At 40.4% G+C, this 72,089-nt stretch overlaps 2 protein-coding genes across 4 annotated transcripts; one reads left to right on the top strand and one right to left on the bottom strand.

Annotated features, from left to right (window-relative positions):
- Positions 1–4,029: 4,029 nt before the first annotated feature.
- mrps16 (mitochondrial ribosomal protein S16) lies at positions 4,030–6,639 on the bottom strand. Its single transcript, XM_020629058.3, has 4 exons — positions 6,473–6,639; positions 6,228–6,258; positions 4,605–4,871; positions 4,030–4,434 (listed from the first exon to the last, which is right to left on the bottom strand). Exons 2-4 carry the CDS (start codon positions 6,238–6,240, stop codon positions 4,298–4,300), a joined length of 417 nt encoding a protein of 138 aa, XP_020484714.1. The 5' UTR covers positions 6,241–6,258; positions 6,473–6,639; the 3' UTR covers positions 4,030–4,297.
- Positions 6,640–22,487: 15,848 nt separating this feature from the next.
- pax7a (paired box 7a) lies at positions 22,488–68,619 on the top strand. Of its 3 annotated transcripts, none has more exons than XM_020629012.3 (9): positions 22,488–22,963; positions 24,302–24,537; positions 25,357–25,486; positions 25,859–25,987; positions 43,971–44,170; positions 51,554–51,719; positions 52,115–52,308; positions 64,014–64,263; positions 65,855–68,619. In XM_020629012.3, the coding sequence occupies exons 1-9, from the start codon at positions 22,876–22,878 to the stop codon at positions 65,968–65,970; spliced, it is 1,509 nt and encodes a 502-aa protein (XP_020484668.1). In that variant the 5' UTR covers positions 22,488–22,875; the 3' UTR covers positions 65,971–68,619. The 3 variants fall into 3 exon arrangements, with proteins under 3 accessions (XP_020484668.1, XP_020484667.1, XP_065810791.1); XM_020629011.3 differs by having other exon boundaries at positions 25,357–25,501; XM_065954719.1 differs by lacking the exon at positions 25,859–25,987 and having other exon boundaries at positions 25,357–25,501.
- Positions 68,620–72,089: the final 3,470 nt, after the last annotated feature.

Here is a 72,089-nt window from a genome sequence, read left to right as displayed (position 1 = left end):
GAATGGTGATGACAGCAGCTAATAACAGGCTGCACATTTTAAATGTATGTTTTGAGCAAGAAGATGAGTTAAGAAAGGTGTGTGGTTTGAGAATAGCGTCTGAATAAATACAAAGTTAAACTGCATTGCTAGGCGTTGTGCTCTAAGCTACAAGTCAGACGTATGACTTTTGCTTAAACTTTTGTTTCATTAGTTGTTTTTTTTAATCAGACATGCATGAAAAAAACACACAAGGGACGATTACAATTATTTGCAGACTTCAGTCTTGTAAATTGCTTCTCTTGCTGCTTCTGACCCATCCTCCCTTTCAAAACAATAATGACGTGGAGAACGTTTTGATTCCTCATCGGGATTGACAAGCTCAGTCTTATAAATGTGTTGCTGGATTTCGTCCCTTGTTCGGGTTCATTTCAGGCAGGAGTATGCGCGACCTGCTCATTAAACTTCATCGAGATATTCATATCTTTTGGTTCAGTTAATTAGATAAAAGTCCTTGGCTGGCACTGTCGATGGATTAACAAGTTGATCTAACTTATTTCAAAGATAAGAAGTAATTATGACCATCGTCTCATTAATTGCTGTACAACCTCTGTGGATCAGCCTCTGAAGTTATGTGAGTGGATTAAATGTCTGATGTCTGTTTCAGACACATCCAAAGTTCTGTATGAATCTACCTTGTACAAAGAGTTTGTTTCTGTGTTTCCAACATGTGATAAACAAACCCATTAAGCAAATACAATTTATAGATTTAAAGTTATTAAGAGAATAGAGGCAAGGTGAGTTTTGAACAATGCCATTTTACAGACAAAGCATATACGATAATGACACTCAAAGATCCTGGAATTTAATCATTTTTGAAGTAATATAAAGTAACATAGGACAACACCAACATACTTCTGAAGAATTCCTCTGCTCATAGGGTCAGACTTATCTATATTTAATTCTATGGTACTCTGCAACATATTCTGTTGGGTTTAAGGCAGCTGGCATGCCATTTCAAGATTCAGGATTCTGTTTATTTGTCATTTTCCTTTTGTATGTGCACATACAAAAGATGAAATGCTGTTATCCCAGCCAGCCCCAAGCAGTGTGAAGACAGAACATGTAACATATGGACATTTAAATATCGCAAAAAAATGACTGAGAAATAAAACAACAGTACACTAAACAATTACAATAAAATAGCTTAGATAAACAAACAGACATGCAGCATACAGTTTGTATTCTATTCTACACTGAGCTTTGTGGCACTTTGAAACACTCTTAGCATTCAAATCGTGTATATGTATAGAATGCTTGAAGGTATAAAGAAATGTAGGAAAACACATTTCAGTATTCAGTTTTTTTTTTTCATGTTTGCTGTGAGGGAATAAAAGAGCTGTCAATCTTTAACTTGGACAGAAGTGCTGCTGGTTAAACTTTAGTCAAGTTCTAGTAAAGAAAATATAGCACATCAAGTGCAGGTAAAGAAATTGGCCACACGTGTTTCTGCTGAGTCCGTCGCTGAAATGACTTTTATAGCCATAATTAGTTCAGATGTAAGGACATTGATGAAATGTGTATTGCTGTTGTGGGCCAGCAGCAAGGATATGCATGAGCAACGTGTCATTGTTTAAAGAAAGATCTCGCAACTATCACAAGTTTAAAAAAAAACGACATGGGTCAAATTCTACGAAAAACATAGATGATCCCTGCACAACTTGTTTAAACTATGAAGCTTTTTAAATCACCTCCATTTGTTTTAAAGGGGATTTGAAAATGTGTACTAAACTTCTCTACACCTTAACGTTCTGCAAAGCGCAACACACCACCCCCTAAATAAGCACATGTACGCCACCTAGTGGTTGTATATTTGTAGTGAAGCTAGAGGGACAGATACAAGAAACACGCAAGATCGTCAAACAGTAAGAACTATTTTATTTTATTTTACTTACTTGTACTTCTTCAGAAAATATGAAAATGATCAAGAAACTGCTGATGTTAGAGTCCTTGCTTGAGTAATTGTCAGTTTAATTTTCTAAAAAAGAAAAGTGTCCATTTCATAGAAGTCAAAGAAAGACAATGTTAAAGCAGTTGCTTCTTTTCTTAAACAAGAGGGGCAGTGTCATACTATTAATATAGCCATGTTTGTTGTTCTTTGATTAAAGCAAGAAACAAAATTCATGATTTGCATATCACTATGTCTACTATAAGAAGTTGTCAGGGACATTAGCGAAAATTACCACGCATATACTTTTGCTCTTGTGCTCTAATGTTTGAAAAACGCTGCAAAAGTGCCCTCTTATTCCCCTGTGGTATATAACACATGATGAAGTGTCCTCCAGGGGGCCCTCCTAGTGGACAAAACCTGATAAAGTGTCCTCTAAGGTGCCCTTCCAGTGGCCAAAACTGGTAACCTGCCCTCCAGGGTTCCCCTCCAGTAGACTAAACCTGATTTAGTGACCTATTGAGGGCATGTGTCCTATAGTGTGCCCATTTTATTATTTCGGACTCTCAAACACACTGAGTCGGCCAGGGCAGTATGGCGTACGAGATGGATTTAAGCTGAAAAGGAAAAAAAGTGGAAGGAAGAAAGATTGCATGAAGAAGAAGATGTCATGTCTGCCCAACAGATGGAGGAGCATCATGAATTAACAATATATTGTCCTCTGCTTAGATCATTAGAACCCTGTCAAATGTGGCAAAAATGGGGTAGCAACTGATTGTTGCAACTCCTAGTGAGGAAACGTTTTTGTTTTTTTTACCATGACCATGTTTATTGCTGAATGATGAAGTTAAAACACATAGTCGTCATGGTCATTTATTTACAGCTTTTTAATTTTGAGTTTGGTCTCATACTATGTGTATATGAGATCAAAAGTATTATTACTTAAAAGTAAAAGATTAAGTGTTATTCTAAATTATATATCACTGACTTTTTTGCATTTTGTTTGAGTACCAAAAACACAAATATATATCTTTTAAAACAAGTACAGAATGAGAAAACACTGATAGTGCAAAGCAGCAAAAAGTCAAGAACTTCAATGTCACCTCCCTTTAATCTCAGGTGCCTGGAAGGCGACTCAATTAACTGAACCGGTGTGTTATGAAATGCCTGAGAAATCTTATTGAGGTCACTTATGTAATCCAAGATATCATTCAACACCTCATCAACTTGTGTGCTGACAAACTGGATGTGACTGCTTTACTGTTTGTGTAAGTGTTCTCCGTCATGTTCTCTGCAACAACACTTCCTTGTCTGCAGAAGAACAAATACAAAGCTATTACCAGAAAAAAAAACAGACTGTACTTGATCAAATAGGAGGCATACAACAAAAGCATTACCTATTGCAATGTCCACAATTGGATTAAAAGTAAACAAAATAAAATAATTTCTTGAGTTTCTTAACATCTGTAAAAGCCAGAGTTGAACAGAGGACACAGAAAAAAGTAACAAAAACATTGATCAAAATGTTTTCAATGTTAATTTTCAATTTCACCCTTATGACACTGTAATGTGCAGCTCAGCGTCCACTCCAGACCCACTCATCAGTGTTTGTATTATACATGTGTTGGATGGTCGTCTTTTTCCAAACGCAGGCTTAAACACTGGCATATTTTTATCTACAGGTCTACTTTAGGTCTGTCTCCTTCAAACCTCCTGACATACAGTATATCAGTCAGAAAAGTACAGGGACTTGTAATCGTAAATTTAAAGCTTAGGACCTTTAAATTTAAATTTAACAAGCTGCTCTTATTTGATGCCTTTAGAAGGACGTTAAATGACTTGGAGGCAGACACATCTGGCTGTCAGTGTTCTACCTCATATAGTTCTGGTTGTAGGCCATCTTGACAAATCTTGCTGTTTAAATTTGTTATTTAGTGCTTTTTAATGTTTTATAATTATACATAATATATTGTGTTTGTATGGATGTCTGCTTAATATTTGTCTGAGACTCCTGTCTTGGCAAGGACACTCTCGAAAAAAACGTGAGTTCTTTCCTGGTTAAATTAAGGTTAACTAAAAAAAATTAATAAACGAGTGCAATATTAACATATAATACTTTATTCAACTCAAATGAACAGGGCACACAAACAGTTGGCTGTAATGACACATCACTCTCAGGAAAACTGCAGATACTGAATTTGAGCAACAATTTCTTTCATGAAGTGATCATAGCCGCTGCGACAGCAACCAAAAACTTCTGTTGGCATCTGATATAGGACGCCACTACAACCAGTCCACCCGACAGTTTCCTTTCCAAATAACTGACGTCGTCTTGCTGCTGGACAGTCACACAGTCCTGAAGATTCATTCTCACACATCAGCCTCCTTCTGTGACTGCTCGCGCATGTCCTCTTCTGCTGTTGATGTTTCTGCCTGTAATGTTTGTGCTCTCTGACGCTCCGCCACTGTTATCGTCATGGGGTGCAGGGGAAAGAATCCTGCCAACCCTGGGAAAGATAAGGAGTATGAAGAAGAAAACATTTTTTACAACACATTTTTCAACAAATTATGGATGAGGCATTGCTGACGGGGGGCTAGAATCTTTCAAAACTTAAGGAGATCATGTGTAATTACATATTTAAATGTTTTGTTTTTCATGTAGTGAATGAATACACACCTAGGAGTTTGGCCGCTGACTGTGTAGGGTGAGCACCACAGCCAATCCAGTACTTGATGCGGTCGAAGTTGAAGCTGACAAGTTTCTCGTTGTAGATGTTTGGGAGGGGGTCATAGGTACCCAGCTGCTCTATATATTTACTGTCTCTTGCTCTTTTGTTGTAAGCTGCCACAATACGATAAAATGGCCTGTTAGCTTGCTTGTGGCCAGCGAGAGCCAATCGGATGACGACGTAACCCCCATGGTAATTCTTTAGCAAAAAAGAGGCTGCAGAAAGAAAAAAAGCACAGAAACTTTCATTGGAGAGGAAATAAATATGTTTATTGTTACTGCTGAAATCCTAACTGCATCAGTGAGAGAGATGACCCCTAGGCTGCATCATTCAAGACCATAACCCTTAGCATATTTCATATCAAGGAAACTTGTGCACCTAGATATTGACATCAACCATAGAAACCTTGAGTTTTTCCACATATGATCCCACTCTACAATTAACACTACTTTTGTGATTAGGAATGATGGAAGAGCAGTGAGTTAAAGAGCAGTTTGCTTTGGTTTACTACATCCAATTTGTATTTTATGTATAAAGCTTTGTTGTTTCTGTTGACTTTTTCTCTTTCCAGTTGGAAACACTTGCTCTATAAAAGCTGCTACATACTAAGCAATATTTTAGCCAAGTACACGTTTGAGTCGTGCTGTGGAAAAACGTTTGATTGATTGACAAGACAAAAAATAACAAACAATAATTTTGTTGATCAATTAATAGTTACACTTTCTTAGAAGTAAAAATATCAAATATTCCCCAATTCCTTCTTCACGCCAGTCACATTTTTGTTTAGTTTTTTGTCAAAGGGCGGCTGTGCTCAGTTGGTAGAGTCGAGGGTTCAATCCCCAGCTGGGCAACACGTCCGATGTGTCCTTGGGCAAGACACTGATTGCTCCCACTGCTTCAGTGACGGTGTATGAATGGGATTAGTTACTTCTGATGGATGATACTACATAGCGATCACTACCATCAGTGTGTGAATGGGTGGGTGTGACATGCGGTGTAAAAGCACTTTGAGTAGTCGGAAGACTAGAAAAGCGCTTTATAAGCTCAAGTCCATTTACCATTTAAAGAAAAGGTCAACGCAATTATTTCGATCTTGACGAAGCTGTCCGTGTTGAAAATAATATTGATATCAAATACTGGCAAGAGTTGGTGATGTTGCAAATTACAAACAAATCTAAAAACCGACCCCCCTCTCAACAAACAAGCACTGAAACTCGCGGAAAGGAGGAAAGGCCTCTCTAGTCAGATTTGTTCGTTCTCGGCTCCTGTAGAAACATGGCGCCGCAACATGGCGACCTCCGGAGGGGGAGAGAAAGCACCAGGAGCAAGTGCTTACACAAAGGTAACAAAAACACACCTGGTGTCATTTCCAGACATGTACACACAACCGAAATCATACACTTGAACTCTTAATAAATTCATGACGTTATGGATAAATAGTCGGTAAAGGTTACTTGATAACCTAAATGATAAATGTTTGGCTTTCAGTTAAAACAGACAGAACCTGCTACAACAAAAATCACAAAGCACAACATCAACATGAAAGTGCAAAAAGGTTACTTTATACTCACATAAATGAACCATGGTGTTGGCTGGATTACCCTGCAAGACACACACAAAATAAAATAAACACGATACGCCTTTTCTTTTAACAACGCCACTTCTGATCCTCAGATTGTTATAATGTGAAGATAATCCTATAAATGTCATTAAATGTCAACATTAACATCGTTAGCTGATGCTATCGGCTAACAGCACACGGCACTTGTTTCACGACTACGTGTGATTTTAAATGTGAACAAAATGAGGGAAATACCTCCAAGAATATTGATTGAAGCGAAGCAAACTCTTCCCAAGTTTCGCTTCTTTTTTTTTTTAATTCCCTCTACGGAAGATGTGGAACAAGGATAAAAAGAAAAATCCTCCTTTTCAGCAACAGAAGTAATGTGACATTTGTCTGTGCGCTGCCATGTTTACACCGGATGTGACGTAGTTAACTGTGGCGTTGTCATTGTGTTACCTCGACTGGAGGTGGCGCTGTTGCATTACTCTCTAATGCAGCCGCTATAACAGAATGTCCTCACTGAATAATACTGCACACAAAAAGTTAGTTTAAAATGTAAAATTAGAGCCAAAGACATTTTCAACACAACTTTTTAAAAGTGTTAACTCTCCTCAGTTAAAAACAAAACAGAACTGTGATTACACACACACACACACACACACACACACACACACACACACACACACACACCACACATTGCAATCTGCACATTGCACTTTGACACACTGACACTTTACATGTTTACATTATTCTATATTTTATATTTTGTACATTCAAATATTTTTTTATTTTATTTTACATTATATTTCTATTTTACTGTATATATGTGGATTTAGAAAATTTCAAAAAAATCAGAGAATCGAAAAAGACCAAGTACTTTGAGTTTTCTGTTGTATCACTACACTGATTAACACAAGTCTTGAGTGTTTATTGCATGGCCTTGAGGAACAGTCTTTACATTTCACTGCACATCTGTATGAGCATGTGACAAATAAAAATCTTGAATCTTGAATCTTGAAAAGTGTGTATCAGCTTTGAAAACGTCACTCAAATCAAAACTCTAGTAAGACACTGCTGTGATGTTTTTATACATTTTCACTTTTGGTATTTAACTAAACAAATGGTAATGCTAACATGTCGGAAAATAAACACAGTGGTGTGAAAAGGTAATCATGTAAAATATATTGAAGAAATATCTAGGCTATAAAAAAATATTGAACCCCTAATTTGTTAGAATATAACAGTAGTGAATAGTTTAAAATTATTTGAGAACTTTTATGTAACCCCACAAAATAAAATGCACCAACATTAATTATTTAAAAAATCGGAACTGGTTTAAAAATAACTAATTGATTTCAGTGTTCAGCACCTAAATGTACTTTTCTTTGCTCCTACTGAAGGCATTGACAGTGGACGCAGCACAATGACTAAACAGTCTATGCACTAAAATGCATTGCATTTAAAAACGTCAAAGTTCTAGTTTGAGTATAAGCGTATTAATGTTGACAAAGTCTTTACAATTATGAATTTATAAATTACATGATCCTTCAAAAGAGGTTAAGCGCTTTCTGCTGATAACTTTACTGTCCATCATTTATTTCATAACATTCTTCTTTCAATAATTTATTTTCTATATGTGGTGCGGCTTCCATCAGCAATGCATTTGGTTTTTAAGCAGTTTCCACTGTTGATCCCAGCACAGATGAAACACTGATTTCCTGTGAACGCTCATGAATTCAGGGGTCAGTGCTGAGCCTGATGTCATCCGAGTGCACTAAGATTTCTGCCCACTGAGAGCCCAACCACTCCCTCAGTCTTGGAACATGGTGATTTCACACTCCTGTTGTGTAAAGCTTGTTTTTCTGTGTGTGTGTGCGTGAGTGTGTGTGTGTGTGTGTGCGTGTGCGTGAGTGTGTGTGTGTGTGCGTGTGTGTGTGTGTGTGACAAACACATGGTTTTCTGTGAGGAAAGTTCACTGAAGACTCACAAATGAGATGGGCCCTTGTTTGTCATTCTGAAAATATCCCTCTGTCCCTTCGTGACTCTTCATACATAAAGCCAGTTATGACTTCAAACAAAATAGAGACATAACCTCTAAATATTTATGATATGATATCTTTTATTAAATCCATTATATCAGTATTTGAGTAAAACGATTGATATGCTTCAGTAAGAGAGAGTATATATACTTATTGTGTACTTGATTAGTTATGATCTAATATGTTCTCATATGTTATCATTTTTGAAGAAAATCATGACAAATACCAAAAACAAAATGCTTAAATAACAAAGTGAAGGAAGAGGGAATATCATACTGATATAAAAACAAATGTAATTGACTTATTATCAGACATTATCTAAACACTTACACATTTAAATCTTGGAAAACAAGATAATGAGGCCATAAGTTTAAAGGATTTAAAAATTCTGTCAGGTTTGTCAAAGACTTGATTAAAGCCACCAGAAGAACAAACGTAACATTTGCCTCTCAACAACCAGGACTGACATTTCCAGCGTAAAGCATCATTACTGAGTTGACCACGTTTTTTTTTTTCTTTTTTTATGCAGAAGAATGTTAAAATGAATAGAGGCTTTACACAGTTAGGCAGCAAACAAAATGCATCTTACACGGTGAATCGGCAATGCGTGATTATCTGAACGGTGACATTGATTCAAGTTGTGGCCCGCTCTCTCGTGAGGACCCCATGCTCTTTGGGATACCAAGACGAGTTGTTCCTCTTCTAATCATCTGTGACAGTTCAGTTAGAGACGCTCAGATGACCAGATATTTTACTTGGAAAAATCAAGAGGAGTCTGCTTTAAACGAAGGAGGCTGCTCTGGACGTTGTAGTTAGACATGTCTTGATTTAATTTGATTATGCAGAAGATGGTACTAATATCTTTTTCACCTCACACCACCTCTGTAAGCTAAATGAAAGTAACATTCAGAAGTATTTGAAGTCATTGGTTTATTGAGTGTCACGAAAGAAATGTACTTTCATAGTTTAAAATGTTGATTTATAGGGTTAGGGTAAGGACTTCAGGGAGACAATCTTATTAAAACTACTCAAGTTTACATGGTATTGCTTTGTTTAAATCACTTATTTGCTTTTAGGGCTCTTTTGAGGACCGATATTTTCATTTAGAATTAGGTGGGAGTGGAGGTAGAAGTTGTAATGTAGTAAAAAAAAGTAACTCTAACTAACCTAATTTGACACTATGTCAGTCCTAATTTTTAAATCTAATTTTAAATCACAAGCTAACCAACAGTTTAGGGGCCTAACTTGGACAGTTTTACAACATAAACTACGTGTTTGTCTGTGTGGATGAATAAGAACATGTTGCCTGCCTAATTGGTAGAAGCAGGTGATTTAAGAAACGCTCCAGCTGGACCTAATACAGGATAGAAACATTTGATCTATATGGTTGTATGTGTATGAGGACATGTTAAGTTTTAACAGGTTGTTCAAAAATGTATAACAAAGAGGAAATGGATTGATTCAAAACTTCGATCACCTGTCACATAAGAGTGGGCAAGGAGTGGCCATGTTTTTACAGCCTTTTGACAAAGTGAGAAGTAGCTCATGTTAGCTATCAGCTAAACTCGGATTATTTGGTGGTGAAAAAAGAGGTTTGGATTCAAAGGGACACGTTTCTTACAACCCAGCTCGTGTGGGGAAAGGGAAGCAAAATAAAAAAAAAACAGATGGTGATAAATTAAAGTAATTTATTACAAAAGAAGCAAAGTTGCGATACATAACAAAAAGTGAGGCAAACTAAAGGTGCCAACAATTTGCTGCTCAAATTTCAATTCTGAACATTTTACAAACATACACGAAGACAATGAGAGGAACAATGCGTAACAGTAGGTTAGGACACGTGAAACACTGAATAAAAAATTCCAAGGAATTCCTCGCTATTTTATAAACATTGTATTCACTGTTGTTGAAGAATATATACTCGAACTATACGTCTACTGCAAGAAGCCTGTTAGCGTTGCTTAGCATGAGGATAGAGTACCTACAAGAAAGGAACATCTAGCTGTGGTTCCAACAGAATCTGACCCGATATCGATATAAGATTGGATCGGTCCCATCTCTACATAGGATTTAAATAGTTTTTTATGTAGAAAGTGTGTGCAAAGTAAGCAGAAGTATCCAGAAGTTTTGAAGCACTGCATGTTCAGATTTCTACATATTTAACAATTGCATCCCCTTTCTAGAGGTCACAGACAGTGTTTAGATAGGACAATCTACTTTTTGTATTATTTATAACTTTATAAAAAGTCATTATGTTTAATCTGTGTTCCATGTGTACATGTGTCTACAACATGTATTTATTGGGTTAGGGTTAGTTAGTTTATTTGTGTTTAACTCAGAATTCTTTTTAAATGTTCAAACAAATGAGAGGAAATTGAAAACTGCATTTTGTAAAAGCCTTCTCCTTCCCTCTTAATTATTCTTATGCTTGTTAGAGGTGTGGAGCCACTTAAAGCCACATGCACTTTTCTAAATGGTAAAGAAAAGTTTCCAGTGAAAGTGGAACATTGAAATACCACTTTGGAAAACAAACCCCTGGAGTCCTTGTGTTAACCTTCGAATCACCATGTCACTCCAACATTGAACCGCTTAAACCATTTTATGCCACTTGCTTCAGACCACCATTTATGAAGCAAATAATGTATTTTCCAAGGGAGATTAGGAGGGAAGCAGGCAGCGAAACACAGTGTTTAGTTAGACTGAATGATAATCAAAGTTCTACTTCTTTCAATAAGTAGATCATAATGTTACTCTTTCTTTACTAGGGCCTTAACATGTTGTTAAAGTAAACTGTCATTTACATTGTCTTCATTGTCCTGTAATCATGCATAACCTAAGCACCATGGATGATCAGACTTAAGCTTATAAACTTTACACAAATTGTTTAATACATTACACTGCATAGTGAATTTATAAGACAATATGGGTAAAGAACATGTCATGTGCACATTAATTCAATAAATAAAACTATTATATTCATACCAAGCGGCAACCTCCGGTCTTGAAAAATAAAGCCAATTCAGAAGTGCAGAAACTTGCAGTTCATCGAACGTCCACTTGAGGCCCCTTCTCCAGGAACCCCGGAAGTCACATACAGCCAAAAAAATCCAGTTTTTACAGCAGAAATAAACATGCTTACAGCCTGGTACAAAAAACAAAATAGGTGTGATTTTTTTCATCATAAACTGTACAGGGGGGGATTTTTTTATTATTTTTACAATGGCTTCGTTTTGATTTTACGTACATTACGTGTTATCCATAGTTAATCGCGTAGCTGACATGATTGAAAGGTTGGCAGTTCATCAAGAGGCTTAAAATCCGCCTCAGGTTCGGCTCTCAGCCTGTTGTTAGGTTGACTGAAAGTTAGACTAAGACAGGATTTCCAGCATGGCGGCTGCTGCCGATGAGCCTCCAGAACGCCCTGCAGTAACAGATGGATGACGTCACTCAGGCTTCGTTCATTCATATCTACGGTCCCTGATACACACATATAGTTATATGGATGCATAGATGTCACTATCCGTTTTTTAGTCCTTCCAATTGATGGTTTGGACGAGGGGTTGTTATGAAGCTCAACTAAGACCAATTGGAATTAAGCACTGTGGGTCAAAGTGTTCAAATGTGGGGAGAAGTTCAATCAGTTTCAAATATCTTTTTTTCCTGATACATTTTTGACAACCTTAGATTAGAGGACAGACATGATATTTATATTTTACTCTTTGATTTCAAACAGAGCAGGATTTTTGCCTTTCATTTCAAAATGTATTTAATCAAATACATTTGTCCTTTAGTTCTCTATTTCAGGTGTTTGTCTAAATTCAGGCAAACATCTTGCACTCTAAGGAGCTTTTTTTTTTTTTTTTTTTTACCAAATGGCAGTTTGATGTTGTTTTTCCAAGTGTATTTTTTAAGGGAGCAGCATATGCATCCGATTCTTCTGCATGATTAGCCTGAATAATGGTTCTTTTCAATCACAGGCACCGTGTGACTTGTGGTCTGTGAGCTCTTTGTGATGCCCCCTGGTTTTTTTTCTTTTTTCTTAAGCATCTGTGTCCGGCTGGAGCAGAGATAGACGTTATGGTTGCAGAGAGTACCTAATGGGAAGACAGGATTCAGTCACAGACTGGAGGTCAAGTGATCTCCCGTCACTGGAAGGACCTTTCAGATGGCTGTGGTGAGACTAATTGCAATAGCATGCAAAATGGAGGCATTACTTTAATCTTTATTAACAAAGACACTTTTTCTTTCTCTGATTTTTTATTCTTAAGATAAGTCTTCTCTTGCGACCTCTGATTTAAGCGAAGATGATCTGTGTTCTTTGGAATGGAGAGACATGTGGTTGTTTGCCTTATTCAACAAAGTAGTGAATGTTGTGGGTGATACTAAACCCGTTTAGTTCAACAAATACGTTCAAAGCTCTTATACTCTGATTTAATACGCTAATATCATTAATTGGAAAGCTTTTAGTCAATAATCATATACAAACTCTGTTAATTGACCATTTTCTTGGTACTCTGACTCTCTGTATTAACAGTAACAAAGTGTGTTCTGTTTCAACAAACGGTTTAATGACATGTTGTTTTCCATCGACATCTTACACAACGAAAGCTATTTCAACAGCTTTGTCTTTGAGCAACTTTTAGGGCTTAAATGAACAGGATATCCTATAAGTATTCAGATAAGGGGGTTTAGGTTTATTTTAAGAAACAGAACGGTCCCAGGATAGTCCTGATCAACTCATTCAATCTCTTTTAGTAAGCAAAACAAATCTGTCATAATAAAGAGAAAATGTTAGTAGAGCAAATCTGTCTGCAAAGCCAAGCGTTTGATACTTACATTTGTAGACCTATACAAGTATCCATTTTACAGTATTTGCCCCAGAGACAAGCTTGTAAATTCATTTACCCCATTGCATTCTAGGAATTAGGGTCTGCAGTCTTCTGATATGATAGGAAACAACATTGGATGTTGGTTGAATGTAAACAAATGCTGCTCAATTGAAGCAAGCGGCGAGGAAGAAGACGGTGAAGTTGTAACTTAACTAAGTGACATAGTTGATTTTTACACGTGCTCATGTTGAAATGTTCATGTGCTCTTGAGTAATCTCCTCTCCATTCTACTCCATCACATTTCAGAGGGAATCATTGTACCTTTTACAAATATGGATTTATTTCACAGCTTTAGTCTAAATGCAGGTTCACATTCATTTTATTCATCATTTAATAAGTATGTACAATATGAAGCTGTTTAACAGATTCAACTAACAGAACACAAACTAACACATTTTTATCATAAATAAATCAATATTAGATTTAACATAAGTCTGACAGGAACAATTTGACTTCAACATTTATAGCTTTAATAACTGTATTCTGCATTGACAATCCCCCCTGATTCTTTTTCCAAGTATTTCTACATTTCCAGTTTAGATAGGATAAACTGTTAGCCTCAAATGGAGGAAAATGTGTCTTGTATACATCTTCTATTACAGCCCCCAGATAAATGGGCCGAGAGTGAGAACATCACCCAATCAGGAGGGTAAGAGGGTGATGTTTCCTCAATGACAACTGTAATCTCTCTTTTTCTCATATGACTGAAAAGCAAAAAAAGTTAGCTTCAATTGAGTAAAAGCTCAAAAACAACTCTCTAAAGTGTCTTCAACATTATGTCCTAATATGAGTTCATCTTTAATACAAATAGTGGCTACACTCCACACAGCTACAGGCTTTCCTTTTTGTCGCACCAGGGGCTCCACTATACGCTCTATACACACACTATTGCTAAACTTAACTTTCACTCACTTAGAATTTTGATGTAACTTTCTCTTGACACATTTTTGAAACTCTTGACAAATCAGTATGTTTTTACAGCCATTAATGTCGAATTAATGACAAGGATGGACTGGATGATATTTCCTCACAGCAATGAATTCACTGCGCTATTAAACAGGTAACAGACTTTTAGTGTGTTATCTTTTAATTTGTCCCATGGTCAAAAATAAAAACAAAATGTCAACAGCATGAGTACTACATCATTAAGTACATAAATAAACCATTCTGTCTTCGAGCACACAGCATATAAACAGACACTAATATTATTATTTGTACAGTAAGAACTTCATTTAAAATACACCAAACGATCTGAATGATCTTTTAACACAATTTAATTACTCATTTATGTTCAGCACAGAGGACTAAACTGCCTTAACATTTTGGTTAAACCTTCATCAGTTTAAATAAGGTATTGAGTGATGCGTATGTAAAACAATCTGACCTTATGAAGAGAAACTGTAATAACCTCTGTGTAATAATGTGAATAATAAGTGCTATTAGACATTTACCAGTAAGCGCAGATGGAGTAACTGTAGCAAGTCAAAGGTAACACTTGGTCACCTTCAGTCAGCACATCACATTGTGATTTCTGCTGGACAGGGGTCGTGACCTTCTTCATGTGCTGCCGCTCTCACCAGACCTCTGCTGGCGGAGCTGAAGCTGCAGAGCCACACTGGTAGGTTGTGTGAGAGGACAAGTGGATTTGGCATGCACATCAGAGCGTGATACCCAAGCATTTCTCTCCTATCACATGCCACACACACACACACACACACACACACACACACACACACACACACACACACACACACACACACACACACACACACACACACACACACACACACACACTCGCACAAGTACGATGTGACACACACACACGAAGCATTCTTGGTTGTGGAAAATGGATTGCAACACTGGCCACTGTAATGAAATGATGCCAGCAACCCACAGTATTCCTTTACAGCAAAACTCTCTAAAGGTTTTCAGTGTAGCCTCAGTGTTCAGCTTTGTTACAGCAGAAAAAAAAACAAGCTTTTACAAATGTATTCTCTTATTACATGTTTCTACGTCTGACTGCACACAGAGGAATGGTAAGATTTTTCTTATGCTTGATTTATTGAAAACAGGTTGTAAATAAAGGAATTTAAGAAGAAGATTTCTTTGCCATTTCACCAATAATTAATAGAAAAACCCTTCTGGTAACCTAATGTTTAAGTGAAACCCTTTGAAGAGAATTACAAAGAGTGCAAAATGTCATCAGGACAAATTCTCCCAAAATGCTCCTTCCCTGATTTAGTCGTTCCCCGATTTAGTCTCATTTTTGTGTGTGCTTCAGGGAAATCTTCTCATCTGTGATCTTCTACATTTAGGTGTTCGTGCAACCTGTTTTGTCAAACATCCAGCAACAACTCAGACTTTCTCCTGCAATCCTGTCCCTCTCTAATGAACTGACACTAAACCAGACGCTGTCTTATCTTAGGGACATCGTAGGCGGCCATGACAAGTTACACACCATTTAAAATGTTGCATTATCTCAATGTGTTCGCGCCGGTCTGAGGCGAATCATCAAAGACACAATATCAGTGGTTGGCTATGACATGTCACCTTGTTTACGAGCAGCTCCGAGTAGCAGGCAGGGCTTTAAACTCTCATGACCAACGCCATCCTTACGTAAACAAACGTTAGACAAACTGCTCATCGAGTGAGAGTGTGAGTTGGTGTGACGGTTGAGATAGAGCGAGGTGCTTTGTTGGTTTGCTGTTGCGTTAAACGGAAGAGGACAGGTGAGCGCTGCTGTGAGGTGATAAGAGACTTGAGGAAAGAGACAACAGGTTTCTCGACGTATTGTGTTGAGGAGGAGGATAAAGGAGCGCACTGTTGCACCACCTGAGAGGCAGAGAAAGCATCACACTGTCTCTTGTCATGCGCTTTGTTTTTTTCTTCTTCCTTATTTGTTCCCTCTTACTTCCCATATTCAAAGTGCAAGATCAGTCTCATTTTAAGGATCCAGATTTTCTTCCTTTTGTCCAACATCATTATTGTCTTCCACCTGTTCAGAATACATGTGCAATTTCCTTTATTCCACCTCCACTGTCACATCCATCGCTAGTACTATTGGTGCCAAGTGAAGGTGTTAGTGAGGATGCACAGAATTCACACTATAACGAGCACTGACAGGATGTCACGATGTCACCCACTCTGCCACAGATCAACCCCACAATCCCGCTTCTACCCCCCCTTCCTGCACCCACCTGCACCCTGCCAGATGAGTCCGCCCTTGTTTGTGTGATGTCAACTGCACCATTCGCCTGTTTCCACAGAGCTGATAGCTCTGAAGGTGTTGCAACAAGGAGGCAACATTCACTCTTGTTCCTTGATCCCTGGTTGGACTGATATGTCTAACATGTCTTCTTCTTTTCTTTTTTTTTACCAAACTTGTACGATTGTTTGGGGCTTCCCCCCCCCCCCCCCCCCCCCCCCCCCCCGCTTCTTTTTCTGCTTGGAATTCAACAGAAAGCTGCCCTCTTTAAGTGGCCTTTGCCTGTGTTTGATCACCAGTTGAGTTATGGATGTCTCCATGACTCATAAGTCAAACGCCAGACTCAGCTGTCAACATAACACATGTTGTTTTCCCTCTCCCCTACCACACATTGCGAGTACCACCAACCTATATCACATCAATAATGGACTGGAAAACGGGAACAAATCAAACTAAACTCTCACTAGTCCTGCAGGTTTATTTGGAACTTGGAAAATCCAATCCGCCGTGAGTTTTTTGGGTGATTCAGATGCCATGTGGTCAGACAATACACAAACATAACGGATACATACACATATTAGAGAATACAACTGTTGTTTGGAGCAACCAACTTTGAACCCATCAGCTAATTCCTTATGACAATAAAGCCTCTGGGAGCGTTGGGATACTTTTTGGGGCTTCCGTCAGCCAGCAGTTAGCAATAAAGAACGAAACTTCTGAACGCGACTTTATTTTGTTAATAACCGTTTTTCACAGTCCAACCAGCAACATGACACACAATGGATGTAAATGTTGCTGAGAGACGACATCTAAAGGCGGATTGTTAACTGCATTGCATGAGCGTAACTTGCAGTTAAAGACAATAACTGAAGCTAAATGATGATGACACTGATGTGCTCAGGGATTGCATTAAAGCAGATTGTGTATTGTCCCATTTTACTCTCTGCATGGAATGTTTTCCTGTACACAGCCGATGCTTGCTGGAACATAATTGATATCAAAATCAAAAAAGCAGAACACATCCACTACCAATTCCTTTACAGTGAATTTGGAGCAGTATTCAGCGAACAGGAAGGTGAACATGCTGCAACAATGTCAACATATTGTAATCCAAACATGTATAAAGAACCCCCCCCCAAAAAAAAAAAAGAGAACAAACTAAGTACAATTACAGTCTCTAAATGAAATCAGCGGTTGAAAACAGTCTTTCTTTTAAACACATGTGGATTCAGTTCGATGAAAGCTATCAGTATACCTTTGTACACAAACAAACAAAGTGCAATACAGTAGAATCAAATAATGAAAATCTGACAATAGATCCATTGTATATTGCTCTTGGTTTTTGATCAGATATATATGGATATATGGTGGAATATATGTATAGCACAGCTCGCTGCACATCCAAGCAGTTTAAATACCTATAAAGGTAGACAAAAGTATATGCAGGATGTGTGGCAGTACTCATATTTCAGGAGAGATATAATTTAAAAAAGTGCTTTTTAGAATATTACACAGGTGACAGTTACAATCATAAATAATGTAAATTTCACCACCAAAATGAATTAAATGGAATTATTTACAACACATCCTCAAGAACTCAAACCACTTGAACTTGGTGTCCAACTCAGTGTCTTTAGATGAGTTAAACTGTGTGTGTTTCTCTGTAAGTGTTGAAAATGCAGGAAAAGTCAATGACTTTGGAAGTTTTGACAAGAGTTAACTGACTGAAAAGGAAACAGTTCGGCTGTGGGATGTCTTGTAAAACGTTTGTTTCAGGATTTCATTATCTGTCATTAAATACGGTGTAACATCTGTAAAACCCCCTAAACCCTAACCCTAACCCTTAAACACAAACAAACAACTGTGAAATACATTTGAATTATATATAATTGTCTGGACTATAATCCTCAGTATAATCTTTGTATAGTCCTGTATCCTTTAGTATACTTTTATTTAGAGACTTGAAACACTGGACGAGTAAATGATCAAAATCATGAGAATAACATATTGTTTGCAGAAGACTTATTTCATTGTATTTACATATAGGAGTTAGCATAACATCTTTACACTATGTTTCGTTGTGCCTGTTTTTAACTGAGATTAAAGTAGATCTATATTCTGTCTCTTATGTTATTTTTTGAAAGGATTGTTTTCCCACCTTTCTTCCTTTGACTGAAAAAAAGGTCTGCAGTTGTTCTACACGCTATAGAATCTTTACACACAACCAAGTCTTTCTATAAAGCAGGATTTCTGTTGTTCTTTTGAATTTATTACAAACTCCACTGAACTATCTGCCTCACCTTTGCTCACTTGGTTTTATTACACCTCTGTGTTTCCTATATATGTACTGTATGGAGCTGGCCAAGAGGAGACTGAACGGTGGGAGTTCAGGCAGGGTTCACACGTATGGCTAACTTGTTCCAAATGAGTGTGAGGAATGCCTCACTCTCCTTATTAACCAAACATCACCTTGTCAGACCTTACATGCCTGTTTGGAGCTCCTCCCCGTGCCACACATAATGAGATGAGTATCTCAAATCAGCTTTCTTTAATTAAACTTTCAACACAAAGTATAAGCTTTTCACCAGTCCCCTTCTAAGAGCGCATTTTATACGCTCTCTGTCTATCGTGATCAAATAATTCCCATGAGGAAGCGATTACACATTTGGATAATTCCGAGCAGATGTGAAAATGTCTCAACAAGTTAACAAGGCTGTGGTGGAAGTGCAGGCCTCTGCACTGCTGAGAGCATCTGTCTGCTGAGCTTTGAGCCTGGCACTGGAGGTAAACTGTGGAAGGACTGAATATGGTGGTAAACCATAACAGATTTTTAACTACTTTTTGGGCTTTCTGCACTGAAAAACTCTCTCCCTGACATTTTTATTGACAGTGTTTCTCCCACAAGCAGATTTTTGTTTTGTTTTAGCATGCAATACTTCCACATTTAACAAAGTGGAGGTCAGCCATCATGGGAGCAAATAATACGCAGTGTGTGATTCATATAATGAGCACTAGTGCTGATGTAAGATTACTTTTTGAAAAAAAAACATCTTCCATATTGTCAACAAAGAACAGACCTCGCCTTCAGCACTAATATGCCCACGAAATGGAAAAAAGCTTAAGGAGACTGTTGAATTTGATTAATTTTTTAATATACTTAAAGTTCAGACCAGCACTTATCACAAGACCAGAAGAGACGTAGGACTTTACGTGTTTACTGAGTTTTTGGGTTCCTTTAAAAATTGTTGTGTTTAATTTTTTTTGCTTGCTGTTTTTTGTATCTCACTGATTCCCCGTCTACACTTTCAATATGGCCCAAATGTCTTTCTTTTTATTTTGAGGCTAATGATATGATATGGTTTATATCTAGAAGCTTTGCAGACATCTTTTATAAACTGCTTTTACTGCAGAAATAAATGCAAAAACAATACACATTATCTAAATATAATCTATAAACCATTCACTAAGACCAATATGTGTTATTTGGTTGCATTAAAAAAAACACCATCGCATTTCAGAAGATAAAAGCTCTGTTAGAATTCAAATAAAGTAAAAACATGAATGTTTATGCACACTTAAACGCCTGTACTTTTCGCCTTTGTTCAGCTCAAGACAAAGATAAAGCCTAAATTGGAGATGCCTCTCATCAAAGGTGTTCTCTCTTTGTGCTCCTCACTGTGGATATAGCTGAACGTTGTGTAAAGAGAAAATACATGCAGATAGGAGAGAGAGAGGGAGTGTTCACCTACAAGCAAAAAAGAAACTTTGGTAATTACCATAACACAAATAATGAGAGGCGATGTAGGGAAGTGTTTGAAGAGCGCTCCTGATCAAGATAAGATTGCAGACAGTATCGTAAGGGAGAGGAAGTGTTTTTGTGTCTGCTGCAGCTGAGAGGAAACTTCAGTGACAGACTTACTTATAGGAGCCAGACGCTGAGCCGCAGCCTGCAGAAACGAGCAGGCTGAAGGGAGGTTAGGGTGTGACGAGGACGACGAGGACTCCGAGTCACTTGTGGTCAGAGAATACAGAAACATTATGCATTCATACATATGTAAGCAGTAAAAAAAGGGTTGTTTGGAAGAGCACACAGATTACATTAAGGTGGCCAATATAGCAGAATTCTACAAGTGAGACAGGAGTCGCCCACTAGTGGACAAGGTGCCACAACAATAGGAATATATTGTCATTTAAACATGAAAAAATGAAAAACCACAAAATAATGGTTGAAGTTATAGCATCCCTCTGGAGGCCTTTGTGAGATTTAACTGTTGTTTACTCTACTGTTCAGCACTTCTTCTTTAAGTTAAGAGATGAAAGTACCCTAATTTTAAGAGACCATAAAAAATTGCATTTAATCTATTCTTTAACCTTTTCCATTTTTATTAACTCTAGTTGTGGAACAGCAAAGCATATCAAATGTCTTTAACTACCTGTAAGAGATCTTTTTTTTTTAATCTAAAAGAAATAATGTGGCCATAGGAGGTAAAAAAAATATCTTAATATGATGCATGTGTTTTTAAATATGAAATGTTTTTTTACAAACACATTTAAATTCATAGTAGTGTAAATGCAAAATGCCTCTGCACACAGAGGGTTCCTTGTTCTCTCGGTTGTAATAATGAATAGCTCCATGACAAATGAAAAGCAGGCTAATAATGATGAGGATAACAGAGGCAAGACCTGCTGCTGCTCAACCAATGATGTTTGCAGGGAGATGAGATTATTAGCTTTATTTGCGTGTCTTTGTGATTTAAAAAAAACATACCTGTTGTCGCTTCAGATATGTGAAATAGGCCTATATATTTTTTTATTTCATTTTTGTTTATTTTTTTAAAGAACGTGCTTTCCGTAAGAGAAAAGAAAAGTGCTTTTGTGTGGATCTCACATGATTGATGCTTGACTTAATCCAGCACTCTTTGCGCCTTCCCAGGAGGTTGAGGCGCTCTCTTTGTGCTCCTGCGTCCCATGTGAAGCGAACCAAAGCGGGAGAGTGAGGGTCAGAGCTGTTCGGCAGGGTACCAGATCCTTCCCACCGGCACATCTGCATGTGAAATCGCCATTTCACCCCTCCACGCTCCCTAATTGTTGCTAAAATTATTTGTGAAATTGCCTTCCACCAGGAGTGTTTTCCACGGCAATTGTCACACGATTTTATATGCACGGTGGGCCCACAGAGTTGACACATGCACCTCTTCTTTTTCTGCCACATGTGCGCTTTTTATTCCACTTTAATAGCGAGGCATTATTTTTGAACAATTACCTTTTAGCAATTACTCGTGTGCGTACTCGAGGGCAAGGCAACCTGTTGTCACCAATAAGCGGGTCGATCCAAATGTTGTCATTACCACAAACAGCAAAAGGAGCGATTTAGACGTCCATGCTTACTTAATTGAAAGGTTAACAAGGTAAAGGCATCTTACGGTCTAACCTTAGACAGACAGGGCAACTTTTACACAGCATCTGTGCACTCAGAAAACACAGCATCAGCGTCTGACACAGTTATTCTGTGCCGAGAATTTTAACTCACGCGAAGCTTTGCGTGTGCACCGTGAAAAAATAACTTTGGATACAGAGGGTCACGCAGATTTTTAATCGACTGTATTTACTTTTGATACGGTCAATTAATTTGATTTTTTTTTTCTAATCACATTATATTTAATTAGAATTCGATTCTTTATCTGCACAAAAATAATAAACGTATTTAAACAAAAACTAACAAATAGGTTGTGTTTGAGTTGTTGCTATGGATGCAATTTAAGGGTTACATATTTATTTTGTATTTTTAGCTTATACCTATTATCTAAAAAAATATATAATAGAATAAAGTGTGATAGCGCGAAGAAAAAAAGGGAAATTAGAGCCTCAACCTGAGAGCATTAATATTCCTCAGGTTTAAGCAGCTGAATGTCATGAAAGCGGACACATTTTTAAAAGTCAGGATTTAGAATAACATTTAGATATAATACAATGTTGAACTGCAGGTTTTCGGTGTATGGAGTCTCATGAAGGGAGGCAGGAGTGAATTAAAAGTGGAATGTGTTGCTCTGATTGGTCGGCCGGCCTCTGGCTAAACCCACTCTCTTTCATGCATAAAAGAAAGGCCGGGGAGCCTATGGGAGCGCGCGCCTGTCTCCTCCTACGACATGCACGAAAGTTGGCCACTTAAACTACTTCTAACCAGGCAGCAGACATTATACTGAACCCAAACTACGCCAGGGGAAAAGAATAACAGTGCTTTTCTGCAACTCTGATATACAACTTCGTGTGCAACTGCGCTATTTTGCAGATTGCATTTTTATTTGGCTGCTGTTGTTCGCTTTTATTTTGGCGTCGCAGCAGAGGAGAGCATCACTTTTATTTTTCTCTGCTTGAAGAAGGGCTCGTCCGGTTTCTCCACCTGGGATTTGGATTTGACAGCAGACTCTTTTTGAGCACTGTTGAAGGCATTCCGTTTCTTTTACTTGGACTTTGTGACAGTAACGGGTTCGAGTACATTGTGTTGTTCGTGTCAGTAGCTACATGATGGCTACTTTACCCGGAACTATGCCTCGTATGATGCGCCCTGCGCCAGGCCAGAACTACCCCCGAACCGGCTTCCCCCTGGAAGGTAAGAGAAGTGACAACATGTGTGTGATGTGTGAGCTTGTTTGCTGTGACAAAACTCATCAGCTGTGCACTCTGTCAGCCTGTGTGAGAGTCACACACAGGCACACAGTTTGTTACTGGCGACATGCTGGGAAATAAAAAGGTGGGTGAACAAATACGACCTCCAGTCAGAGATAATTAAAGTTAACAGCCTCAGTCACAAGTGAATTAAATATGGAGTAAGGAAGCTGTTTGTGCTTTCTTATACATCTTCAAACTTTTTGAAATTGTCACGTATATTTCCAGCCTTATGACATCTGATTTTTGAAAGATTTTTTGTTGTAAAGCTTGTATTTATTTATTACTGATTCAATTTAATTCACTTTAGACCGATCTTATCCCAGAAATGTTTGCTTCTCATAGAGATGTAGGCTACTTAATTTATTTAGGCTATAATGTATGAAGGCTATAATAAGGCTAACTTAAATAAAATACAATTATATAAGTTTAGGTATTCAATACTTTGCTTTTCCAATTGCTGAGGACTTGTATTCAAAATATTATATGTAAAGATTTTTATTTTTATACAATTTAATACGACCTTAACCTACAGTAAGTTTTCTCCATATTTTCACAGATGAAAGATTAAGGCTATTATTTTGTTTCATTTTTAGGAAAACAAATCTCAGTAAAACTTTAATGATCACACACCAAACAAACACCCACACCAACAAACAAAAGCAATCTAATTGGTAATTTTTTTTCCCTCCAAACTTCAATGTCCACACTCGAGTCGTGTGAACATATGGGCGTAAAAAAGATCACTTTGTATTTGCATGCGTTTTTGGAAACAGTTTTCCCATTACGCCCAGATCGTGCTCAAGTGCTCTGGACTGAAATGTAGAAAAACCACGTAGCTCGCGAGTTCCTCGAGCTCCGGGATTATTTCAAGTGTCCTGCTGCTGGAAATGGCCACAATACACACAGCAAAGAGACGACTCAAAGGATCACATCAATATTTGTACAGCATGACTAGGAATAATCAAGGTGGGAAGTGTCAGCCTCTTTAGTGTCTCTTGAATGTGAAATTGAGCGCTGAAGTGGCCTCGGATACATCCTGTCAGACAGACAGACGCTGAGAGAATTTGGCACGAGTCTCTCTTGAAAATGTGTAATATGAGAATGTGAGTAAACTGCGTCCCATTAAAAGTCAGTAACATAGCAAACATACTGCTATTTGTATATAGAACTGGGTTGAATTAGCTCATTATTTCTCCAAGTAAACATTTCCCAAATCTCGTTGTTTTTTTTTTGTTGTTGTTTTTGAAACTTTTTTTTTTTATTATTTATTGTGGCGCAGTGTCCACCCCTCTGGGCCAAGGGAGGGTGAACCAGCTTGGCGGCGTGTTCATCAACGGGAGGCCCTTGCCAAATCACATCCGACACAAGATAGTGGAGATGGCCCACCACGGCATCCGACCCTGTGTAATCTCGCGACAACTGCGAGTTTCTCACGGTTGTGTCTCCAAGATCCTCTGCCGATACCAGGAGACCGGCTCGATCCGTCCAGGGGCCATCGGAGGCAGCAAGCCCAGGGTGAGTGGGGTCCATGAGGGTGGGTCTGTGTGGGTTACTGTCACTAAGGTGACCGGCATCACGAGGTACAGGACACCTGAGTGAGCTCAAAACTGAGGAAGTGTTATAATAAAGCAACGTCGACACAAAAACGTATGTCTTAAATGCTTTTTTATTATCATTATTGTCATTGTTTTTATTATTATCGTTTTTATTATTATTATTATTATTATTATTATTATTATTATTATTAGGGTATTATTAAATGTCATCCCACCTATAACATCCTGTTTTGTTTAATCAACACGTTGCTGTCAATATTTATTGGCTGTAATTGTTTTTGAAAGTTGATATCCAATATTTTAGATTTAATTTAAAATGATCTATCATGTAAAAATACATTTAAAAAAATATATATTTAAATACAAGATACTAAAAATATAATTTTATATAATAAAAGACATAATTAAATCCCTTTATTTATTTATTTTTACATTTTGTGGTCTCTTGTAATTACTTACATTTATACATTTACATTCTTAGATAATATTTGGTCCTTTATGAAAGGCAGCTGTTATGTTTTCAGTATTTTTGTCATATTACAGGCTATTTTATTCTGTACAAGGACACATTTTTTTTCACAGGTGTTGTTTTGTTTGCATCAACGTTAATTTTTAAATCACTTTTTTCGCTTTTATTCTCAATATTCGTTTTTACTTTTGAAAAGAAAACATTTACTTCTCGGTTTTAAAAATTCCTCTCAATTAAAACTGTCTTGTTTCCCCTCTTTTGTCATTTGCCCCCCCCTCTTGCGTTCATCGCACCACTTCAACCCTTCAGCAGGTGGCAACTCCTGACGTGGAGAAGCGGATCGAGGAGTACAAGAGAGAGAACCCGGGGATGTTCAGCTGGGAGATCCGGGATAAGCTGCTGAAGGACGGGGTGTGCGACAGAAGCACGGTTCCTTCAGGTGAGGCTTCATCTGGTAAGCTGCACTTCTTTTCTTTTTTTTTTCTTATTACTAGCCAACACTGCAGCATCAGTCCTATCAGAGCATCACTTTGAATCCAACATAATTTTAAGCACCCTCCCCCCTCAGTTACTGATTTTAAAATGTCTCAGTGTAGCAGAAAGCTCACCTGAGCCAGAAAAACTCACCTTGTATTATTGCATTTTTAGAATGTAGTTCCCTTTAATTTCCACTTCCTCGACGAAGCTGCTCATGTCAAACTTTTCCTGTGCCATTTGTTGTGTCCTTCTAAAACAAATGTATGATAGGATTATTCTGGTTCTTTTATGGGTTTTAGGGCTAATCACCCATTTACCTTTTTGTTGCCATTAGTGAGCTCCATCAGCCGCGTTTTGAGGGCCCGATTTGGCAAAAAAGATGACGAGGATGACTGTGATAAGAAGGATGAAGATGGAGAAAGGAAAACAAAGCATAGCATCGATGGCATCCTCGGTGATAAATGTAAGTTAACGGCAGAAAGTATCTGGCCATTTTTTGTACATATCTGTTTGAATTACAAATTATTATAATTATTATAATGCAGAGTAAATAACAGCCTTGTAAACAGGAAAGCGCTTGTTTTAAATAGACTTCCTACTTTACGTCCTCTTGGGAAATTGTCCCACATCCGAGCTTTCAGCTAAACGCAGAGAATGTATTCTTGCTTTTAACTCCGAGCCAGCACTTGTTCATTCACTCAATTATTTATGAGAGCCTTTGGCAGAAGGTATTTAAGTGCAGAAAATTAATTTGTGTAGCGAATTCCTCCTCATTCATTCACTCATTTAACGACCCTTAAACGACAGCTGACAGTTGACCCATTTCACAATCGATGTCAGTTCACTGACATTTCACCACTTGTCACTTAAAGTGAAATCAATGTTCATATTATTATTTGCTCTATTAGTAATGCTGCGAGGAGGGAGAAATAAGGCTTTGATGCACGTATTGGCTGTCACTGTTTGTCAATAGAATTTACAAGCTTGTAATAACCTTAAAATGCATTGAGATCCCCTGTTGTTTACGGTATTTTTTCTATAGCATATTTAACATATTTTAAAACACAACATAGAGAAACATAACAAATGAGGGAGCATTACATTTCATTACAAACAATTAGACTTTGAATTGAGATTTTCTTATTCTTTCATTTAAAAAAGAAATAAGGATGTAAACGTTTTTTTTTTTTTTTTCATTTTACACTTGAAAACTTCTCATTTTATTGTCTTATCTCTTCTTGTGTTATTTGCTTTGCTGTTTTTCTTACCCATGGAGGGCAAAAATGCTTGTTTCAAAGCGCTATAGAGGTTTCTCCTTTTTTGATGATCAAACGTAAGTGAATGGCGTTTTCGATAAGAGTTCACAAAAGCCTCTCCGCTCAAAAAGACTCTGCCAAAACATTTTCAAACTTGAAGATGAACTTCACGCGCAACAAACCTCCCCGCCCTCCATTGACGCTTTTCTAAAAGTGAAGAGTCCGAGGTACAAAAGTAAATCCTGGAAAGCAGGGCAGCGAAAAGGGAGAGTGTGGGCCCGTCCTTTCTCATTCAAACAGCGGCTAAAAAGAGAGAGAAAAGTTTGGACAAAGGGCACGGAGAGACATAAAAGGAGATGAATTATTCAGCACGCCCCGCTGCTAGATAGTTTTGTAATTTTCCATAATGGTCCGTTCGAGAAGAATCAGTTGATAGCGTGAAAACGGTCTCTTTTTTCTGTCACTCCACGCACTAATGTTAGGAAGAAAGAAAAAAAAATCACAGTTCTGTTTCAAATATCCCAGAGTCCGTAAAGATGATCTATAAACCCTGCTGGCTTTAAATGACGATTCTTTCCTGCTTTGAGTATGAACGTTACGTGCAAAAAACGCGGGGATGTTGATGCGTAATGCAACTTATTTGACTTGTAAAATATTAACTACAATATTATTGACTTTCTGCTGTTTGATCCACAGAATATCTCTGCGTTTACTCTTTAAATAGCGTTCTTGTGTTTTAAATCAGGACTTAATTACGTTGCTATAAAAAGATACGCACCCTCTGCGTAATGCAGTTTATACCGGCATCCGGATGGCATCTAATAATGTTAATACTTATTAGAGTAAGCGCTGGAAACGACGGTTGCTGAATAGGTGTCTGTGTTCGTGCCGGGTGTAATAGCTTGCAGGCAGGGTAAGAAATGTATTTATCCCCAATCAGCCCCTCACTCTCTGAGTTTGATGCGCAGCCCTTATGTGGAGAGGGGTTTTAAAGCAGATTAAATAGAGCCTTTTATTTCTTTTCACTTTCATCTCAGAGCGGGGCTCACAGTGGCTCGCCCAGGGCACAAAATTCATGAGATTTTTTTTTTTCGTTTACTTATCCAGATTTTAAGACTTTATTTATTTATCTATTTGTTTATTAGGCTTGTGTATTTGATTTTCTCAGAGGTTACATCACGGATTTATCCCAGCTATAATCTTGCTTTATTAAACGTGTAGACCTATATAAACCGCTAACCATATTAATATAATCTGAATTTATTTGAACGCATTTTTCTCTGAAGGATGGTGGGAGAAGCAACCAAAACTTAAAAATTGTTCCACTTTTTCACACTTCTGTCATGGTTGCCTTTTTTTAATGTGTTAATTTTTAATCGTCTGAGATTTCACAAATTAGTGCTCAATTCTGTACACACTTATTGAACGTCTGTTACATTAATGCCAAAATAAAATTACGCGCTAGAAATGGAGAAAGGTTTCGCAACATCTGTACAAATTTGGGCATCCTTTTGTTTTGCGCCACGCGGCTATAAGAAAAGGTGAATCAGGTGTCCTGCCTCCATCTGCCACACAAATGTAACTAACCTGACCATCAGCTGTGGTGCAGACAGGCGATGGACACTCCAGCAAATCGCAGGATTACCTGAGGTCCTCAATCTAATTTAACAGATGCCAGGTGGGATTATTTCCGCGCGTCAGGAAGGGAAAGTGACAGAGCCGTGGAGAGGTGTGAGAAAGTCAGACATACCAAATATCCAGGATGGACGTGGCTAAAGATGGCTACAAATTAAAACCATTATGTTTCAATAAAGGTAAAGCTTAAAATCCGACCTATTTGTTTCAAACATACTTAAAGAAAAAGGAGTCCTGATCACATTTTTTTCCCATTTCTGAAACAGTACGTGCTACCTGTAAAGGTTTGTAAATTCACGTCAAAGTTAACCAATTACCCAAAAATGAGTTTATTGAGGATTATCACCTACTCCCATGTCCAGCAGTGTTCAGTGTTATTTCTTTTGTTTTTAAAACTCGGGATATTGAGAGCAGAATGACGCTAAAGCTGTCCCCTCGATACTTTACCACGTAAACTCACATTCACGCACGCACTAACACACACACTTTTGCGCATGCACGCCCAGCTTCTCAGTGTATGGTAATATAATGTAGCTATATTTCGGGTCTAAAGCCGTGCTGAATGAGAAGGACAGGGGAATGAAGCGAGAGACCACTTCAAACAAATCCATCTGGAACAGTGTGTGAGAGAGATTCAGTGAAAGTATGGGGAAGTTATTTAGCTATTAATAACGTTTTTTCCTCAGGCATTGAGAGTGACTCCATCTGCACTTTCTCGCAGCTATTTGGCTGGGTGGAAATTGAGGGAGACCCAAATGTTGGGCAGAGATAACATACCCATCATAGCCCAGACCCTGCGCTGTGCTTCACTGCATTAAACTCGGATTAACCTCCCCTGTCCCCGCAGCCACTCAAGCCACATTTCACTGGAATTTACATCGGTAGGCCTACATTTCTTATAAAGAGGGCCAAGGCTGAAATAATGATTATTATATATTATTATTATTATTATTATTATTATTATTATTATTATTATTACTACTACTACTATTATTGTTATTATTATTATTATTGTTATTGTTATTATTATTATAGGGGTATATTTTTAATCCAAAGGCCTAAACCATACAAAATGACAATTCTTTTTTTTTCCAAATATCTTTAAGTTCTCTTCCCCTAAAGGCTTTATTTCAGACCCTTGGCGTCTCAGTCAGACGCACTAGGTAGGCTACTATCTGTTATTCAGACGCACAGAGAGCGTCCGCTTTCTTCATGTCTGTTATGGTTTTCAGTACTTCTGGCTGCTTCAATATCCAAATATCCCGCCCGATAAATATGTTTTGGTTGTTTGCTGGTTATTTAACCTGATAACCGATTAATAGCTGTAGCTACCTGGCATCCAATAGGCTACCCCTACTGGCCAAATGGCAAATTGCATGTGCTTTAAACAGCTGCTAGATAATAACAATAAAACATAATAGTAGGCTAATGGAAATAATAGTGGGCTGAGTCAAATGGACAAAAACTCAGCATGTTAGCTATCTTATAAAGCAGTTTGCTAAATTGCAGGATCAGACCGGTTAGGCTAGGCTAGCATTGAAAGATCTGCACACCTGCTCAATCACTTTACTTCAAACAGAAACGAGATTGAAGCTACATTTTGCTTATAAAGTTGACAAAATAGTAGAATTTTTGAAATAGATATTACATTTTAACCATAGTCTTTGTTTAAATGACACTAGCCTAAGCCTATGAAAGACTCGAAGTAGCCAAAGCCAATATGAGAATTTACACTAAATTCAGTGACACTTGTTAGCCTGTTCAGCTTCATATTTTTTTATTTAAAAAAATGGCGCTTTAATTGGTTGTTAATGACATATTGCTTTATATAAAATTATGGAGGGAAGCTACTTCTACCAGTGTAACAAATTAGCCTATTGGTTCCAGCAAGGTAACATGAGCAAACCGTGCAACATAATAACATGAAACACATTGCTTATGAGTAATGAGTAATGCATCAATTTTAAGGAGGGCAATTTAAGCTTGTAGGCCTACCATGCTGCAGAGACATTTCAGTGTCAGGAGCTTTAAGTGTCGGCAGTATTAGGCTAAATAAAAAAAAAATGAGTAGGCTTACATTCACTCTGTGCTGGCATTTGACTTTGATCACATCAGAAATATTCATGGAAGCACAAACACTGGCTCCTGCACCATTATCCAGGCTGACAGTGATACCTCTCAAGGCTGTCTATTAATTAAAGTGGCGCTTACCATGTGGGACGACTCCCTATCTGGGCACAAAAATGGTTTTTCCATCTCTTGTGGGGCTCTTGAAAAGGGGCAATCTTTCCTCTCCAGCTTCTTGTGGGAAATTTCAAAGTGTACAGAGGAAGACATGGGGATTTCTAGCTCATTTATAAAGACGAGTTTATAATCCTTTCCTGCTTAATAACTTAAAAGGATTCAATTTCTCCCCTCATTTATGGGGTTATGATCGCACATTGTTAGACACAGATAGTAGCATTTCAAGGTTAACATTTCCTACTCGAAAATATCAGAATATAAGCTGTAAGCCCATAGGTGCCCTTTGTTTAGCCTGCAATTTCCTCCGCAAATGCTGATAGGCCCATTTTAGATGTTGTTACTATTAATGTGATAACAACGAGGGAGACCACATTGATAAGATGTCTCTATGCCACCAAGCATTTTCAAATGATATGATATTTAATTATAGCATATAATTTCACCATCGAGAATTAAATTCAGTAGGCTTACGCACACTCTGAGGATTGAATGTCTGGTTGGGGGTCCCAAACCATACGAGACAAATTAAAGAGGAAGCGTTGCCCTCCAGGTATCCTGTCACACACAACAGTAGGGTGCTTCATTTCTGTCTGTGTTTTATTCCGCCAATTTTCACTCTGGGGCTCCGGGATCCTGCGCTGCTCTGCCTGCAGGCTGGAGGCCAAAATAAATACAGAATCTTACATTTTAAAACATTTTTTGCCTTTGCTTAAGCTTTTCTAGCCACCCCACCCTCTCCTTTTCTCCACTTATAAAGTGTCACATATTCAACAGGTGGGGTTGTATGTGTCTTTGCTCTGTTAGGTTTCTAAATGTTGAGTAACTTTAATTGTTTCAATAATTTCAGAGCTCTGCGGAAAATTAGAAACGAAATTAAATTAGTTTGTTTAATATGTGTGTTATCAAGTTGCCATAGTTCATATAGGCCAGTTTATTTTAATTTAGACTATTTCTATTTAGTACGATTCATTTGTTATTTGTTTGGGGAATGTAGTTGTTATTTTTTAATACATATATAGGTGTAGACTGTATGTGTGCGTCTTTGTAAACCTATTCTGTTGTTGGCCTCCTGACATCGCGTTAAGTATCTACATTTCCACTTGAGGCGTTTAATGCATCCCCTAAATTGGCACCGCTTTGTTAGCGTTGATGTTTAATTGGCTGGAAGAAGATGAATGAGGCTGACAGGAATCAGCTGTCCACAGATTCCCCTGTGAGTCTGACTCGGAAATCATAACCTGACCAGCTTTTCCTCCGCTGAAACCAGCTCGTTGAACTTGTCACATCTAATTAGGGTGTTAAAACCCACCGAGTGCATCATGGGAAACAGTAGGTGGTGGGTCCGGGGCAGCCAATAAGGCCTTTTTGGGTCAGATGGTGGAGGGGGGAGGGGTGGGGTTGAGCAGCGTGGTTGGATGCTCAAGTTGTTCAATTGGACCGCTGCGGGCTTTTATTTTCTAACGCAGGCCTTTTTTCCGCTCTTACTTCAATTATGGCCGTGCAGCGGGTTACACAGGCCGGCCTGCACGGGCCGTACAGCCTTGTTTTAATTAGGTATGAAATTAATTACAGCAGACATCTATTAAACACTTTTAAGTTGGGCTCATTTTTTCCACAGAGTTTAAAGGTGTAACAGTGGATTAATGGCTTACTGCCAAAATTACATTTTAATGCATCCCGTCATTCGTGCGCTGCTATCTAACAGGTGTCAGCATATACAGAATGTATACATGCAGACTTTGATATTTAAACTTTCTCACTTATTCTCAGTGTTTGGATCCATAGATTTTAAACATCCAAAAGATTTTATCCACAATATTTTTATTGCTGTAGACCCATTGTATTTCCTTTCCATTTAATTGTATATGCATATTTGTATCTTGTGCATTTCTGGTAACAACTTTTAAAAAACTTTTTTGTGCTGCCTGAGGTAGTCTACACATTCTGTGCAAATGTGAAAATACAATAGTTTTTGATTCCCACTTTAAGAAGTGTATTCCTTTTTTTAAAATGCTTTTTTTTCTGTTGTATTGGTACAAAAAAAGCCCTGTGATGTCTGACAGCCTCCTCTCGCCATTGTTAGCCGAACAGCCTCTAGAAAAGGACGAGAGAAAGGAGAGGGAGGAGAAAAGGCCCCTCTGTTATTTTCTGTCTTGAGACTTGCTACATAGGCTATTCAGGCGAGTTGATGAACTCCTCCAAAAAGTTTATTAAGGGGATGAAAACAATAAGAACTAAAGCCTTTGGGTGCCCAGGCAGACAGTTTATAAACTAGCTGCTATTGTGCCTCAAAGGCAGATGCATGAATACTTTTCAATGGGGGCCTTCAAACTGACACGATCAGGCTGGACAGCAGCAGTTTTAAAGAGAGAGAGGGTGCTTCTGCTGCAGCTCACATCTTGCCCTTTTTTTGCATTAATGTACATCTGCAGGGGGGGGGGGGGTGCTGGGACACGCTATTACTCTAAGCTTTGGATTTGCTTAAAAAGATATATATTTATCGTAGGATAGACATATTGTTTTGATATTTATTGATGCTAAAACAGAAGTCCTTTTGATGGTATTTGGTGAAAGTTTTTTTTAGATGAATCAAACAGCAACTGGTTTTGTAACTTGCATTGTATTTTCTCTTACCACTATTGCTTTATTTTTGTATGTGGACATTAAAATTAATTTGTAATAATAGCATAATATCACAATTCATCATCATTCTACACTTAAATGTAGACATTTAAACTAAAAACTTTTAAATTCTTGATGCAACCAAAAGCAGTCCAAAATTGTTGATATATGTATATATATATAAAAAAAAATTTTTTTTGAATGGGGCGCACTGATTACGCGCACTCAAGAAGATACATTATTCCACTCCTTTTGAGTCAACAATAGACTGTCACTCTTTATCCCTCTTCCCTCCTCTGTCCCTCCCTCTCCAGCTTCTCCCTTTCAGTCCTCTCAGTCTCTGGCTCTGTGCCTCCCAACATCAGAGGGAGTCCAGTGATTTGTGACCCCAGAAACCCCACACTTAATCTCGCTAAAGAGAGGGAGCATCCAGTTTTGCAGCTTGGCGGGCCCCAAATAGTCCAAGCCGGCTCTGGCAGGTGTCAACATTAGCAAACAATTGGTCCCCAGTCCCACACACCCCTTACCCGTACCCCAGCGCGACTCTGAACCTAAACTATGTGAGGCGCGCTGAAAGGAGCCACATAATGGGGGAATGAGAAGGGGGAGGAGAGGCGGGGGAGAGATTACACTCTGAGACAGCTATTAGCAAGGATGAGGCTTTTCTAAACAAACAAACACAAAAAAGAAGAAGAAGGCGATCAATAATGTGTTAGTTTACCAAGTGGAGTCATCATTGTGGCTTTGGAGTATTTATTTTCTGCTCCATTGTTTTTCTGCACTTCTCAAACGTCTGTGGGCCATATTGGCAATCCAATTTAGTTTAGAGGGGGGGTGTCCCTGGGAGGTCTATTTCTTCTCCCGGCCAGTTCATTCATAGATTTGGTGTTGTAATGGATCCTGATTGGTAAGTATTACCTCGAATAGTGGACACTGACCGGGCTGTCCGGTGGGAAAACGAACACTCAGGGATGACAGGCCTCTGTTAGCTCGGTGGGATTGCAGCCCCTCTCCCTCATTAGACAGGAGTGTCTTTGCGAGGAGCGCAGAGGAAATGGGAGTAGAACGAGTTGACATGTGGACTGTCGCTGCTCTCGAGTGGATATATGTCTTGACAAGAGGGCCAATGTTTTTTTTAAAGGCCATTTATTTACCTCTCACTGCCGATTCCTGGCCATGCCAACAGCAAAGACAAGAGTCCTCAGTGGGGGGAGGTTAGACTTCCAAAGGTTTTAATAGGAAGAAAAGCCACAGTTATCAGACAGAAATCTAACTAAATTGCTTTGAGAAGTCCACTTGGCCTCCAGACAAATAACAAATTAGACAGAATAAAAACAGTTCAGTTCTGGTAACAGCCGCTAAAACAAAATCACTGGTGCGTTTAGGGAAGCTACCATCAGTTGGCTGCAATAAACAAGTGTTTTTAAGTGACCTCTTAGCCTCTACACACAATGTGGCCTGTTGCCACAATACACCAACAACAATGCCAACAAGCAATAAAATGATTACAGGCTTTAAGGACATCTCATAACTTCCAAACAAAATGGTCAATCTCTGCCAAATTTGAAAAAGTCTCAAAAAACCTAAAAACATGAAATCTAGATTCAGTCTTTTTGGTTTTTGCCTTCACTAGGTGTATCGCTAACAGGGACGTTTGCAGAGTAATTTCAGCTTTAAACAGTCTCTAATTGACCATGAAATTCAACTTATTACAGTCATTTTGACTTTTTAAGTTCTCTACCAAACAAAATAAATGTTGTTGCATCTGAGAGATAATGTCCAAGAATGATCGAGGCCTTATGTCCAACAGTATTTATTCAGTATGTTTACGAAGGTGTCTAGAGCAAAGACTGAAATCTTGATACCTTCTCCTCTTTGCTTTCTAATCTTCCAACAGAGAAACCTGAAATATCTTGTAACTGTGGTGTTTGTTGTTATCTCTTATTTTTAGTGTTGGCTTTTAAAAACATGTAACACTTTGCTTTTACATTCTCCTTGTGTTGGTATTCTACAAGTTTTCTACAATATATTCGGTATATTCATTTTTAAAAAGTTTAACATTTGTTCCCCTTGGAGTATAAATAATGCCAACAGATTATACCTTGACTGTTACATTTGGTTGTGGCTAAATGTTGCCTTTTTATAACTTATCAGGTTGAGTTTGCCCATCTTAAGGTTGTAGTTTGAAGAATAATAAACGACTATAATTCAATTGAATTTCCTGCCTGTCTGCAGTAATCTTGGGAAGATTTCTCACTGGACACTATTATTATAGGCAGGACATTTGTCTGAGTGATTAAACCATTGTTATCCTGCTAAACAATAATGCTGATGGATCACTCAAAAGAGTATACAGTACATTATTAAGTGCATGTTAAATTGTGCATTGGATGAGCAGGTCAGAGCCACATCATTTATTGAAAGAAATGTAGTTTCCTCCGATTCGCCGTGCCACCTAAGGTTGTCAAACTCTGACAGCTGGCTCAGATGGAGACAGTATGCTGCATTATGACCGTCCTCTGGTTACCATGGCGCCGCATTAGAAAAGACAAAAAGCATTTCTGGCTAATTTTATTACAATGCAGGAATAGCCCACATAATGTGCGACAGTAATTACGTTTAGCACAGCTCCCCTCAGTGATGAATGAGGGACATTGAACATGGTCCGCTAGTTTAAAAATCGCCATTAGCCCATGCTACTTAGGGCCAGAACATTTCACATTATATGCTCTTGATCTGCTTCACCACCGAGTTTGTTTTAATTGTGCGTGTTTCTCTTTTTCACGAAACCACAAAGACAATAAACATGTTCCCCGAGTGTTGCAAATCAGAAATGTGTTTTTTTTTCTCCACCGAGTTAAAATGTGTAAGCGGTTGTCCAAACAGAGGGGTGGAGCTCCTGTCCTCGTCGACTAAATAACAACTTCAAAATGTTGTCCCCCATTTTCATCTAATGGGCTTATTTCTGCATCGTCAGTCACTCTCTCCTTGGGGAATATGTAGTCTCAGTGTAAAAAGCTTTGCCACTGTGCCACATCTCAATGTGGAGGGAACACAGGAAATAATGCCATGCAATGTAATGCTGCACTGTGCACAGAGAGAAGCTTTTAATCATGAGCATCACAGTATTGTAATGTAAAGGAACTCTTTGGAAACTGTTTATTGTAATCCACTAAACCTCATTGCACTGTAAGATCATGGAGTGCTGTGGAGTGATTTTTCTTTTTAGATTAGCTTTATGTTATCACCTCATGAATTAAGACTATTGTGATTTTTTTCTGAGGTAACAAACCAGCTGTACTGTTTTCATTCCTTCTGTTTAAAGCTGCAATTCAATATGAGTTATAAAATGACATGCAAACATAGGGTTAGGGTTTTTTTAAACTAAAGTTTCCATCTTTTTTCGTAACTCTTCTTTCCTTCCTCGTGTCCTCAAAATCACACAAACTTTTCCGCAATATTTGCTGCCCGGCCTTGTCCAGAAAATTAGGAAACTTCCCCCGGGCGCATCAAACTGTCCGCTGTGCATTCCTATACTGTGCCCAGTAATCTCTCTTTGGCTTTGTTGAGAAAATGATTTGTTCCTCCAGGAAACCTCGGCTCATAGCCCTGAGACGTTACTGTTTGATTTCCTGCGTAGGTTTTCAGAAGCTTTTTTGCTGGGGGACTGAGGCTCTGGCTCCAGTGCCATTTGGCAGAGCCCCCCAATGGGCTCCTTTTTTTTTTTCTTTTTTTTTACCTTCTTTTGCTCTCTGTTAATTTAATTTTTTTCCCCTGCTTTGACCTCAATTAGCAAAAACTGGAGCTCAGGCGGTGACATTCTGCCTGACAGAAGAGGAAACCTGGTGCAGAGTTCATTTAGTCTTTCCTAACAAAGTAAACTTGTTGTGTCTTATGGAGTCCTTTTGGGTCCATGCGACTCTGTTCTACTTTTTTTTCAAACACAGAAGAAATTGAGATGATAATTCAGCAGGTAAATCCAAAAAAATACCCATAAAATATAGGCTTTAGCTTTGTGGGAGTTAGAAAAACTATATATTGAGTAAACTATATGCAAAACTAGAAGTGCAATTTCCAAAATATTGGCACTAAAATATAGTCCCAAACAATAATTTGTGCTAAAAATCTTGACAGAAGAACAACATTTCCCTCATGTTGACACTAAACCAAGCTAATATTATTGTTTTGGTAAGTAGTATATTAAAGAAAAAGAGTCCCACCCTTCCAGCCCTTCACGCTTTCAAACTGAGGCAGCACAGAGGCCTGGGGAGTCAATATGTCAGCGTTTATGGATGCCCTGCAGAGCTGCACAGGGCTGTCAGGCCTCTATTCATGCTCTAATGGCCCCCCGAGGAGCTCGTCTCTACGGGCTGAAAAGGCCGGGGGCCCAGTGGACGCCCTGTTGTTGAAGGTGAGCGTGCGCTCTCATGGACGCGCCGTGCCTTCATCCGTATGACAAGAGCCATAAAAGAGCATCGCTCTCTCTGCTTCTCCCTCTCTGTCTCCTCCGCTTTCTCTCTCTCTCTCTCTCTCTCTCTCTGTCCCCTCTTCTCCCCCCTCTCTTCACCTCGAACAGAGAAAAGGGGGCTAATTGTTTGTTGTGAGAGCCAAAGATTATAGAGCCTCCCATCTTTCTTCCTCCCTTTGCCTTTTTCTCCTCTTTTTTTTGCGAGCCCCCTACTCCTTTTCAAAAGAATTTGATTCTGTCTGAGAGACAAGGGAAGAGAAGTTTTGGAATTCTCCAGAGGAATGTCTATGTAAAAAAAAGCCTCCAAACTTGAAAACACAGGCAGTGAGAGTTTGAATTATTTGGAAGAAAAACCAACGCCATCTTTTTGTGTTTTCATCAGGTAGTTTTTATGGTTTCCATCACCCCTAACTTACTGCAAAAAGTAAAACTAGACCTGTAATCATGTTGCACAAGTTGATGCACCACTTCTCTTCTCCTCTCCTCTCTCACTAGCTCACCACTTAAAATAGATTTTGGACATTGCCCTTGGCCCTCAGCCACCTGCTCTAAACTGGTAATTGACATGATAGGCATGAGACTAGGCTGAATCCAATGACATCTGTCCATAAAGGTGTGCTCCAAAAGATTGTATTTCAGATAGTCAGTGGAGTTTTAATATCCTGATGTATACTTGCGCATTTCATCCAGATTCAATTTGAGCTAAATGTCAAATTACGGCCCAGAGAAGGTCACTGACAGGCAGGAAAAATTGATGATGCATTTGGACATGTTACTAAACCAACACAGTTAACTTGGCTTTGCCTAATGTACAGTCTTTTTATAGTTTATTTGGTTGCGTATGAATTAATTCCAGCCACGCAGAGGCTTTGCTCACTTTGAGAGTTTTGTTTTTGTTTTTCACTCGCAGGGAGATAACTACAGGAAAAGATTATTCAGAGAGAATTTGTCTCTAAACCTCTGCGGTTATCGCTGTCGTCTATCTTGTATTCACATAAGGTTCCTATCTGAGATACATCCTTCGGTAAATGCCTTGAATCACATGCCTCCTTTAACTCTGCAAAGCCCTTTGGGATGAACAGGCAAGTGCATTAAGCGGAGATGCCGCGCCATTCTCACAAAAATGCAAATTGGGAAGTTGTTAGTTATTTGATGTAGCAGCACGATCCCCCCCGCCCCCGAAACATCCCTCTGCTCCAGTGTTGGTGGTTTTGAATCGCATGCAGTCCCGGGGACAGGCAGGCCTGTTTATATGCAGGCCTGGAGCCGCAGAGACAGCGCAGAGACAGATGCATGTCAGAGATAGCAGATCCCATCGCAGGCAGATGCCTCTTATCGCAGCCATGTTTGCATAATTAGGCCTTTTGATATTCAGCCCCTCTGACTGACAAAAAGTATAATTGCAGCATCAACTACGACAAAAGGTAGGCACAAAATAAACAAGTCAACATAAATAGGGAGAAAAGACGCGGTGTTATTTTTGTCCTGTGGGAAAAAAAGAGGGAGGAAAAAAAGCAGCATTTTGAACTAAATCTGCTGTCAGTCACAGTCAACTGGTGTGACTTGCCGCTCACAGGCTGGTCCTGTGAATGCCTGCAAAACACTGAGCGTGAGGCCTGATTGTAATTATGCTGGAACTAATATGCTTTTCAAAATGAGCCATTATGAGCTAATGCTGCACTGCCAAAGCCCTGTCTGTTTTTGTCCCTCTGTCTCGGATAGTTTGCAAAGGTATGGCTGATATTGAGGCCATGGGTTATGATGTCACAGACAGGCTGACTACCTAGCGTAATGCTAATACTGCTCACAGGTGAGCTACAGATACCTGGCACCTGCAATATTGCAGATGGATGCTTTGATAAAAATTATTTTAACATGTTTTAAATGAATTTTATTTGCACCAAAAAGGAGTTTATTTTATATTCATTGTTAGTGTGTGCAGTGAGTTATGCAGTTACCCCCTTCGCTTTTGTTGTTTTATCGTGGTTTTCCAACGTCCCCCCCCCCCCCCCCCCCCCCCCCAATTTTACACATCTCAGTCAAAGCACACATCTTTTCAAGTTTGTATTCTTTAATTTTCCTATTGATAGAGAACAAGCTTTTCACCATCTTCATTTTATTGAGGTTGTAAAGGACGTTGTTTTTAAAAATGGATAAAACACAATTTCAAGCATTTTAAATTTTGTTTCCCAATGCCATATTTATTGTGTCTTCATTCACAACCTCCTAAAGACTCAGATGCACATATTTTTAAAGAGAGTTTTCAACAACATAGCTGGAAGAACTCTTTCTCTGTTGTTACTTATCATTAATGTGTAACCTCACAGATCACTTGGTTAATTGGTGGTAATAGGTGGACAGCTGTCTGTTTAATCAGCATTACCTCAGCGTCTGGGGGGGGGGGGGGGGGGGGGGGGGGGCGGTTAAGGTGGACGACCAGGGAAGTCCGAGAAGGAGAGAGGTTGGATGAGTAGGTGGGGAAAGGCTTGAGATGGGTGTAGGAGAGGTTTTCAGGACTGGTAATGACGATCACATCTGTCTGCAGTCTGAGAGGTCAGCAGAGGAGCTTCAGAGGAGAGAACCTCCTTTAAACCTCAGTGTGACCTTCAAACTATTAACTCGCTGCACAAGTCCTTCAAGAGCCCCAACTCTGTTTTATCTAAAAGGTCTGCTCAGTCAAAGCTTCCTTAAAACAGAGTCACACCAGGGTGAAACAAATTCAGCCATCTTTGCCTCTTTAGGGATTATTTGGAGTGTTGAATTACCAACACTTATTAAAACTGGATTGACCTAAAGTTAGTCAGTTTTTGTAAAAAATTTAATACAACCATTTTCACTTTCCCAATCAAAACCTTACTTCTTAGTGTGCTGATGCAGACTATTCTCCCACAATGCATTGCGCACAGGCCACAAATGAGCTTCTCATAATTGGGAACAAAAAGTGAGTTTCAATGCAGCATTCCTGGATACATTTAAAAAACACAAACTGAAAATCTGTATTAATTCAAAGCAGAAAACCAAAACCTGAAGAAGTTATCAGGTGGTCACTCAGCACCTGAAATGTGTCATCTCCTGTTAGCATAAAATGATGACGGATCTCTACACCAGCTACAAAACAGTGGACGACAGTATAAAAATATTTTCTATAAATTTGGAAAAACTCTGACCTTTTGGTACAGATTGACTACCACGCATGTCATTATACAAGTCTTAAAAATACCAGGAATCTCAGATATTTCTTGAAACTTTGATATATTTAATATAGAATAATACAGAAATGCCTGAAAACCAACCAAATATGGCCGCCTCACATAGTCTTATGTCTGTGGATCACTATGATAAAAGTTATAGGCCTATCTCATGAAAATTGGGCTATGCTGTCAATGCTTTGTCATATTTTACACTAACATAAATCTTTAACCACACAACTGTCTTCTTGACTTGCTCAATCCTTACCTTCTCTAAAATAACATAAAAAGCATTAGGATCTGTTTTGACCTCTGAAAGTGATCACCTTTGTTCAGGTTTTATAAATTACATGTAGAACAGCTGTTTTGTCTGTTAGTTGTTGAGTTCCTTCAATACAATCTCCTTCAACAATTTGAACCTCTTAACAGTCTCTAATAAGTCCTGCCATTCATTACATTTCAGGTTAAAGCTTTTATTCAAACCATACCAGTGTTATTTCCAACCTTAATGAAGCACTTACTCAGATAAAGCAATGTGTAAACCTGATTAATTCCTATTTCTACTGGGCATATTTTAAATCAATATGAGGCAGAGACCTTAGAGGGCCCCTGGAGGGGAGTACACACAGTAAGCGTGCCCACTGGATGGCACATAATTACATTGTAATTGGACAATAAGTAATGAGACAAGGCATGAGTGCTTTATCAATATCCCCCTGAACCTGTGAAAGGAATTACTGCGGTCGTATTATTCAAAGGTCTAATCAGAACGTACCTTTTTGTGACTAGCGGACCATTAAGGAATTGACCTCAGCAGCCCTGCAGGGATTTTGTTTTCATTGGGTGTTATTATGTCTCAGATTGTTAACATTTGCACACGTGTGTCGGGAGGAAAGAGACATGAAATGAAGATGTGAAAGAGTTTTTTGTCCAGAAAACAGACCGGAAAAATGGTTGTTTTCAGGCTAAAATCTTTTTTTTGTAAAAGTATTTATGCTAACCAGACATCAGCGTCAGGCTCTTTCCTGCATCAACAAGGAGAGCAGCCATGTGTTTCAATATATTTCCTACTCGCCGAATGTTGTCAGCATATAGATGAGTTTTACGTCCAATCCGCAGTCCCAGTTGGCCTCGCACAGCGTGTGCCATTTCCCATTTTGCTTCACTCATTACAGGAAGGGTTGTTGACCTTGTGCTTGTGGTTCATGTACAAGAGCAGATGTGTTGCCTCTGTGGGGCTTAAAGGAGGGAAGCGGTACAAGCTATTGTCTGCTGTGGTTTATCAGTCATTAGCCTGATAGCATGCTAAATGTGACACAGATTGCTAGGGAGGTTTACTTGCAACCCAAAGACTGTGAAACAAAGAGGAGGAAGTATAAGTGTCTTTCTCAGAGCCCCTTGAGTATGTATTTCTCGACCGTGGCCCCCTCGTCTCCCCGTAGGACACAGGGGTGACTTTGGAAAGTGATCTGGACCGGTCTCAAGTGTCGTCACGGTGAGTTAGCGGGCAAATGGATCTACGCATCCTCATGAAAACCAACAAAGGGATATGTGGCGTATGTACATATCCAACTTTGTATGTTCAAGGGTGTTTCTGCAGCCGAGTGAGTCTGCGCTTCAAGAATCAATCTTTATTAAAAAGGATAAGACTGAAGAATTGATTTAATGAATGCGGCCTCATGTCCTGCGGCCACGTGTAATCCGCAGAGAATCATCGAGCACAAGCTCAGGGGGGACAAAAAAAATGTTCGTAGAAGACTGCTGGAGTGGCCTGTAATGATAGTCTCCATATAATCCCATAATTCCTTGTTTAATTAAACTCTGGAGCTGGCCTTGAGACTCCGCCAGCTCTGTTGCTCTTTTGTTCTCACAGTTGTTATTTGGAGGCTAGCTTTGAGTATCCTTTTGTCCACTTATATTGAAAGATGTGACTGGAGTGGAGCTATAAACAGAGATCGGAGCCGTAAAAAAAACAAAGAATTAGACACTGTAACTCACCCAGGCGAGACATTCAGGTGAGCGCCATAGTTTTTTTCTTTGGAGATGAATAGCAAAAAGGCCTCTGTCAGAAGCAGAAATCTCTTCATGCACCCTCTTCTTCTTCAATATCTCCCTTTATTTTCCCTCTACCCACACTTTTCTGGACTGAGCATGATGCAATCCAACAAGGCCTGGAGCAACACTGGCACATCATGCCGCCTTGTCAATGTCTCAATGAGGGAAATTATGAGAATATGAATTTTATGACACGGAATGAAAAGGGCCATGTAGTTTGAATAGACGTGCAGAGGAGGTGAAAATGATGCAATTTTCTAAATTCAGTTATAATGGTAATGTGCACTGGTAATGCGTATTTGCTGTCAAAAATTTCCCTGTCGGCCTGGATTGTGCAGCTTTGTGCTGTATCTGTGTTCCTCGAGCGAAAATTCATCTTAGTTGAATGCTTAAAAGTAATGTAAAATATGTTCTAATTCATTTAATGACAGCAGATGGAAACACACGGGACTGAATGGTTTCGCTGCGATATTGTGTTCTATTTTGTACACTCTGGCGGTGCTGTGTACGAGCAGTGTGCCCTGGGCCAATGAGAGAGAAAAGCAGGGTGAGGAGCAGCAAGGTGGCCTGTGCAGATTAACCCCTCTACCCACCGACGCCCCCGCTCCCCCTCAGCCCTCTGCCTCCACAGCCTCTGGGGCCCCTCACACAGGCAGGATTGTGTATCAAGGCCTCTTCTATATTAAATAAATATCCACAGATTAAGATAATATTCTCCCAGTTGTATGTTCTGAAAGGAGATGCTGTCATTTGAATCCTCTGTGTTGCCAGTCTCGCTCTCTTTGAGCAACAAAAGAGCCTCAGAAATGCAGATAATGCTGTTAGAGCTACTTCTCTTACACTTCCAGCCAGCGTTTTATGTTGTATTTTAACAACAACAAATAAAACCCTCCTATGAAATCACTCAAAAGAACTCGTATTCTTGTTTTAATTCCATGATCACACAGATGGCCTTCTGTCTTTTTCCTCTCACCTCAGGTAACCGCACAGACGAAGGTTCAGATGTGGACTCGGAGCCTGACCTGCCCCTGAAGAGGAAGCAAAGACGCAGCCGCACTACCTTCACAGCCGAGCAGCTGGAGGAGTTGGAGAAGGCCTTTGAGAGGACACATTACCCCGACATCTACACCCGAGAGGAGCTTGCTCAGAGGACCAAACTCACAGAGGCCAGAGTGCAGGTTAGACATACTACGTCACTATGAGAGAAAACATTGGGAAGTGTAGAAAACATGACAGATCACCAAAAATACAAAGACAGACACACATTGTGGTACCAAGCCTTGCAGAAAGTTTGAGTTTTGTGTAACAAGGGTAATCCTTCGAAGAGATTTCTGCTTCCAGGCTATCACAAACAGAGAAAATTGTACTCAAAAACACCATAATCTATATTCAGGAACAATGCCCAGGAAAAAAACAATGTCTTACTTTTAATCTATACTTTTAGTCTTAGCAATGTGCGTTTGATCATCCATTTTTTCCGGAAAGATGCCATAAGCATCTGAAATACCTGTCTTTGTTTTGGGATGGTGGCAAACAATTCCCATTACAAACCTCAAACTACACCGTCTTACAGAAGTATTCAAGACCCCTGGACAGTTTATAGTGTCATAACCTGGAGTTTAAATCCCCTCATTTGGGATTTTTAACCTGAAGGCTGTTGGTTTAAACTGATCTGAGACAGAAGTTTCCCTGCCAATCAATCAAAGCTGATATCGGCCTAATGTACTGTAAATAGTTCAATTTAATATCCTCTCCTCAATTAAAAATATAGGACATTTTTAGGTTGTGCCATCGCGTACAACCCCAAATGCATCCCGTTGAATTAGCAGTTTAACATAAAAAGATTTGTGAACGTTCACTTAGTAAGTTATACATAGTATTGTATCTGCATATCAATAGCTAAATCATACATATGTTTTTAAATTATAATACGTAGCCTATACATATTGTATATATTTGCTTTAACAGTAGCCTAGCAGAAAATGACTAATTAAAAAGTCCACATGTAAAAAGAAAGAAAAATGCAGAGCTATGTTTCATCTTGTGCAGGCCTCAGTGTTTTGTGCAGCCTGTTCAGTAAATACCTTTATTCCCATAAAAACAACAAAAGACTCTCACTCTTCACCCAGTTCTAAAGGTGTTCCAGTTAAAAATGTCATAACATTGCACTTTTGATTGTCTGATCTGATGAGCTTGGCTCTGTGCTTGTTGGGAAATTTGCTGCTCACCATGAACCTCAGTGTCCAGGATGCCTGACAGAGAAACTCCTCATGTTCACACCTCAGTCTGAGGAAACTGCATGACAGTGTGGGTGCTGTGGGTGTTGCATGTCAGATTGAAGGCAGATATGTACAGTAGAGTTATAGCAGCAGCTGTTCTTCCAAAGACGGAGAGAGGGAGATAGGGAGAGAGGGAATGCATTCCTGATGGATTTCTCATTTCGGCCTTTGGCCAGGATCTCTTCCCATCACTTTCAAGCTCGCCGCTGCTTGTAAAACCCTCCACATATCACACAGGGCTCCTCATCCTCTCCGGGGACCCTCTGCCCCGACAACAACATTAATCAATCAGGCGCTAGTAAAAAAAAAAAAAAAGGGGGGGAGGGAGGGGTCTGGGGCACCCCTCTCCTCTTACCACAGTGGTTTACACTCCCACTGAACCCCACAAACCTCCTCACTGCATGCTAACTGCTCATCACACTGCAAACAGAACTAATTCCACACATGTCTTTGTCCATCTTCAAACCCCCCAACATGCAGGGATGTCCCACATGTCTGCATGTGTAATGCCTCACTCAAGGGAGGAGACGTTTATGTCATGGATATGATAAGACAATATGTTAGATACTGCACTTGAGAATTTATGAGATGAATGTGGATGAGGGGTGAATTAACAGAAAATGTAAAAACATAAAAGTTTTGTGAAGATTTTGACGCTAATGTTCCAAACATTGGAATGAGGAGAAATCAAGCAATATGACTACACAAACTGAATTTCTGCTTTCACCTTAAAGCTCATAATGAATGAATTGTTCAAATGTGTAAATTGAGTGAATTTAAAAGTCATCATGCACGACTGCAGTTCCTCAGGTTTTATAAGTTCCTGTGTATTTAAAGGATACTGAAGAAAATAACATGAAAGAGAAACAGAGTGACTGCTGTGTCTCTGCAGTTAGATCGTGGACTTAAATGATGTCATGTGAAAACCTGAGGAATTTTAGTCATGGCTATAATTTGTTAATGCTGTTTTCCTCTTAATCTAATTTTTAGAGGCTTTGAAGGACTCCAAAGGTCAACTCAAACTTAATTTTCTCAGAACGTTAAGAAAGAGGCTCTGGTAGCCAAAATAAATAATGGTAAAAGATGCGCTGCACGTTGGTGAGCATGTTTGAAGAAAGAAATGAGTCCATACATATGACTTTGTAATGAGATGAATGTTGGCATAAAAGCATTTCAAAGGAATCACTGTCCTTTAACAGACTCTGAATAACTTCAGCAACATTTCACCCCTTTTGAAGAACCAGACAATTAAGATGGATTAAATCTGTTAGAAGTTAGTTGAACTGTGGCTGCTGTCTGTCTCTAAATGTCCAGCAGCTGGGTGTTCACATATAGGTGCTTAAAAGGCCGATCACAGGGCAGCAGAAAAGGAGACCCTTTGGCCTGAGAGCAGAGCTTCTTCTGCACAGCTGCAGTGACGCATCTTCCAGATGTCGCTCACAGACTCACTGCTGTTTGGAGCTGAGAAAGAAACTACGTGCAAAGGGTATTGCTGCTCCTAAAGACTCATATTTTATCTTCGAATGAGTGGCCACGGTCATGGTTCACTGCTGTGCGTTTGTCATTAAACGCGGTGATAATGTGGAGCGCAGTGCAGAGGTAAACTGGTGCAAAACACGCAGCACCAAAGCCCTGCTGTAAATTAAACCGTGAGTGTTTGGCTTAGCACTGACTCACAACCTAAACTCATAAACACGGCCAACTCCCTTGTGTTTGCCTTCGCCTGCCATTTCAAGACCCCTTCACCATCCATCTTTATCAGCAGAGCGAGCTACCAGCGCTCCTTCAACCACCACAGCCAGCCCCGCGATGGTTTTATCACCCCGACTGACAAATTGTAGGATATGATCCGTATCTCTCAGCAATTAGTTCCAGGCTGTCTCGGTGGGAGGGGATGCTGCCAAGTCCACCTCCAGTTTGTACTGTCACTTTTCATCTGATAACCCCCCAGTTTTAACTGGAGAAGGCAGAAAAGTCACTCCATGAGCTGTTAGAGAGGAAAGCATCGTTTGAGTTCTTGTTGACAATGTGGAAAGACGGAAGGAGGTAGAGTTGTTCGAATACAATACTAGCATCAGAAAAAGTCTGTGGTACTGACAAAAATGCAGAATATCTCAGGGTTCGAGTTATGACTGATCGTCAAACTAGATAAAAAAAGAGAGTCATTCCTTAACTAAGCCGATATAACTAAATTCATAGCAATCAAAGAGCATGCATTCAGGGTTAGTAGTATACAGCTCAATTATTTAAGTCTGGAGGTGGTATCTAATCAGTGCTCACTCATACAAAAACTCAGGTATAAGTTTTGTGAAGTAAAAAAAACCAAAAACATATTGGAACTCCACAAAAGAAGGAGCTTCAGGCCGCTTTAAGTCAGCACACAAAGATGAGGCAAATACATTTTCACCTTCCATCAGACTGAAGTTTTTAAGAGTTTCTCCTGAGTCTCTCTACTGAGGCTCATCATCGCAGCACGCCGCCTCCAGCCCACTTTACCCACTCTGTCACATAGATCCCCTTTCATTACCAATAAACATCCTGCATGCCGCTATTTTACCGACTGGAATCTAATAAGGTATAAGCATTGCTTTTTTTACGAAGCGTGCAAATCAATTTGGTAAAAAGTTTCTATCTTTATCTGAGGCTTGTGCTGGCCTGTTGAAGCATGGAATCAACACAGCCAAAGACCTATGGAGACATGTTTTCATAGGGTTTTTTTTCTCACTGTACAGGCACATTCACACTCCTGCTAGTGCCGTTTAGACAAGTTTTCAACATAGAAAGTGGAAATATAATCCTATAGGGGAGGTACCAAGAGGTAACACAGCTTCTTGATTATTATAATATCAGTCGAGTACCAGAGGCAAGAGACGAAAATCACAATGGAGTCGAGTGGAGACAACCAAAACCCAACAGGCAGCTGTATTCCCGCCAGTCTGGGTTTACGTCTCATAAAGGCATAAATAGGATTTGTGTAGATTGTAGGGGAGAAATTGTTGCAATGCATCACTGTGGATGTTCTAACAGTTTTCTTATTATTAGAATTTAAATGACTTTGGTACAGTGCTTCTGTACTCCTGATACTTATCGAGCTAATCCCACTCTCCTCTCAAATTCACACTCCTAGCAACTTTAATTAGCATAGTGCCAGTCTGGAAGGCAAGCAGGGAGGGAAGCAGAGAGAGAGAGAGAGAGAAAGAGAGAGGGGGGGAAGAAGAAGAGGGGAAGAAGAGGAGGAGGGCGGGGAGGTGGGGGGGGGGGGGGGGGTGCATTGCGTGGTATGAGACAGAAGAGGATTTGTAGGTTGAGGCTGGTTGCATCACCCCTCTGTGTGTTTCTTGTGGATATGAAGTCAGCAGCAGCAGCAGCAGCAGCACATTTTGTTTTGTCATTATCTCGCCTCTTGGTATTCATCTACCGAATGTTGCAAATTGGCTCCTGAAAGGCGTCACATATTCACTGCTCGCTCGTCTTTGACAAAATAATTCATGGAGGATTGTCTGAACAGGGGGGGAATTTAGAAATGTGAACGATCCTATTTAAGAGAAACAACAGAAAGTGTTTTTTTTTTTTTTTACTGCAGAGAAGTGACACGTTTATATAGCTGATCAGCGATAAGAAAACGCAAAAAAAAGCTGCTTGATCATTAGGAATTTATTTTGTTGGCTGAGAGTGAAAAGAGATTTAAGACAACAAAACCCCAACTTCAAGGAGTAGACTGTGACTCCATGCTGCTGCTCATAGCATAGTTTGTTATGTGCTTTCACCCTCTACTTTTGCTCTACAACAACCTTGACTTTCCACCAACTTCCCCCAAGACTTCTTGTTTTGTTGCACAAGATTAGCTAAACCTGACTTCTATAAGATGGGCTACCGCTCTTTTATCCTCCATGCCTCCCAAAAACATTCTCTTCAGAGATGCAGAGCAGAAGAAACATCCAGTGCACTTGATTCCAGAGAAACCTTTTAGTCACATGAATTTATGAGCCACATGTTCTCTGCAGCTCACTTGTAGGTAGCTAGAGGAGACACGGAGGAGCGCTGCTGCAGCTCTCTGTACTGCAGAGAATTAAACGGGATTGGGGAGAGCAGAGGAGAAGCTGTGGTCCAAGGTGACTTTGTGATCAGGTTCCAGAGCGCAGCCCCAAATCCTCAGCCTGGGGTTGTGTGTGCGTCTGTGTGACAGTGAAAGTGTGTACATATAAGAGTGTGCTTGTAATGTATGCATGTGTGCTACTTGTGCACATGTTTATTCCAGTCTGTGCTCTGAATCTGACCATGTTGGGAGAAAGCCACTCGCTCAGCCAGTCAGTGTTGCATACTCTTCTCTTGTGCCATACATTAAAGTGAACACAGTGAACCAAGCTTTGTGCACAAACTCAATAGAACTGAAGTCTAGTATACTGATATTGACGCAGGCTTGTTCGGGGCCTGTGAATACTTGAAATTCCAAAGAATTAGGAAACAGCCTGCAATGCCTTCCTTAATGTAAGGTTTGCGAGCAGAATTAATGCCTGTACTCAAACTGACAACAGATACATTTAAAGAGAAAATAAAGCATGCTGGATTACATTTCTATATCCATTTGACAAGGAAATGTTGTAAATAAATGTATCTGCAAAGTTGCAAAATGTTATTACTGAAGATCTTTTTGTAAACGGGAAGGAAAAATGTAAAATTTAGAATTGGAAGTTTGTGTGAAAAGGAAGTGAAACCATACCACTGGAAGAAAAAAAAAGAAAATGGAAAAAGAAAGAAACGCACTTTGACGTTTAAGTGTTTTGTGTCTGGTGTGATTGAACACCTCCTTCTCAGCCTGGATGACAAACAGGGGGAAGGAAGTCAAAGTGAACATAAAAGAGGGCTGGGGTGAGTGGATGAGGTCGGAGGTGAAGTGGCACTGCGGGGCAGGGTGACGGGGAGTGTGTGGAAGAAAAGGGGATGTGCCCCCCTCCTCTGGTCCGGGCAGCTGTTTGTCTGGCCCAGTTGGAGCTTAGTTCAGACCTCAGAACACGCTCCACTACATCCTAATAGCAGAAACTTCTCTGGAGCCACTCTCCACATTTGTTTTGGAATCACTGATTGAGGGATTTAAATGGGGTCTTTAGAGGCGATCAGGCTTCAGATAAAGATTTCCTGTTGGTTTTCCAGCCCGACACAGTCAACGCCTGTTGCATCCCATTACCTTTTTAGGGGAAATTCAAGACTAAACTGAGCTTTATGAGAAGAAAAAAAAAAACACCTGGTCGTACACATAAAGTGACAGTGTTGAAAAGAACCACCTTCAAATTAAGATCTCCTCGGCTCCAGATCCCTTGTAGGACTATACGAGTTTATATGTATGTTTGCCTGTACAAAAAGAGGCAGAACCCAAAGAGTGGAGAGTATGTCGCTGTGTAAGTCCCCTTGAAAGTGTCCCCTCTTTAAGACCTGTTTAAAAGGGACGCCCCCTCTTTGTGCGCACTGTTCTCTGTGGCGTATGGAGGGGCTTTTGTCCCCCTCTTTCATGTGCTCCCACAATGGCCCAGGCCGTTTGAAACACAACAGTAGATGAACTGCGCTGACAGTGTATTAAACTCTGATGAATTGCCAGTGCGAGGCATAGATCAATGTCCTTCAACCCTCAGCACACAGTGAAGCCGGGCCTTGTCTCGGGTTAAATGGAACAGGTTGCTGGCTCTTTTCAAAAGGGGGTCTGATTATATTCATGTTTTGTTGAAGAAGAAGCCTTTTTAAAATGTGTAAATCTTTGCTCTTCAATAGAGTCCTATTTTTCCTTCTCCTTCTCATTCAGGGAATCTTGTGCTGCTCATTTTGAGAGCATTTTGCAGTCTTGGACAAGCCAAAACACTCTTTTTCTTTCTCTTCAAGCTGACTTTTAAATCTTAAAATAAACCAACCACATTAAACAGAACAGTGCCAGTTTCGCAGCTAACGTGTCTCTGCACCTCTCTAAAAGCACCACAAACATTTGAGATGTATGATGCGGAGGTTATGGGCTCAGATCTGACCTTTAAGTGACTTTTCCCTCTGAAGGGGGCTTAGGGCAGCTTGTTTACACAGATCACAGCTTCGGACACTTAAGAACAACAGGGACGGACCACTGAGCCTCTATGGCATCTCCCACAGGGACCCTCAAATACACCAGTAACATCACTCATGCTAACTGGCACATTCATCACAGGTGGGAGGAGCCAGCTGAGCAACGCATTTTTTAAAAGTTGAAGGGGACAAAAGAAGAAGTTTTAACCCAAGATTTAATCAATTATTTCCTCTTTTCAGGTGTGGTTCAGCAACAGGCGGGCTCGGTGGCGCAAACAAGCTGGAGCCAATCAGCTTGCAGCCTTCAACCACCTGCTTCCTGGAGGATTCCCGCCCACAGGGATGCCAACTTTACCCACATACCAGCTACAAGATTCAGGCTACCCCGGCGCCACATTATCCCAGGGTAAAAACTCACAAAAATATCCCTCTGAAATGTACAATTATCTTTGTACCCTGAGTTTAAATCTGATTTAGGTAAAGATTCCATTAGCCTTATTTATTTGCAGTTAAAACAGCATTAAAAATATATATGAATCATGTGCATCATATAAAACACAAACAGCATTACATTATAATCATATCTTTGTCACAGTGAAGTAAAAACATGCCGTCACTCATTCTCAGTGTGTTGCTGCTCTTTTAATGTATAAAGAGACAGTTTTCATGAAGGACACATAATATTTGACTTATGGCCTTTAGAGGAATGCGCTCGAAGGCAGCTGTTAAGGATGCTTGCTGATATTTTTTCATGTTTTTTTTCTCCTTGATTCGCTCTGTTTATGTTGTTGGTGGTGTCAGAGGGCAGCACATTGCACAGACCCCAGCCCCTGCCTCCATCCTCCATGCACCAGGGAGGTCTGAGCGCTGACAGCGGCGCCGCTTACGGCCTCTCATCCAACCGACACAGCTTCTCCAGCTACTCCGACACCTTCATGAGCCCCTCGGCCTCCAGCAACCACATGAACTCAGTCGGCAACGGCCTCTCCCCACAGGTCAGTGCAGAAGCTTTTACCTCTGTACATGTGCAAGAATCGAAATAATGTTTCCTCATAGGTGGTTTTTCACATTCATCAGTCTACCACCTCCCCCCTCCTCCTACTACTGCTCAGAACATGTAATTGTATTTGACTGGAAATTAAATCAGAAACAGCATGTTCAGCAAACTAACCAGCAGTGTGGGCTTTTATGCTCGCCTTCCAAAGCCTCTGGATTTATTCTAGCTACTCTAAATTGCTACATTTGTAAAACAATTGGATTAACATCAACAAATTAAAATTCATCTTGATAGCACCGCAAGTACTCAAGCTGCTCCAAACAGCCGTTTTTCGACTTTCCTGGGACATCTAAATCCTGCAGAACACATGCAGATGAAATAATTAGCTAAAGCTTATAAATGTAGACCCATAATCTTCTTCACGTAATTGTCTGCAGCTGGAAGACTGCTGTGCTATGTGTGATTTCCTTCTTCATCGCTTTACTGCATAGTTTCCAGGCAGTTCACACAGAGGCGATGTGCTCTTTACATGTGAGGTTTTGTTGTGGAGTTTATTTTTCTCTCCTGTCATAATACACATCGACATTACACATGTTTCACATTTCAGAATAAATCTAAAATAGCTCTTTTACTTTTTCTCCTTCTTGATCTCTAATACAGTATGCGGGGGGTTTTCGTTTCCTCTTGTGAAAAGAGACTGCAGGATTTTGCATGTTAACCTCTTTGGAGTCCTCCATTAATGAGCGTTTAAATGCGACTCTATGCAAAGGGTTGAGCCTTAAGTAGCGCAGAATGAAAAATGATTTGTATTGATGCAAATCGTGTGTACGGACCGAATTATACACAATTACCCATCAATACTGGCCAGTCTTGCCCACCCTCACCAACAAGATGTGGTTAACAGGCAGAAAATAAGATTGAAATGGTGTGTAAAGAGTTGAAAATGAATTTCAATGCTGCATTTGTCCACAATTACCCCGTCGTTCACACGTGTTTTATTGGGAGTTTTTTTTCTCTCCTCCTTCAAATATTTCTCAAAGCAGATTGGAAACATTCTTGGTATTACCCTCTTTCTTTGGAGAAGAAAGAATTAAGGATTTTGTGACAAAAAAGAGATTTTCTCTCCTGCTGCAGCGACGGAGGATAACATGGAGGCTCACAGCGTGTTTGATTGTTAATCGTGGCACAGGGGCTTTAAGTGCTAATGCTCTCACTGCAAACCTGCAGAAAACACCAGGAACATGGAGACGTTTTTTTTTTTTTTCATTAATGGCTCTCTCTAATACTGGCATGGGGTGCTCTGTCGCTTTCTCTCCTTCTCTGCACAGGCATTCAAGAATGTGTTGGGATATTAAACATTTCCTGTCATAGTGGGGATTAGGACAGAGCCTTTGGGCAACTGTACAGCCTTGATTTCTACTATTCAATTACTCTATCAAGTGGGTTTGATTAAAACAAACCTGAAATGCATTTTTATTTTAAATCCATGTTTTCATTGAGAGCTAATATACTGTATTTCGGGTTTTTCCTTTTTTTTGTAAGGGGCATGCATGTGGTGTGGATGTTAAGATGTGTCACACTATGTTTGCAGTCCACAGTATTGAAATGTATTGAATGCATGCAGAATGCTGTGTGGCATTCCTATCAGTCTCTCAGCATGGAGATGAATGTTCCCACTGACAGCAGAATCAGAGTTCACTCTGTGGTGCAGTGTCCTGCTGAGCAGGGCAACCTCCAACTCTCTCTCTCTCTCTCTCTCTCTCTCTCTCTCTCTTTCTCTCTCTGCAAAAACAAACAGACAACACACTATAATCTCCAAGTTAACTATTTCCCAGTCATACTTAATTCATTCTCTGCATTTGAACAAATTTAAATCAACACAAAATAAGTTTCATCTTTGGAAAATGATAAACACAATGCATTTTGCTCTTGGTTTCCCCTCCCTGTACTGGAAAAAAAACATCACAAAGAGACATTCTGTCGAGATGGAAATGAGAATTTGATTTTGTAAGTTACAGACAGCATCTGTTTGCAGCAGATATGTTTGTGCATTGGTATGTGCAAGCAATTCCTCCAAGTGTGTGGCATTGATGGCCTAGCTGTTGCTGTAAAGATTGACAAAAATTCTCTGATTCCCAGTAAATGGGCTGTGGTGGCAAGGTGCCAAGTCTGTAATGGAATCCTGCAGCGTTCAGCGTTCCCCGACAGGAGCTTGCGTCCATCCCAATCCCATAACCTATCCCGACAGCGCACATTTTCCCATTACAGGCCACTGGAAAAGCCATCCGCACTCAAACCAGTGGCTGTCAGTGTGGGAGATTCAGCGTGGTGGGTTGGTTGAGGGAGCGGTGTGTATTAGGTGAGGTGAGAGTGACGCTGTGCATGGCTGGGCAAAAGGTATGAAACCAGAAGTGTGTTTTTTTTGTTGGTCTTGTTTCATTTAGAGGCACAGCAGGTGTTGGAAAGAAGGAAAGGCAAGAGGTATGGAGGAGAGAAATGTCAGGATTTTTACTTGAAGATTTAAGCTTAGGTCTGTTTTTTTTATTATGGTCTTAAAATTCCATTTGAAAAATGCATTTTGGACCTTTAAATGGCCATCATGATGCCTCAAATACGAATTATGCATATGAATTATGCATACTCTTACTTAAAAACAATTTAGCTTAATTAACTTTGGTGGAGTTATGTCTGGAATTTTGCGTCTCTAAACCTGCTAAAAAGGGATGTTCTAAACAGACATTTACATACTTTTCAAATGATTCTTTGAAACGGTGTTTCATTTGTGGGGCGACATTTGGGCTGAAATCCCCATTATTGCATGACAGGGACACCTGCTGGGAGAGGAAAGAAAACAACTGCACTGCCTGGAAAAAGAAGCCATGCAAGAAGAGCTCGGCAGCAGAGCTTGGGTTTCACCCCACAGAGAAATTACTAAAAATAATGACATCAGGGACTGGTAAGGAGAAAAGTCAGTTCTCTTGCAGGGTAAAAGTCAGGAATACTCTGTAGAAGGATGTTAATAGAGTGATAAAGAGGTATGATAGGGTGGATGGAGATTGTATTGCTATTTTGATTAAAGAAGTGTGATGATGATGGAAGTCTACAAAGTTTCATGAGGAACTTTTTTTTCTGTTTTGCAGTTTTATAAAAGTGTTGTGTGTTTTGGAATGACAAGGATGTGTGTATCCGAGGAGGGCCTTTGGGCTGTGTGAGTGGGCCGGGCCTCCACACATCCACACACACACACACACATACACACAGACACACACACGTACACGGGATCAGAGGCAGAGCGGCTCTCACCCCTGCCTCTCTTTGATCTGTGTCCCCAGGCCTGCCTGCCCGCGCGGCGCTGCACCGCACCACGCACGCTGACACCACGCTCACCAGCGACTCCCCACAACTGTCTGACAGAGATAAGCCAGGGGAGACTCCAAACTGTGCTGCTGCTCTTCCATTAGCTCGCACAGACGCTTCTTTTAAAAACGGGATGAATTATTTTTAAGAAGCAAGCTCTGCCGTTGCCAAAAAAAAAAAAAAAAAAAAAACGGAGAGGGGAAAATGTACGGAACAATCTGGAGCTCTGGCTTCATTCCGCCTCCCTCCCTGACTTCTAACAAGACATCCTGCACCTGAATACCAATGAGAGGGGGAGATTCGTGTAGTCCCCCACATTATTAAAACTTGGGCATTAAGCCTCTCACCGGGCACTGTGTCAGCTGGCAGGCTCCACTGACAACAAATCAAAGGGGATGAGCACATAGCCTGCATTCACAGCTCCGCCACTCGCAGAGCAAGAGGGGGAATACATACTGGTTAATTAGAACTTCCATTAAAACAAATACTGTTTCAATTTGGCAAGTATAAAAAAAGATGTAAGAGGCTTTCAGAAAAAAGAGACCTGCTGTCGGCAGCTGCCAAGAAAATCCAGGGACTGTAAATCATATCCACTGGCTATACTGTTTCTGCACAGATTATTAGTGTTTCTTGTTGTTTTGCAACACTTTTGAACTCTGAGGAAAGAATCTGCAGCTGTGACACCAGAAATGTACAGCTGCAAAAAACAGTCATTCTGGTGCAGATAGAACATGTATCTGCCTCTGATTCTGCCTAAAATGTGCTATTGGTTAGATGAGCATGTCAGTCAGTGCAAGGACCCGGTACTCAAATCTGTTAGCTGAGGTACATTTTTGTTTGACGATAAACAAACAAACAGAGAGTTAAATGTCCATCTAAGTTAGCTTAATTTTGGCAATCTGTGGTACTACCACACTTATATAATGAGGACTCTAAATCACATGGTACTTAAGTCTAAGTATTGGAATCAGTATCTAGAAAGAAAAGAAGCTATTACACATTTGGAAAAAAGAAGTTTGTAGTGTTATGTTTGCTGCCTTGAATCTGTGCATCCTGATTCATTCTGCAGTTTGCAGAGATTTTTACATGCATGCACTTTGGCTAAGTAAAGTATGATATACATTTAATCACATTTTCTTGTCTGAAATAAAAACAAAAAGTGTTCCTCACAGAGAACGAAGGTCGGAGCTGCAGCTATAAATTTGGTCCTCCTTTACTAACAGCTAAGACAGTACTGCAGCTTATATCCGTCTATATACCTGAGCCATTTGTTGCTCCCTCCATCTTTTTTTCTATGTCTCTTGAGCCCCCCCACTGAAACCATTTTCTTTTCCATTCCAAAATATTTTTGGTCGGCGCTTTATGCATTCATAATCTATTTTTCACCTACCAACCTTCCTTCCCTCCATTTGGCTTTTTGTCATTCCCATGATGCCTTGCCAATCGTTCTTTGCTCTTTCTCTCTCTCTCTCTCTCTCCCTCTCTTTCTCTCGCTCCCCACCTTCCTCTCATGCTCCAACTCTCTCCCCTGGAGAGGAGGCTCTTCTTCCCTACGCCCAGATGAAAGGCTACAGCGGACAATAAAAATGCTATTTAAATGCAAGGGTGTTTGTGTGCGGGTTAGAGATATTTCCTGCTGAAAGTGAGCTGCTGCATCCTGATAAATAGTAAATATAAGGGAATGTGATTTACATTTATCTTGCAGAGGCAGCCAATATGAATTTCAGTAAATCCTAGAAGATGGGGATTTAAGGAGGGAAAATGACTGCGACTGATTCTCATGCTGTGTCCCACGCAGTTGAAATGCCTATAAGGTGGAGAGTAGTGGCGCCTTTATTAAAGTATAGGCGCAGACATCGATCCTATCTAGAATAACCTATTACACACAGACATCCAGTGTGCCACATGTTCAATCTGCGCACATTTCCTGCCTCATACACACACAATAAGAAGATGACTTGTATCAAAATAATATTATCCGTTTAATTCAGTTTGTAATGGAAGGTCAGTGTGCAGGTGAAATGTCTGTATGGCAAACGCTGGGTGACCCCTCTTCTCTTCGGGGGCAGAGGTCAGGGTGCAGGGGGTTGAGGGACGGCTGGAGGGGTAGAAGAAGAAGAATAAGAGGAAGACGAAGGAGGGCTGGTTTGCTGTGAACCTGTCCAAGTAGCTGGAGGTCTGGGGATGTTGTGGAGCTGCATGTGGTTCCTCTTAGTTCCAGATGCCACTCTGACAGGTGCATCGTTGTGATTAATACTCTCTTTGACTCTTTCTCTCACCCACGTTCTCTCTTTCTCACTGTCCCTCTTTTTCTCCTTCTCTCTCATTGCATGTCCTCTATTGGACTTTCTATTTCACTTTTTCTCTCCTGCTGGTGTCCCCCTTTGCATAGTTGATCTAACACTCACAGTTTTCTTTGCCCTCTTTAAAAAACAATAAATAGTGTCTTTTTTTCCGGCGTGCTTCATTGCACATGACTCTCTCTCTCCTCCTCCTCCTCCTCCTCCTCCTCTCTTCCTCCTTACAATCAGATGAGAATCTGGGAGGTGTTCAGGTCCTCAGCTGGTTGTCTCCTGCAGCAGCTCTTCCCCTCTCAGTCTCCAGCTGAGAGCTATTTCACTATTTATTTACATGTAATTATGGCTATGAGGTGCAGATATTAACACTGTCAAGAACAATTTGACCTGACATTTTTCACTAGACCTGGCCCCTGCTGTTTTCAGCAAACACCACCCCCCACCCCCCACCTCTCCGCCTCCTTTTCTTCCCCTTTTTCTTCTCCTTCCCCTCCCTCAACCCGCTTTACTCTCCTCCTGAAGCCTGTCCCTTTACACACACACTCACTGACACACACACACACACACACAGGCCCTGCCTTGCTGAAACCACTCTCATGGAATCAGAAAATCTGCCGTTTAATTTAGAAGCGTTGGTGCAAGGTGCGGAGAGCTGGAGTGTGTGTGTGTGTGTGAGTGAGTGAGTGAGTGTGTGTGTGTGTGTGTGTGTGTGTGTGTGTGTGTGTGTGTGTGTGTGTGTGTGTGTGTGTGTGTGTGTGTGTGTGTGAGTGAGTGAGTGAGTGAGTGTGTGTGTGTGTGTGTGTGTGTGTGAGTGTGTGTGTGTGCGCACGCTCAGGCCTTGAAGGGGCCTCTCTTGTTCCCAGTGGCTGAATCCATCCCATAGTTACTCAAGCATATCACTAGCAGAGAATAGAGGATTGCTCCCCACACGTTCTCCAATTGCAGTCCAATAGACGACATATTAACCTCTGGTTAGTGCGCGGCCGGGTTTATAGCTTTTACTGAGGGACGTTTTGTAGGGAAGGGGGGCTATACCCAGCTTGAGCAGCTGTGCTTTTTTGAACACTTAAAGCTGCCATAAGTCACAGCGGTCTTATAAGGATTTGGCTTCATAAAATTTGAAGAGAGAGAGAGAAAAAGTTTTGTCAAAACCAAAAATTAAATGCAATATTTTGTCAATTCCTGCTTGTTTTAGTCTCCTCTTCCTGTGCATTAGTATTTAGCACAGGGATAATACACACAGGCATAGGACGGCTAACATGTTGTGAGGAGTGACAGCTTGTTCCACTGCCCGCTAATCGTCCTCATCTGTGCCTGACTTGTCAATGCCCAGATTCTGTCAGTGCCAATCAGCCCATTAATTGAACACAATTAGCACCCCCACTCCTCCCAACCCCCCCATATCCACCACATTCTTCAAAGGCCCATCTCTCCCTCTCCAACATCCCTCCCCCCCTTTTATTTCTACCTCTCATTCTGCCTCTGTCCCTTCATCCTATGGTGCTCTGTGGAAGACACTTTTCACTTTTTATTAATGTGCCGCAGCCAATTAAGGCAGTGGCATGCAGGCCAGAGCCCGTCATCTGCTGCCTGCCACTGTCCCCAGCCGTCTGCTGCTGCTGCTGAGGCCCCCACGCCACCCCGCGCGCCACCTCCACCCGTGACCAAAACGCTTTAATTCAATTTATGCAATCACTGTTATTTTTAAATAGTCATTTTGTCTGCTTAGATGAGGGGCCTTACTGCCCGCTGGGCCGGCCCTCTCATGTGAGGGATGGGGGGGAAGGGAGGAACATGGGGGTAGCAAGAGTCGTCTGACTTTGAGGGTTAGGTGGTGGGGGGGACCCTGATATTTTCATTTATTATTTATTTATTTTATGGTTGTTTAATTTTAGGTTATTCAGGATTTTGTAAAAAAAATTAATGCAGATTTGAGGCACAGATAAATACGGTGAATTTGCTACGTTAACATAGTAAATAGCTACATTCTTTGATGATTCTCATGATTTTTTCTTTATTCAAAAAATCTTTATTTATTTTTCCAGGTCTTCTCAATGTCAGACACTTTCCAGACATTGGATCTGTGTGACTTCAGGTCACAGATTTCAACACTATTCTCTTTCGGTAATCACACCCTCAGGACTGGCCTTCAAATATTGATCTGAAATTCAGTGTCATCACTGTGGATCTTTAATCACTCTCTGCTGCAGCGAGTATCAGCCCGGCTCATCTGCTAAGGTGCAAGATGCTATTCTGCAGCGCTCAGATAACTTACAGACATTTGGAGTGCTCATTTTTCCCCGTCTGCCCTGGTGACCTCTGCCTAACTTAAAGGTACATCTCGGGGGCATTTTGATTCGGGCAGAACAGGGAGCTATCGGTGACAGAGGAACTAATCCAGTCCTGTGCAGATTAAGAGTATTTGTGGAGTGGGGTGTGTTGGCGCTGGCGCCGGGAATGGAACAGAAGGGGCTCCTATCAGCTCTCCAGGCAGGCTAGCCCTCAGGCCAGCGCAGTCCTACAGGAGTCTTTGTACTTCGCAAAGCCTCCACTTTCCCCTCACTCACTGTGTATCACTTTCTCCTCTGCCCCCTCGCCCTCGCTGTATAGGCGATCATATTCACACTGCTAGATTTCTTCTCTTTACATTTGTGTTTCCGTTGTTTCAGTGCAAAGCTATTGTCCCACTCTTTCTTAAAGGTACATAAACGGACACAAAAAGATGCAATCAGAAACTAAATATAAAAAGTGACTTAAGTCCCAGATTTGTGGAACACTAAACCTTAAATTCTTACAATAAAAAGCCTTAAATGCCTTAGAATTCGTAATGCACAATATTGATTGTCTAATTGCACAAAATTGCAACTTTTCACAATGATTTATATATATTGTTTTTTTGTTCAGACAGTCTTTTTTATATTTTAGCAGTCCTCAAAGTCACTTTTTTCCTCCATAGATAGCTGGATAGACTTTTAATGCTAACTTTTAAAAAATAGAATTCAACGCAGCACTACATGAAATGTCTTAGCGGATTGCTTCACATTAGAAAAGACTGTTTGTAAAGACTGAAATGGAAATGTCTGGTATTCATGATATTTTAAAGTTAGCATGTATGGACCCAATGTGCCTGAAAAAAAGAGGTATTTCAGCACATCTGCACTTTTTACCCCCTTGTGTTTTTGTTTTTATGTGTTCCTGTTTCACTCCGTCTTTCTCTCAGCTCGGTCTCCGTCACATTGTTTTATTCTGGAGAAGAAATCGAACAAAGAACATCTCGTCAAACATTCCCGCAGACAAAAAAAAATGTAATTTGACTGTTGAAGAAATTAGGGAGTTATGAAAGGCCCTTTTTGTGTCTCAAGTGCGCTATTTATTTATCTGAAAGGATGCACATTGTATCAATTTGCACTTCCCCATTCACTTCGCCACAGGCTGGAGGGCTCAGAAGTTGAGAGAATTAATTACTTTTTTATTATTATTTATAAAGTAATCTATCTGTGGAGAGAGGGAGTGGAAAAAAGGGAGAAGGAGAGGGTGAAGGGGGGAGGAGGAGGAGGAGGTGGGGGGAGGCAGGGAACGCCCTGGAGCATTGTCCTTTAAACTAGGTCCTGGCTCACATTATCTCCCAAACCAGCACTCACACAACGTCGAACAACAAACGAACTCTGGGCTGCTGAGGACGCTGTGTGCAAGGAAAGAGGAGGGGGGGGGGGTCTTCTCTGCAAAAGTCCACAGAGTATGTTATGGAAATATTAATGTGGTTGTTGGGATTTTTTTTTTCTTAGCTCTTACATTTTGAACCAATTTAAACCCCAGAAGTCATGTTTAATGCACCTCTATGACATTTTAACTTCAGTAACATCCTGATGCACAAGACCCCATCTTGTGAAATTGAATCAAATATTGCATCAACTAAAAGCTAGTTAATCGAAAAGCAGATTCCAAAACGATTTTTGAATGTAATACTACACAAAGTTATACAGCTGCAAATGTTCTTTCCAAGCATAAGTATTATTTAACCCTTAAGTTGTGGCAAGATAACTTTGCTGAGGCAGAGGGGGAAACTATGCAATAAAGCTCAATGGATGGATAATGTAAAAAAAATCAACCCTTACATTTATAAGGTCGCTTGCATCTGTACCTTCTTCAGATTGAGAAGACAGCTGTGAAGCAGCATTGATTTCTTTACTTACATAGTGAGAACTGATGCACGGGTTAATAAGAGAGAAGAGCTCACCTTCTTCTTGTAAGCTAAACTCAAATCATTGTGACACTGTCCTCTTTCAGGAAGGAAGGCTGAAGGATAGTGATGTCCTAACAGATGACAGTACTTGTCAGACAATAAAGACAGACCCATCCTCCTCAGTTTAAAAATAGTAAAGCTGGTCCAATGTCGCCGATAAGAAGTCATTTTCTTTTGAAGAACTTTTATGAGCATGAATAATGTTCGTCCAAATTGTTGGCTATTCTTCTTCATGGAAGCGATGTAATCAAGGTTCAATTAACCAATGACTAAATTGGACTCATGCCCTCAAGCTGTCTCTCAGGACACTTTACAAGCCCCTCCCCCCTCCCTGCTTGCTCTTTATACTTTCAGCCACCACACATCATCAGGACATGTTCTCCTCATCCTTCTCCTCCTTGGCTCCATATGTGAGCGAGCATCACATGTGTCCGGCATGCAGAGGGCAATGAATCTCCCTCTTATGGATACATGTCACATGCTCTGTCTGCAGATGTGGAGGGGACGGGGCAGGGTGGGGGTTTCCATACTGATAGAATTAACATGTGGAAATGACTAAACAGCCTTTATGATTCTGATGTGCTTTTTATTTCCTGGGAGGCCTTTTTTTTTTTTTTTTTTTTTTCTTTAAGATTTGATTAATTTGCAGAAAATGGTTTATTTTCAAAGATATTCCAGGCTAAGTGCATAATTTATGGACTGTTCGTCTGCCTCTGTGTTTGCAGCATATGTGTGTGTGCATGCATGTGTCGGTTCATGCATGCAAACATATGTGTGCGTGTATATCACCCCTGTGTAACCACCTCCATGATGGGCTAATTGGTTTAGCAGCCGAGGGGCCAAAGGGCATTGCAGCATAGCAAAACTCAACATGAACCTGATGTTGAGGGGAAGCCGGCCCTGCTATAGGAGGGAAGCATGTGTGGGATAATTCCCTTTTTTTTTTTTATCACCCCCCCCCCACACACACACACACACACACACACACACACACACACACACACACACTCCACTTCTCCTTTTCACTTAAAGAAACTCGCAGCATAAGAAAACAAAATTTTTCACAGTGTTCTGGCCCGCTGCGCTTCAGACTGAAGTAGCACTGGAGGTAATCTCTTCCATTTTAACATATTTTGAGACCTTCTTCTGACGAGTGTCACATGCTATTACATTAATCTAGAATATTGAATTGGAAGCTTTTATGCACTATGAATAATATACACACTGTGATATTCAGGCCATCCTCAACCTGCAGTATCAACGGGCCCCTCAGTGAGGTTTATGGAGCCTACTATGTGTGGGGATCTGAGGGGATCATTTACCAGTTCCAACTCCATTACTATTCATGAGATGGGTAGGCTAGGGGCGAAGGATTAGGGACTCCCTTGGTGCTTGTTGTGCTGTAGGCTGGGGCTCAGGCCTCAGGCTCTGGGACAGGGGCTGTCTGGCACGGATGGTGGGTCTATTATCACCCTGGGACCCTTCTGTCCCACAGCAGAACACTTACTGGCAGCTCCAGCTAATGGAAACAGTCTCCCTTGTTCCCTTTCTCCTTTTTCTAACCTCATCACCCCCCTTGTATCCTTCCCCCTGCTCTTTTAAAAAAAATAAAAAATAAAAGACGGGGGAAGTTTTCCCATTCCCTATTTCAAAGTTGAAATGCCATATTTCCATTGGCATCTTCACCGTGAAGGGCTGGGATGGCTCTATATTTGCAAGGAAAAAGTACTTTCCCTCAACTCTGTCAATGCTTTGATCCTCAATTTTCCAAATTTCTAACATCCTGCGTTCCCCCCCCCCCCGCAGGTGATGAGCATCCTGAGCAACCCCAGCGCCGTGCCCTCCCAGCCCCAGCATGACTTCTCCATTTCCCCCCTGCACAGCAGCCTGGAGAGCTCCAACCCCATCTCGGCCAGCTGCAGCCAGCGCTCCGACACCATCAAGAGTGTGGACAGCCTGGCCTCCTCCCAGTCCTACTGCCCCCCCACCTACAGCGCCACCAGCTACAGCGTGGACCCTGTCACTGCAGGCTACCAGTACAGCCAATATGGGCAGAGTGAGTAAACCATGTATTGATACCTATACACTCTGCATGCTTGTGTTTAGATTGAGTTTCTGCAAATTCAATTCAATTCCAAAAACTTTATTTGTCCCTGGGGGGAAATGCCAGAGATGTTCTTCTTCTGATATAATACCGATACTGATAGACTTAAGTATTGGCCAATACCGACTATCCCTTTGATTCCGGTGCTGTTAAAAAATATATCCATGATGTTGGTGGAAAAACACTTATTGTTAACATGTTTGTTATATCCACAATTTAACTGAAACCAGTTGACTTTGGGGGGCTAATAGGGTATTGGGTCTATGCATCAGCTAGAATACTTATAATACCCTATAACAAATTTAAAGCTGCATTTGATATCAATGCTGAAACTTGTATCATTATTATAAAAACTCAAGTATATCAAAGAGGTCTTTTTGTCTCTTTCTGTTTCCAAACAAAAGTGTCCTAAACAAAAGCAGTAAGCGCTTTTACATGCTCCTTTTAAGTTGTTTCGGTGCTAAAAAAACCTGTGAAGTGATGCCCAACTCCCAGGCAAGAGAGCCTTCTGACCTTTGCACTCTTGTTGGTGGAGAAAGCCACGTGCTCTTGATAAAGACCCCCCCCCCCCCAATCCCCAACCCCCCAACAGCACCACTAACACCACCACCACCATCCTCCTCGAGAGCTGCCTTAGTCACACCCCACTCCACTTGGATGGGAAAGAGGAGAGGGCCACTTCAAAGTAACGGCACACCCTCAGGGGCCACAGTGTCCTCTTGCCCACCTCGCTCTCTCTCCCTCTTTTCTCTGTTCTCCATCACACACACACACACACTCTCACACATATATACACACATGCAAACACACACACACACACACACACAGCCTTGGGGCAGGAAAGAGTTTGCTTTATTAGATTAGCATAATTGACTGATGCTGTCACAGCCATTCATGGGAGGTAAAATGAAGCACACTTCCTCAAAAAGCTAGCTAGCTAACATTTGTTTGTATTTAGTGCAGCTTTTTGTCTTTTTTTATAATGGGTTTGGGTTGTGCATGGATGCATGTGCAGATCCGTCCCGTGTATGTACGCGCAGCAGTGTTTTTGTCGGCAGCAACCAACTGATGGCAGCGCGGATGTGAGCTGATGTGAGGTTAATTAAGATGGTGATTGAGCACAGTAGATGGGTAATGAATGGAGGAGAGAGGGGAGAGCTGCTGTCTGACGATGAAAATGATCGGCCATGTGGAGTGTGGAGGGCATGAAATCAGAGATGCCAAGTGTAATGAAGACTGGCACACAGAACACACACGGGGAGCCGAGTGAGTGACAGCGCAGAGACTTTTAGCAGGATGCACATGCTCTGTGCCAGCAGTGTGCCAACCTCAGACAAGAGGACATGGGAGGGGTTTTTTATCTTTCACTCTCTCTGCATGAATTGTTTTTTATTTGACTCATTCGCTTCTGCCACAACTTATTTCAGCCTTAATCAGAGGAGTGAAATGAGACTGAATGGGACAAATGTGTCAGGAATCAATCACCTGTCTGACTTTTTTTCTGTTTTGTTTTTTTTATTTGTGTGTGTGTGTGTTTGTGTAGCTGCTGTTGACTACCTGGCGAAGAACGTCAGCTTGTCCACCCAGAGGAGGATGAAACTTGGGGACCACTCAGCTGTGCTGGGGCTTCTACAGGTGGAGACGGGACAGGCCTACTGAAACCCTCTGGAACCTGTGTGCACCAACCTTCTTCACCCTCTGCCACCCTCATGCTCCATCAAGTCTGGACTCAAACTCCAGCTCGCTCTGCAGCCATGACATCAGCGCACAGACACACAGCAGACAGTGACGCTTTGCAGGTGTGAGAAGGCACTTCTGGGAAGGGAATCAAACTTTTTCACGCCATTGGCAACAACCAGGCGGCCCTGCACCCGTTCTAATTCATATTTCGGCGTCTCTGCCTGCTTCCTATACTCCTTTCCCAGCCCAGAAACCCTGTTTTGTTTAGCTCAGAAGGCCAGACAGGACCCCGAAGCACCCGGGGATTGTCGGCCACATTGGCCTTTCTCCCTCTTTATCATGGCTGCAGTCCAGCACACATTCAGAGCCATCAACAACATGTACTTTGACCTTGCTGTTCATAGTAGTTAACAAAGCCAATATCATTTGAACGACTCTTCTTCTTGTTCCTTTTTGATATTGTTAAGATTATTGTTGCTGTTATATGATTATGGTTAATGTGATTTATGTTGTTCTTTGATTCCACTTGTATCACTTTTTCCCTGTTAGATGTTGGTTCGTAAAACACAGCACGGATGAGATGATTTAAGAGTGTGTGTCTGTTGCGTGTGCATGTTTCTCTGTGTGTCACACAGTCTCAAAAGAGAGGATGATTGTTTTCCAAGCTGCTGCTGCTCCTCTGCCTGTTCCCTGAGCTCTAATGTTCATGAGCGATTTGACCTTCCCACTTTCATATTCGTCTTGACATTCCTAAAGAACTTGGCCACTCGGTGGGAAGTCTGGCTGGATGGATTCTGCAGGGAATTAAAGCAACGTTTTGGCCGCCAAAAGCTTTCCCCTTCTAACCTCCATCCCATCCTTAGCTGCGGTCCATGGGGAGGGGGGTATTGTTTGCAAAAACAGGATTGGGGAAATTAATGTATTTTGTTTAGAAATATGGACCTTGCCAAGGAGGGCTAACTCAAATCCCCCCCCCTCCCCCCAAATCCCATCTGCCAGGAAACCCTGTGTGACTTTAAAGCAGATTAAATCACACAGAAATAATTTCAGAGCTAATTCACAGTGACCCGTCTTATTACTATTCAGTATTTCTGTTTTTAGAGCCTAATTAGCACATTTTGTAAATGCACCTTCAGCTGGTTTCCACTCTCTCGGACTCAATAAGCATTCCTCTAAACATTCCTCACGCTCCGTCTACAAATATACTAAAAGCATTCCAACGCTCTCTGTTATGAGATTAAAAACTACACAAGCTGTGCCATTCACATGCACTGTGGAAAATCTTGTAATCCAGTCAGAAGTGAAAGGGCACAGGTAACACCGCTGATTGCCCCCCCCCCCCCCCCCCCCTCCCCCATCTCTGGTTTTAGACCGGAGCCCTCTTCTAATCCTAACGGAAATGTACAAAAATGAGAAAAAAGATTAAGGACTAGCGGGCATGAGACATTTGTGTAGCACTCATAGTTGACTTTTGACACGATCCAGGACCAGCTGTTCCCTTGAGATGTGTATGATTTTTTTATTTTATTTACACCAGCATCCATGTGATGATGCTGATGTATACGGAAAGGATTTGGTCCTTGGTCGCTTTTAAAACCTGAACCCTGTACAGTAGCTGGAGCAGATTGTGTATTGTTTGTTTATAAAAAAGTATGTTTTATACTAAAACAGAACTATGATGAGTGATAGGTAAGTGAGGGATCTCTGTGGAAGTTAATGTTTGATTTCAGTTTCCTTATCTGGCTTGTTTGCTGTTCAGTTTTTTTTAAATTGTATTTAATTGGTTTTCTTTTTTTTAACCAAAATTTTTTTTTGGTTTTTTTGGGGCCCATGTAAGAATGAATTTGTATAAATTAGTAAAATATAAATTCCATTAAAAATGTTCCAGTTGTACAAAAGAGGATCAAACTGAGCTCAAACTGAACTCCATGGACCACACAGGGACCAATGTATATTTAAAGGTGGTTAAACGAAGCGTCCTCATGCGTATTTTGCAGGTGTTTCAGACCACCTGATCTTAAAGACTGCATACATGAGTGCAGACCAGACTTGACTGGACCCTGGACCCTCTGAGACTTTGGTGTGATAGTCCACCAGCGGTTCACAAGCACAATGAGGATAACAATGAAGCTGGCCAAGAAGTCCTCTCCGCTCTGGGAAACTGACTCAAGTCACGTTTGATTTGTTGGACCAATAAGACTCCAGGAGAGACAAAGTCACAGAAACGCTGACTCCGCACTGAACTGCAGCAGTCCGAGCTGCTCCCTCGCTTAGGCGCCTCACTCTTGTATATTTTAAAAAGGAAAAATTTTAGAATTGTCTTTAGTGTATCAAACCCATTTCTAACACTTGCGTCAGTAAAGATTTGGATATTTAAAGCTCCTTTATTCCCTGCCTTCCCCCTGTCTGTTTGACCCTTAACCTGTTTAGTTGCTTTCTTACATCTGTGCTTTGCATTTACTTCCTTCTTCTGTTCCGCATGTGTGTATATTATCATGGTATAATTTATTCTGCTGTATGAAGTATTAGAGTAGTGGGAAACTTGTACTGGTATTTACTACCTTCAGCCTGTTGGTGTGTTTACTGTAACACTGGCGTAACTGTTATCAATTAAAGATCCAAAACTGATTCAGCCATCGGTCTCTTTTTTTTAACCTGAGTTTTGACTTCAACTGCATGTTTCCTGTTTCCAGTAAGTTTTACCATATGTGTGTGTCTGTGTATATGTCAGTGAATTATCTGTAAAGAGATAATCAACTCTGTAAACATTGAGTTCACACCATTGCGTTTATCTCAACTTACATGTGTTGCTGGTGTGAATGTGTGTGTGTGATGTATTGCTTTGTTACTCTGTGGTATGTGTGTGTTATCGTCTGGTTTATTCAGTGCTGCTTAATAACTAACTAAATGGTGCAATGCTTATGATTTGCTTTAAGCTAACTCTGATTCAATCAACTCATCAAACAGCAGGATTTAATTTGTAATAATTTAAAGGGTACCTTTTCTAATAAAATAAATAAAAAGTTAATTGATCAAACTAAATTCAAACGTTTCTTTCAAACTAAATTATGATCATTTAGATATTTCTCAAACAAAAAAAAAACTTTCTTTGTATTGGTCTGTAATGACTGCTTTTCAACGCGTTTAGAAGTGAATATTTTGAGATTTTTGCGAGTCTGTTGGACAAAAGAATGACTCCAGGAAATCTGACCTTTATAAGTAGAGATACAATGATAAGTCATAAAAAGCAGCTCTAATGAATGCTTTTTTCCAGGCCTTGGGTTTGTGTTTGCATATTGTTTAAATCCCTATACAAGTAGGCCTACATGGATATTGCCTCTGCATGCACACGTTCATGTCCTCTGTGTGTGTGCAGACACATTAGAGTCGTCAGCAGTGAGTGTTCCAGAGCTGCTGACGTGATTAGAGAGTGATGAGCGCTCAGACGTTCCACACTCAGACAAACAGACTCTGAGCATGTCTGCGTGCAGCTGTAGGAAGTCATTCATTTTGCCATCTGACCAGCAGCGCTGTCCGAGGGAATGTTGTCTGCAAATCTCTGTGGTATGGTGTGAATGCGGGGGAACTAACCGGTGTGGTGTGGAAGCATCCGCTGTGTCTTATATTACACCTCACAACAGTTGGGCTCATTCAGTTTTTATCCCTCCAGCACTGCTGGAAGTATTTCAAACACGGCGTGGGTATGGTCATTCAGTCCTGCCTGGTTGTAAACACATCTCAAACATGTCTGATATGTCTGCAGACAACATTTATGTCTACACTAAATGTTGTGTAACGTAGAAAAAAACAGAAAAACATGTATATATTTCACATTTTACAAAATAATAAGCAACATTATGTTGTTGATTTTCAATTAAATGTAAGTAATTAAAGGCATCACTTATCACAAGTATCAACATCATTAACATCAAATTGTATTTTGAGATAAATTTGAGGCTAATTAAACTGAGAAGTCACCTGAAACAAACTTGTATCTAGTCTTCATGAGGTAACAATCATTCATATTTCATACTTTGTTTAATATTCAATAGATTTGAGCAGCTCAGTGAGTATAAATAGCTGAAGAATATTTAGTTTTCCCTCTAGATTTACAGATTCAAATCAGCTACAAACCGCAGTGTTATCGCCTCTTTAAATCATCCCGGCTCAGTTAGATTGGATGCAAATGGAAATTCTTGCAAGCATCTAATTACAAAACACACATTTAAGCGGAAAAATTATACAAGGCTCTGGAGTTGCATGGCAATAAGACAGGGAATATATTAAAACTCATTTGATTCCAAAGCACAGAGTTCAACCTGAAATTTAAGAAAAAGCATTGTCAGGTAGCTGTTTGTCTTGTCTCATTTATTCCCCTAAAAAGTTTGTGTTCTGGTTGTCCAGATTCGGCCTTTCCGTGTGCTATGGTTGTCCCCTTTGCTCCAGCTCGTCTTCTGAGGTGCCGGCTGAGGAGTTTTGTCTCCTCGCTGTCTGCTGTCACTCATGCTGGACGAGGTGGCAGCTCAGGCGCTGGTGTGTGGGAGAGCTTTGTGACACTTCCCTCATCTCCTCCTTTGATCCCCTAATTGATTGACTACAGGAGCAGAGGATAAACAGAGCCCACAAGAGCCGATTCCACTCGCCTCTCTGGAGTGGTTTAGATAAAGTGCAGAGGCCCGGGCTCCTCTCTCTCTCTATATGGACACAGGGGCCATTGAAGGTGTCTCTGTGCCACGGTAGCTTAGCTTTGGGGCTGTGTCCTCAGGCCCAGGGCTCGCGTACTGCCCCTGTGTATAAATGGCTGGGCGGTAATGGGTTTGTTTAGATCACAGGGATGGAAATGAAACTCCTGAGCCTCAGTGTAGAGAACCAGGAGTCCCTATCGCTCAGGAGGCAGCGATAGAGGAGCCACAGCCTCAGCCCGGTCATAGCCACATTTCTGATCGAGCCATGGAATAGAGGCTCTGATTCAGATCTCATTTAGGGAGCGGGCTCTTGAACCTGGTCATGCTGTGATAAATAACCTGCTGCTGAAGAGCGAGGCCGAGGGAGAAAAAGAAGAAGAAAACTATAAGGGACACAAGCAATCATTTGGGGCCTTCTGTGGAGAAAAAGAGGCCAGCAAATGTCTCCATTTAAAAGAATATGCTTCTTTGAAAACATGACTTTAGAATGATTTATAGCCGATATGATAATTATATTCTAATTTTACAAATCTCTCTTCAGAAAGAGAGTTCAGAGCCGTGTGCAGGTATGCTAAGAAATGATTAAGAGATGCTCTGGGGGTCTTGGTTTTATTCTTTGAGATTATGTGTCACAGGGAGTAAAAAAGCTCCCAGCTGTCGCCATGAAAGCACTTACAGTATAATAATCCCCCAAATCCTGTAATTATGCCAGCATACGCCGTGTACCTGAGCCTCAGCTTTGTGCTCGTCACCTCGAGGATCCCACTGACACAGACACAGACGCACAGCTTGCTGTGCATATATCTCCTGCCCAACTGCGTGTTTTTCATAGGGAGAAAATCTTATTTTCAGAACATTTTAGGTATTTCAGATTTCATGGTTACCTCTCTCAGGTATTATAGACAGACAATCTGTCATGTATAAGTAAAAAGCTAGAGCTTAAAGAGGGTATTGTCATAGCTTAGAGTCTCATGATTAATCAGGAATGTGTCCCAGTTAGAAAATAAATTACCTTTGTTTTGTTAAATAAGTTTATATTAAGTTTGTGTTGAATAATCTGACGTATTTATTCCAATAGTGTGAACACAAATACACACAATCCTCCCTTAAAGCAGCGTTTCAGAAAGAAAGAAGAGGGGTAAAAGTAAAGTTGTAAATCTAAGAAATCTTTGAGAGATAAAAATCAGTGTGAAGCCGAGCTTGTTTAACATTCACAATCTGAGCTGTGCTCTCAAACTAATTAATATTAATAACAAAAATGGAAATGAGTGGAGTGGCGGCCCTTAGTGAAGAACAAGCTGGGTGCATTCAGTCAGGAGATTCATATATAAGCCCTTTCTCAGGAGAGGTGGGCTACCAAACAGGCGTGACGGCGGGGCATAGACCGCCATACACAGCGACAATTTTTCTAGA

This window comes from Labrus bergylta, chromosome 5 (assembly GCF_963930695.1).
Source record: "Labrus bergylta chromosome 5, fLabBer1.1, whole genome shotgun sequence".
NCBI lineage: Eukaryota > Metazoa > Chordata > Actinopteri > Labriformes > Labridae > Labrus > Labrus bergylta.
This window is presented reverse-complemented; position numbering and strand designations above follow the sequence as displayed.

What these genes read in the sequence shown, in the direction of transcription:
- mrps16 (XM_020629058.3), bottom strand. An exon ending in GTCAGCGGCCAAACTCCTAG is followed by an intron (nt 4,435 to 4,604) that starts GTGTGTATTCAT and finishes TATCTTTCCCAG; the next exon opens with GGTTGGCAGGATTCTTTCCC.
- pax7a (XM_020629011.3), top strand. Translation starts at nt 22,876, where the DNA reads ATGATGGCTACTTTACCCGGAACTATGCCTCGTATGATGCGCCCTGCG. An exon ending in TCGGAGGCAGCAAGCCCAGG is followed by an intron (nt 24,538 to 25,356) that starts GTGAGTGGGGTC and finishes TCAACCCTTCAG; the next exon opens with CAGGTGGCAACTCCTGACGT. An exon ending in CGGCGCCACATTATCCCAGG is followed by an intron (nt 51,720 to 52,114) that starts GTAAAAACTCAC and finishes TGGTGGTGTCAG; the next exon opens with AGGGCAGCACATTGCACAGA.